Source organism: Helianthus annuus, chromosome 12 (genome assembly GCF_002127325.2).
Source record: "Helianthus annuus cultivar XRQ/B chromosome 12, HanXRQr2.0-SUNRISE, whole genome shotgun sequence".
NCBI lineage: Eukaryota > Viridiplantae > Streptophyta > Magnoliopsida > Asterales > Asteraceae > Helianthus > Helianthus annuus.
In genome coordinates, this window is record NC_035444.2 from 41,018,467 (window position 1) to 41,080,053 (window position 61,587).

Here is a 61,587-nt window from a genome sequence, read left to right on the forward strand (position 1 = left end):
AGTACCTAAGGTCCTGCAAGGCATGCAGCAGAGAGTCAACAACTAGTTGAGCGAGTTCACAGAAAGTAAAAGCGTAACAGTAAGTCCGTATGTAACATGTGGCTCTACTGGGCCGTTAGTACGTTCTATTGACTAGACTATTCATAACCATAAATGTTCTTCACAATCCGAGAACATTAGTAGGTATAAGTTCACGCAGGTCTTACGTGAGTATCCTTCACATCCGAGGATAGTAATGAGTATAAGTATCCTTCACAACCGAGGATAGTGATCAGTATAAGTATCCTTCACAACCGAGGATAGTGATCAGTATAAGTATCCTTCACAACCGAGGATAGTGATCAGTCTGAGTATCCTTCACAACCGAGGATAGTAATATGTATAAGTATCCTTCACATCCGAGGATAGTAGTATGGTAGTCTAGTCATAGTGTCAGTACGAATCTATTCAACCTTATCCTTTCAATCCCATTCCCAACACCCCGGGAATCCCATGCCTTGGTAAGAGTGTGAACTCACCTTGGGTTGCTCGGCAGATACACAAAAAGGGGTTCTTGAACTAAGGGTGGTCAACCACGTCCTAACAGGGGTTACCACACAAGTCATGTTTTGACTTCAAGTAATACACGTATGTTTACACATAGTCTAACAAGTCACGAGCACGTATAGTTCATGGCAACACGTTTGGTACGTTAACAGTCAAGAGCATATCATATTCATACTAGAACGATTTAAATAACCAAGCCCAAAAGATGGTAGGCCCAACATGTTGTGCGGTCGGCACAGCCTTGTGCGACCCACATCATGTTGTGCGACTCAGCTGAACAGCCCAACCAGTACCCGGCCCAACATGACAGTCCAGTTGTATACGGCCCCAAATATCATAACGGATCAGCAATGCATTCTCGGCCCAACAAATAACATATAAGTGACATTGTGCGATCCAAGCAGACTTGTGCGATCTGCTTGGGTTGTGCGATTCATCATATACCCGGCCCAAAGATTAGAAACCCAACTGATAAAGATATAGCCCAATACAATAAACATATAACAAATCTTGTGCGATTCAAAACATCTTGTGCGACTGGATCTGGGCTTTAAGGCCCAACAATACAATACTTCGGTCTTGTGCGGTTCATGTGTATTGCGGGTTGTGCGATTGGAGCGGGTCCAGTCCAACACGATATGCATAGCCCAACATTTAATTTAACATTACAGCTTGTGCGATTAGACTTCTCGTAACAACCAGATCCATTTGTGCGATCAAACAACTAATTCCTTGAATCATGCCAATTAGTTACATAACATTCAACAGTTTCCATATTTACATTCTATCAATTAACGCAATCACCGATTCCAACCATTCCTTTATTCGATCAAATAGGGTTCTTATCCTTAAATTGCATATGCACCCTAATCATAATCCAATCAACAAGAACAGTAATCATAACATTAAAACATATTAGCAGGCATCATGAATCATTAACTTACATCCGAACAAGTCAATTAATTCATCCAAGTCGGTTCTAGCTTATTATCATCATACAAACAATCCGAATATAGGATATGGTGGCCGATTTATATCTATTATTGCTTTAGATTATTTTCATACAATCCGATTCAACACATACATAATCATTCACATCTTACAACATGATAACACATCACTCGAATCACATATATAGCAAGAATTACTAACCATAACAGCCGATTAACCACATAATCATATCACAGCCGATTATATGTATATCTATACATCCGATTCTAAGTCTAGATCATAAGTTGCATTCACATATTTTGACCAGCCTAAATCGATCAACAATCATCATGCAATTTATCATTAAAGTACTAACCGATTAGAATCAAGCAAAGAGAGAGAGAGATCCAACTGAAAGACAAGATCTTCGACTGCCAAGGGAATGCTTGCCGTCGGTTTCGTGAGGGAGAAAGAGTGCTAGGGTTTTGTGTGTGTTGTGATATTTTGCAACAAATGAGAAACAACCTCCTAAGGTTGTGTGTATACACGTATAATGAAGTGGGCCGAACCCAATTTGGGTTGCCCTAGGTTCGGATGCAAGGAGTGTAACCCGATTGGGCTTGTGCGATCGGGTGAGTCTTGTACGTTTCGTTCATGTTGTGCGGTTTGAGTTCATGTAACATATATATACATACACATAACATATCATGTATACATTCATTAAAACACATATCACATAATCATTCACTTAGTCAATCAAGTTCATATGGTCGTGTCATGCTCATAAACGTTACACAAAGATAGGTTCAGAATTCCGAGTTGTCACAAGTTTGCTATAAAGGATTTAGGCTCCTTAAATTACTTTCTTGGTCTAGAAGTTCTTACCACATCCGATGGTCTTTTCCTAACTCAAACCAAATATGCCAATGACATTCTCAGTCGTGCCGGCCTAACCGAAGCTAAACCTACTCATACTCCGCTCTCCACAACCGACTCTTTTCTCTTAGATGGTGAACCTTTTTCTGACCCTACCACCTACCGCTCTCTTGTGGGAGCTCTTCAATACTTGACCATAACTCGACCCGACATATCTTATGCTGTTAACCAGGCTTGTCAACATCTCCATGCTTCCACCGTTAAGCATTTTCAATTAGTTAAACGTATTCTAAGATATGTCAAGGATACTATTTCGCATGGTCTAGTGTTCTCTCGTCCCTTGTCTAACTCCATCTTAGGGTACTCGGATACCGATTGGGCATGGTGTATCGAAACAAGAAGATCAACCTATGGCTATTCTATATTTTTAGGGGGAAATTTGGTTTCATGGAGTGCCAAAAAACAGCCAACTGTTTCTCGTTCTAGTTGTGAGTCGGAATATAGGGCAATGGCGAATGTTGCAGCTGAAATTGTTTGGATTACACACTTGCTTAAAGAACTTCATGCTCTTCCACCGACTCGCCCCACCTTCCTATGTGACAACAAAAGTGCTTTGTTTATGAGTCAAAATCCTGTCTCGCACAAACGAGCCAAACATATCGACTTGGATTATCACTTAGTTCGAGAGCTTGTTATGTCAGGGAAGTTACACACTAAGTTCGTTCCTACCAAGCTTCAACTTGCAGATATTTTCACTAAGAGTTTACCGCGTCCGCAATTTGAATATTTTCGTGACTTGCTTGGGGTTCAATCTCCGCCGTTTAGCTTGCAAGGGGTTAAAAGATAATATTCTATTATATTATCTCAACAAACTTCGTGATCTTCTCCTACAATATTTCCTTGATTGATTTATTCATTTATGAGTTTGACTTTGTATTGAATGTAATTTATTTATTTCCTTTTGTATGTAATTATAAAGAATATATAATATCAATATACAATCTCTCTAATCATTAGAGAGTTCGTTCCTTTCAGTTTCGCTAATAAGTATAAAAAAACATATGAATAATACAAAAAACAAGAGATGAAAACAAAGTTATAATGCTAAAGAATCTGGTAATTTCGGCGACAAATCATACCCATTTTTGACGTTACCTTGTTTGCCGTACGTTTAGGAATCCTTGAGAATAGGAGTGATCTTATAAATATTAACAACCCGTTAGAGCTCGTGGATTTTATTCACAATAGTTGTTTACAAAGAATGAATACGAAAGTAACAATATTCATCAATACTGAATTAGATTAGGGTAAGGTACTAATTATTTTAAGAGCCCTTTTGATTTCAATCAATTTATAAGCAACATACAATTGGTTCAAAGAACTCCACTAATTAAAGTAGATAAGAATGGGGTGGTTAAAAGGATTGAAAGTTCAGGACATAAAACATGTCGCAAATATGTGTTTGTTTTGCTAATCAGTATAAAAAATATATGAATAATACAAAAAAACAGGAGATGAAAACAAAGTTATGCTGCTAAAGAATCTGGTAATTTCGACGACAAATAATATCCATTTTCGATGTTACCTTGTTTGCTGTACGTTTAGGAATCCTAGAGAAGAGGAGTGGCTTCAATCGGCAGTTCTTTAACGATAATAAAGGTGGTCAAATTGTCAATGAGCTGTTGATGGAGTCGTAATGAATTAGTGAGTATGGATATTATTTCTCAAGAATTATCACATATGTATTCATATATTTCAATTAGTCAAGTATCGATAGACAACACAAAAATGGCCAGTAATGAACACATCGATAGACAACAAAAAAAGGGTCAGTAATGAACACACGTGTAACATAAAAAAAGTGTTGACATGTTTGTAAATTTAATAATTTAAGTAAGCTTTATGATTTTTTATTAGATTGTCTTTACACTCCAACTAGAACTAGTTATAGATGCGGACAAATCTCCAATCGTTATGCAGCTATACCTTTCAAATTGGTAGGAACTATTGCAATACACAAGAACCTAGAGGTGTAGTTTGGTTAACTATAAATATCCAAGACATACACACTACACAAAAGAAAAAAACCGACAGAACCAAAATCGTCATGATTCCTTCTGTTTTACAAAACTTCTTGTTTCCACCAGCACCATCTTTGTTCGTGACCACGAAGTTGATGATAGATATCTCATTGCTTACATGCGCCGGGTACATGGAATCCACAGGCAGACACATGCAGTATTCCAAATTCTTGAACCAAGGTCTTACAAAGAAAGAGAGCGAAATGAAGTTTTCGAGTCGAACTGGGATGCTTCTGTTCTATACACCGGCGTTTCTTGTGGGCATGTCTTCTTTCGTCGTGTTCCCCGAACAAGATTTTAGATTTGTGTTGCTTGCTACGGCTCTTACCGTTCATTTCTTGAAACGGGTACTTGAGGTACACTACTTTCTAATATATGATTCTTTTAATGAAGTTATTAACTATTTTTACTTGTTAAAAAAATTAAACTGAATGTTTTTTATAATTTTTAATTTGCTATTATGTGAAAATATTAAGCTCCTAAAAAACATATCAATGCAATACGTACATAAACTTATAACTTTTGATGATTGTTAATCTGTACGTTGTTTCTACCGGATTTTTTTTTTTTTGTAAATTAGCGTAAAAGTTATATTATCTTTCCTAAATATTTACGTACAGGCTGAGGTTAAATTCATATATTTTGTGGGAACTACGAAAAGTTGGTCAAATAATGGTTTTGATCGGTGTAAAAACAACTTTATTTTATGGGTTAAATAATAAAACTTTTGTGTGATAAAATCATTGTACATAAACTTATTTTTGTGCTTGTCGAAGCCGAGCCATACATATTTTAACATCACCGCCACAACATGTAGGTTTAACCTACTAAATACATAGCTGTGGTTAAAAAAAATTTCGATAATCGGATATAAGTTTTATTAAAAACGGAGTTATATTTGAAATAGCGGTATGGTGACGAACCAATCGAACAACCAGTGGCGAATCTTGAGATTTCCGACCGGGGTCAAAAACGTATGTACCTAAAAAATTATAGAGTAAACTTCCGTTTTGATCCCTGTGGTTTGGTCACTTTAACGGTTTTGCCCCAAACCTTTAAAAATAGCCATTTTACTCCCTGATGTTTTGGTTTTGTTGCCAGTTTGCTCCCTGCGGGGAGCAAAATGGAAACACAAACAATTTGGATGTAGTTAGAGGCGGGGAGCAAACTGGCAAAAAACCGAAACATCAGGGAGCAAAATGGCTATTTTTAAAGGTTTGGAGCAAAACCGTTAAAGTGACCAAACCACAGGGAGCAAAACGGAAGTTTACTCAAAATTATAAACCCGAGGGGTCGAAAACATATATACCTAAAAAACCCTATACGAAAACTACATACCGGACACTACTAAGTGAAAAGTTCGGGGGGTCGGGTGCCGTATATACCTAAAAAACTTATAAAACAGGGGGGTCGAAAACGTATATACCTAAAAAACCCTATACGAAAACTACATACCGAACACTACTAAGCAAAAAGTTCGGGGGGCTCGGGTGCCCCCCCCCCCCCCCCCCCCGGCTCCTTCTATCTTGCGCCCCTGCGAACAACATCAATAATAGTATTAGTGTTATCGCAACTAGTATCTCTATTCCTATTTATGGTTATCAATCATTGTAAAATATGACTTTATTCTTTTAGCTACACATAAAACTTTTATATAATAAAACCTTTGTAAATAATTTTTCTTAGTTATCAAAACGATGTCTTGGAAATTTTAACGGTTCCGTCGCAACACATATTTTCATCCATTAATTCATAAACATCTACAAACTTGCCAGCAAGAAAGCCCATGACATAATAAATAGATGGGGTGGAGCTTTGCATAAAACAAAATCGTTTTCGTTGTTTCTTTATTTCTTTTCCTTTTGTCCCTTTCTATAATTTATTGTTGTAAAATATGTATATTTTTAGAATTTCAAAAAATAGTTATTTTTTTATACATATATGGTATATTGTTATAGAGAGAGGATCATGAGAAAACGAGATATAAATGAGAAAACTAGAAAACTAACTAAAATCCACTAAAAAGGAGGGGGAGAGAGACTTTTAATGAAGGAGGGGAGACTTTTAATGAAGGAGGGGTAAAATTGGAAAAAAAAAATATATAACTTTTCAAACATTTCCCATTTCTCCATACATTATCATTTTAAAACAAAAATGGCACCATAAGATCACAAATTTTCTTATCTTTCATTCAAGTATATTCGAGCATATTTTTTATGACATAAAAAAAGATTTATGGTATCGTCTTGTTTTCAACACTATTATTATAGTAGTGCACATGTGCAATATAACATGTACTACAATTGCATTACATGCTTAAAATTAGCTTTTTGAGTCTAGTTTAGCTTTTAGGGTTAGTTTTTTTGGAGGTTTAGGATTAGAATTAGGTTTTTGGGTGTGGGGGGAGGGGGGTTTAGGTTTTTTTTTTTTTTTTTTTTGGGGGGGGGGGGGGGTGGGGGGTTTAGGTTTTTTCGGGTTTATGTTTAGGGTTTAGTTTTAGGTTTTTTTTTTTTTTTTTTTGGGGGGGGGGGGTTAGGCTTTCGGTGGGAGAGTGAATTTAGGTTTTTGGGGGTGGGGTGGGGGGGGGTTTAGGTTTTTGGGGGGTGTCGGTGGGGGGTGGGTTAAGTGGTTTAGGCTTTCCGTATTAGTGCACATGTGCAGTACAACAATTTTTTTTTTTGAAAATTTTTTTCCATACATAAAAAGTAGCGATTTTTCTTTAAAAAATTGTAAAAAAAAAAAAAAAAAAATTTGGGTATTTTTTTGGTATTTTTTTAGGTTTTTTTAGTTAGTTTTTTGGTTTTCTCATTTAAACTAGTTTTCTCATGATCTATCCCCTATTGTTATATTTGTTTATTATGTAACAATTAAACATGGTTTATTATATTTGTTTATATGGTGATAAAAACTAGACGGTTTATATAAAATTAGTTATGAAAAACAAAGTTAAAAGACGGTGATGATGTGGAAATAGTATTTGTGTTTTAGATTGATACAATATTATCTATGGAAAGGGCTATGTTAGGTGTTTGTGAGTTTTGCTAACATGTCAGGTGCTTTGGCATAATTATGATATCATGTTTTTAGGTTTCTAGAGTGCATAATATATTCTTATAAAACATATATCATTTTATATGCAGGTCTTGTTTCTTCACAAGTATAGCGGTTCTGTTGGGCTAGAATCTGCAATAGTTGTCACATTGAGTTATACCCTCTCCACCGTAACCATGCTATATGCTCAATATCTATCAGAAGATTTCCCGAATCCTTCAGTAGATCTGAAATATGTTGGAGTTGGGTTATTCTTGACGGGCATAATTGGAAACTTTTACCACCATTACCTTCTTGCTAATCTTAGGAAGGAGGGGGACAAAGAATACAAAATCCCTCAAGGAGGGTTATTTGATTTGGTTATATGCCCACACTATCTCTTCGAAATCTTGGGGTATGTGGGAATCTCTTGCATTTCTCAAACTGTTTACGCATCTGTTTTCACTTTAGGTACAATGTTTTATTTGATGGGGAGGAGTCATGCCACACGAGAATGGTACCTATCTAAGTTTGGGGACAAGTTCCCTAAGGAGGTTAAGGCTTTCATACCATATGTTTTTTAGACCACGGCTGGGAATATAAGATTAAAGTCATGTATTGAGAATACATTTCAATATTTTTATGTCTTTGACAATTTTTGTTGCGATGAATGAGAAGTGTATGTTTTAGGTAACATAAAAAAATAATAAATAAATGAATACATAAAAATTGGTTGTGTTGAGTAACTAGTAGCTTCGTGGCGGGTCGTAAGAGGATTCTCGTGGGGATGTATTTGTTGTTGGAAATTTAGTGAAAATGAGTTTTTCACTAAATATCTGGACATCAATAATATTTATATATGTGTTGTATAAATAATTATTTATGGGTTTGTGTTCACTATGTCCAAATAGAGTTAAGATAAATGAGATATCGAAGCTAGAAGTTGTATGTTTGGAACAAACAAAGATGAGAAAAATGGATTGAGATTTGTCACCTTGTCCCACATATGTGGGATGACAAAACTTAAAGTGATATATAAAGAGTAGCACTCCTTGTAAATTGTTTCCTTATAAGCAAACACCAGTGGGGACCTAAAATGTCACACCTCAACCGATGGCGGAAACATTGGAGTGAGACGAAGAAAGATTGCTCGCCACACATAACGTTAATTGTGACAATAGAATTAAAATAAATTGATTTCATTCATAATGAAATGTTACAATACATGAAAATTGAAATACAACATGTTCAATACAAGAAAACAATACAACAAACAAGCACGAAAGTTATACAACGTATTATAACCTAAAACGTCTATATGTGTATCTAAGCATCAACACTACTTCAGTTTCATAGCATCGTCATCATCAACCTGTAACATGTTAAAAAGTATAGTTCAATACAAATATGCATTGGCGAGTATATAGGTTTTCATACATAGCATAAAAAAATAAGTTTAAACAATTCGACATGGAAAGCTTTTGATACAAGATAAACAATAAAATCGACATGTGTTCGGCTAATCAACCCAATGATGAAGCGCAATAAGCTCATGACATAACCTCAAGACTACGGTGGTGCGTTAATCCTATAGCGCTATATATGTCAAGGATAGGCTCGTACGAAGTTAATGATAAGTCTAACACAAAACGTATAACCCCAAGTTTAAAGTATCAAGTACAAGTAGGCATGCATGTATAAGGAATCTTTGTGCATTTAAGAATAAAGTTGAAGTTTAAGTTTATAGTTAAACATGTTACACCCCAAAAGGTGGTAAACGAAAAGGGGGTTCAAGTATACTCACAAAATTACTAATTCTTCCGATTATCCAAGTGTTGAGTTTTTTCTTTATTTCTGGTGGAATTTTCTTGCTTCTTATTTGGTTCTAATGATGATCTTGACGTAAAACAGATAGTGGATTTGTATACGGTTTGGAGTTCAAGGTATCTGTAGAGTTGGAGTTCAGAATTTAAAAGTATATGGAAAGTAAATATATGAGAAAATAACCATCTAACACATAACACTCGTTTTTGACACTATGAAAACCATGGGGTTTGAATGTTTTCATGGGTTAAAGTACCCATTAGAATCGTAACGAGTACTATGTTCTTAGATGGTGTAACCTATCATTTTGACAAGTAACCATTAGGTTATCAACAAAAGTTTGGTTACCATAAGTATTATATATTCAATATAGTATATATTTATAAGTTCTAGTCCATTATCATACAAGAATGTCATAGATGTCATGCATGAGGTAGGAAGATAAATCTTCCACTTAGGAACCTCTTGTGTTTCACTAATACACAAGTTGTCATAAGACAACAAGGATGGTCATGAAGATACATTAAGGAATTGAAATACATACTATCTAACTAAGAAAACATCAAGTGATGTGTAGGTTTTTTTATTATTTCCGTTGCTCCTATAGGCTATCTAAAGCCATTTAGTTTAATGAATAATTGTACCCCATTTTCTCATTCAATACAGAAACTTTCAATATTCATATTCACGTGTTGTGTGGTGTGTATTGAGTTTTGTTTTGGGGTCTGGACCAACATTTGGTATCAGAGCCTAGGGCTCGTATCAGGGAAGCCTCCGCCGTCGGCGGTGTGTTGGTCGGTGGATGGCAGGGTGAAGAAGGGTCTAGCCCGTCGTTGCGGGGCAAACGCAGCAGAAAAACGGGTTTTTTCGGGACAATAGGTGGCTGTTCTGGACTGGTTGCAGCGTTAGACGGAAACAGAAAGAGGTTTCGGGCCAACCGTTGTTGTGGTAGACATACCGGTTTAGACAACGGGGTGATCGACATCAGTTTTCGGTGCTGTTTCGGGACTATTATACAGCAGAAGGCGGAGGGTGTTCGTGTCAGTCGTTGTCGTGGGTGAAGTACCGGTTTGGATGACGGGGGTGACGAGTAAACACTGGTGTGTTCCGTGGCTGTAAGTGGTGATCAAAGAAAGACGATTCAGGGCTGTTTTGGTTGATGGTTGCGGTTTTGCGCAGCGGGTGTACAACCGGTAACAACAACAGTTGTTATGATGGTGCCTTGATTAACTTGGTTCGTGATAAAAGGAGACCGGCATAGGTGCGTGAAAAACGGGCAGAAAAATCCGTCAAAGCAGGTGGGCTTTGGATTCGCTTCGTTTGGAAAGGTGAGAAAACGAAATAAGCAGGTGGCTTTGTTTTCTTTGTCGGTGGAGTGGCCTCTTGAACAAGGGTGATCGGAAAAAGGTAAAGAAAAAAACACGGTGTAATATTATGGCGTTGGAGTTCAATTGGGTGGCTTTGGATGTGACCGGGGAGAGGTCTTTGATCCGTGATAAGTCGTGATGTTAGTGAACGTTTCTGTTGATACATATTTGTGGACACGACTCGCGCAACGAGACTTGGCTGATGACACGATGTTGATACATATTTGTGGACACGACTCGCGCAACGAGACTTGGCTGATGACACGACTTTCCTCGGTCGTGTACATCAAGATCAAGAGCAGGCCAAACCTTCAAAAGGATCATGAACCTTGATCAATGGGCTGATATCTACACGGAGAAACACTTGGGCCTATAACGATTTGGCGAAACACATTTGGGCCAAAGCCCATTATGGACGAATCACAAAGGATCTCGACGAAACAGCCATGTTTCGTCGACATGATCCATTTTCGTCAAGCATTTCCTTGTTTCGCCAAGCTTCTGATTCGCCAAGTCTGATTTGTCGAGTTTAAGTCTGTTTCGTAGTGCTGTGGCTATAAATAGTCTGTCTGTGGATAAGAAATGTTAGACACACAGAACAAGTGAGAACACAAGAGAAAAGGTTGAACACAGAGAGCACAAACACACACACACACGAGAGAACTTAGAGAGTTTATAGAATACATCTGTAAACATTGAGCTTGTAACTGATCTTTTCATACGTATTAATACAGAGGTGTTAATCGGTGAATATTGTGTGTCGTGTATTTGCGTGTTCTATCTCAGTTTGCCTTTCCGGTTGGATTCCGCACAACCGGGTTGGTTTGTACACAAGGATTAGGCGACTAGATCCTCCTAGCTGGACCTACAAGTGGTATCAGAGCCTTGGCTCTTCTCCTTGTTAAAACCGAGTGTTTTCGGGTGTTTTTCCGGGTGTTTGAAGCTTTTATTTTTCTTGAAAAATCTGGTCAAATCTTCAAATATCTTGTTGTTTTGCTAAAAGCTCTTATAAAAACCTTGTTGTTTATCATTTTCACATGTTAAATAGTGGTTTTTAATGAAGTTTTAAGCAAAATATTGTGTTCGGAAGTTTAAATTTCACCGGAAAACTCATCGAGTTCTTGCTACATTCAAAGTTGTTCTTCAAGTATTCACCTTTTTTATCTTTAAAAATTATTTCTAGAAGGTGTTTGTGTCTTGAAAATTGTAAAAAGGATTAAAATATTAGACTCCATACTTGTTTGGTGAAACAAGTATGTCCTGAGCCGAAAGCATGTTTCTGTTGTGTCAGTAAGATAAGACTGAACCAAAAAGTTTACCAACCCCCCTGCTACTTTTCGACGAAACAGAGATTGACGAAACAAAACTTCATTTTCGTCATCAATATTCTTGACGAAACAAAAGTGGGTTTCATCACCTTCTTTGGGCCTTAATCAATTCTTTTGTTTCGTCAAAAGCCCAACAGTTACTTGTGTTTCGTTGAGCAAAAGGCCCAAAGCTTTTGGGTTGTTTCGTCAAAGATAAAAAGGGCCCAAACAACAAGCTTGTTTTTGTTTCGTCACACTGTTAAGAGATTGGGCCATTTCGTCGATATAAAGCCCAACAACAATAATTCAGTCTCGTCGTTTAAAAGGGCCAAATTATTGTTTCGTCAAGCTCTAAAGATATTTTCCTGTTTCGTCAAGTTTAAAATAACATAGTCTATTTCGTAGAAACTTGTTTCGTCGAAACACTTTGTGCTTTTAAACAGAAGGCTTGCACTCGTGATTTAACTGTTTGTTTGAGGTGTGTTTTTTTCAGATAATCATTCTTACACATAAAACATGAATCCAAGTTGGTGGGGAACTCCGTCTCTAGATGAGGGAAAATACAGGAACACAAGTTTATCTCCCTCATGGGCCGAATCTCCCGTATCGACATCTTCGCAAACAAATGCCATATCTACCGGTCAATGGGCATTCGTATCGAATCAAACACCGAGCATTCAAAGCATTTTATTAAGCAAAAGTGAAACCGGAAGTTTGAATCGACCGCCAAAGTTGATGCATTTAAATGAATATCCGGGATGGGTTGATAGGTTCTACACATACGTGCTGGGGCAAAATACAGAGTTGTGGTTACGTTTCACCACAGATTTCGATCAAACAATAGAGGTTGCCGCTTCAACTGCTGCTACGTTTGCCGATCTTCCTGAAGATCAGAAAAAGACGTATGATCTGGAAAAGAAAGCATACGCCATTCTTACTCAGGCGTTAAGCAAAGATATTTACCATCAGTTTGTCAGTTTCAAGACAACGAAGAAATTGTGGGATGCGTTGAAGACCAGAGGGGTAGGTAATGAAGCAACACGTCAATTGAGACACGATCTACTTAAGAAAGAATTCGATGGCTTCACGTGTATGGATAAGGAATCGTTGGGAGACATGACAAGTCGGTTTTATCACTTGCTTACAGAGTTGGGTAATTTTGGGGTTGTGACGACTCCAGTTGAGGTAGTGAAGAAGTTTGCTGATGCGTTGCCTCCCCAATGGAATAGTTTCTTGGAAATTCTGAAATACAACAGGGTTTTGGCTACAACAAACATCAACGACTTCGTGCAACTTTTGGAGAATAAAGATCAGGAGGAAACTCTAAAGGCAAAGAAGGTTCCAGTTCCACAGAATCCAGAGATGTATTATGGAACCTCAAGTACCTCTTCTGCAAGACCAGTCTCTCATGCTCCTCTTCAGACGGCATTTGTCATGAGCACAGATCTATATGGCAATCAAATACAGGTTCCTGTCAAGCCAGCTCCGACACCAGACTTGTATGGAAATCCTCTTCAGCCAGTTCCACAACAGCAAGTCTATCGGCCATCTACCGTAGCAACTGATCTATACGGGAATCCACTTCCTGCTGAACAACAAGCGTGTTATGGAAGTACGTCATCTGCTAGTCAGCAATCAAAGCCAAATACAGTACGGCTCGACACTTCAAGCTTTTCAAAGGTCAGTGTGGAAGTAGCAAAGGAACACATGGAGCTGCTTAACACTTTAGTGAGCGCATACTGTGGATTAGTGGAAGGTCAGATTGGCAACATTAATCTGACACAAGAAGACTATCAGCAGATTGACAAAGAAGAGATGGACTTAATGGACATCAAGTGGGCCTTTGCTAGTGCTGTGAGGAGGGCAAAGGATTTCATGGAAAGAACTGGCAGAACCAGCTTGGAAAGCAAGAAAGACACCAAGTATGGGTTTGATAAACAGGCAGTGAAGTGCTTCAACTGTGGTGAACGGGGTCACTTCAAAAGGGAATGTACAAGGCCAGCACAGCATGGGAACCAGAATCCCTTCAGAAACCAAGGCAACCAGCAGAACCAGAACAGGAACAGTGAACGTATGTTGATACCTGTCAACAACCAAAGCCAAGCGGGACCATCAAATGCCAACCAGGCACTTATGGTTCAAGTAGATGAAGGTTGTGACTGGTCAATCCAGTTGAGTGGTGATGCTCCGGATGGAACAGCGTGTTTTGCTGAAGTTGTTAGGGATTTAACTCACGTCAGTGGTGGAGAATCATCCGCCAATGGTGGTGAATCTTCTGAGGATGAAGACTCTTCTGGTTACAGCAGAAGTTCAGATGAAGAATCCTCAAGTTCAGGCGATGATCATGTGGGTGAGACATCAAGTGCGTCAGTTGATGCAGATATTGATGAGCTTTTGGAGGAAGCTGCAGCAGGAACAAATAGAAGATCTATTTTGGTGGATCAAGCTGCCTATTCTTCGTCTTCTCTCCATTCAGCCTTTATGGCTAATGTCGACAGTTCATCAAGTCAGGTATGTGTCGATGAACCCATTGTTGTTATTTGTGATAATTGTGATAGTTTAAGTGTTAAATGTGCTGATTTAGAGGCAAACATGTCTGAGTTGCAAGGCAAACATGATGCTTTACAAGCTAGTTTGTTTGACTTGCAAGACAAACATGTTTCATTGAATGCCAAGTGGTGTGAGTTGCAAAGCAAACACGAGGCTTTGCAAGAGAAATATGATGTGACGTTTATCCACAACCAGAAGTTGACCGTGGATCTTTCAAAGTGCACTGAAGCCAACATGTTTTACGAAAACCATGAAAAGGAGTTTAAATTGGTAATTGAGAAATTGAAGAAAGATAAAACCGAATTAACAAAAATGGTTTCCAGAAAACAAACTGACATTAATTTGTATATAACTCGCCTCGAGATAATGCAAAAAGAAATGGCTTGTGTGAAAACCGAAAGTGAGGCGATCCAACTTAAGCTAAACAGTTATTTGAGCTCTAGCTATGTGTTGGATCACATCATTGATGTTCAGAAAGAAAAACGGGATGTCACATGCATAGGCTACAAGAAATGTCCACCACCTGTGCGACACAATTATGATGCAATGCCTGACGAGGAAGACAGAACTTTCTTTGAACCATCTGTGCCTTTAGACGTTAAGGAATTTGCAACAGGACTCGGATACAAGAAAGAAGTATCATCAGATTCAGACATATCAGCAGATACATGTGTGTCTTCTGCTGAACTGAATCAGGATCCTCCAGTCATTATTGAGGATGCTGATTCTTCTGATGATGAGTCTGATGATACTGACTTAGCAAAGTCTGATGCGGAAATCAAAGAAGAGGACATACCTCTTGAGAATCATATTCTATGTGATCCTCCTGCAAAACCCGCTAAGACTGTTGCAATCGAGTCCTCGTCTGCAAACAAGTCGGAGAGTGTGAATTTGCTATACACTCTTGTTGGTGATGATAAAATCTACTCCGACAAAGATTTTCCTATTAAGAATGTTAATCAATCTTTAATAAGTAAAGTCTTTGAAAATTCGACAAGTAAGTTTTTGGGAAAGACAGGTTCACATGTTACAGTAACACAGTGTCCTCATATTCCAAAGGCCGAAGTTCGAAAACAATTTGGCAATAAGAAATTACCAACAGTGCAAAAACAGCAAAATCATACCAAGCAAAAAGGAAAATCACCGGCTCAAGCTCAAAAGAAGCCGAATCAAAAGAAGAACAAGAATGTGAACTTTGTGAAATCAAAGGGAACGGACAAAATTGAAACGTTTGAAAACAAATCTAACTTGGATTTTGTTAAGAAAGCAACTGTGTTAAAAAGAAATGAATCAAACAGTTCGAAACCTAGTACCTCAGGATCACAAAGTTCATCATCATCGGCAAGACGATCACATGATACTTCGGGGTTTGTTGAACGAAGATCATGTTTTGAATGTGGTACAATTGGACACGTAATTCGAAATTGTCCATATCTTCATAAACAAAAAGGCAAAGTTGATGTTCCCCGTGACTAAACTGACCGTAAGCGATTTGTTTCTGTAAAACAAGATCCCCGTCTTGTAAAAGAAAGGGAAAAGAAACAGAAACGCCAACAGGTCAAGAAAATAAAAAAGGCGATTAAAACCGATGTGGTTAACAAAACATCTGTTTCTGTAAAACCAGACAATTCAAAAACTTCAGACAACCATGAAGTTAAGATTTTAAAGAATAACACTGGTAAAACAAAACAGACCTGGAAACCAAAAACGGTTACTGAATCAGGGGGATCATCACAATTTACGAATCATCAAAGAAAAGAAGTTATTGTTGTTGATCAAAATGGAAGACCCAAGACCACAATGGCTTGGGTCCCCATCTCCAACTAATCAAGTGAGTTCATGTGCAGGGTGTTCCAGGAGGAACTATCAGTAGTCATTGGATTGTTGATAGTGGGGCATCCAGGCACATGACAGGCGACATGAAGCTTCTCTACGACGTCAAATCTATTAGAGGAGGTTATGTTGCTTTTGCTGGAGATAAGGGCGGATATATTACGGGTGAAGGAATGCTATCCAACGGGATTGTCAGCTTTGATAAGATCAACTTTGTGCATCAACTTGATCACAATCTTCTCAGCGTTTCTCAAATCTGTGATAAGCAGTTCTCAGTACACTTTGATGCTAATGGATGTTATGTGCTGAAGCCGCGCTTCAAAATTCCAAAAGAATGGATTCTCTTGTCTGCTCCAAGGATAAATGATTTGTATGTCCTTGATATGAGCCAAGCTATCACTACGTCTGCACAAGCAACATGTTTCGTTTCCAAAGCCACAGAGAAAGACTCAATCTCTTGGCATAGACGAATGGGTCACATTCACTTGCGCAAAATGAATCATTTGGTATCAAATGAATTGGTGAATGGTGTTCCTCTTAAAAACTTCCATCTTCAAGACGTCTGTGTCTCGTGCCAGAAAGGAAAACAAACAAAGAAACGACACCTACAAAGAAGATCAACACGGTAGCAGTTCCTCTTGAACGTTTGCACATGGATTTGTTCGGTCCTGTCAAGCACAAAAGCATTCGGAATGATCAATACTGCCTCGTGATAACTGATGATTATTCAAGATTTTCTTGGGTGGCGTTCATGGCACACAAGAGTGAAACCTTTGGTATTATCAAAAACTTGATCATTCAGATTGAGAATTTGTATAAGTTGAAGGTTAGACGAATACGTAGCGACAATGGTACTGAATTTAAAAATCATGCCATGGCGGAGTTTTGCACTTCAAAAGGTATTCTTCACGAATTTAGTGCAGCTTATACTCCTCAACAAAATGGCGTCGCTGAACGTAAGAACCGCACATTGATCGAGACTGCTAGGACAATGTTGGTAGAGTCGCAGTTGCCCATTCCATTCTGGACTGAAGCTGTGGCCTCTGCATGTTACACGTTGAATCGAGTTCTTATAGTCAAAAGGCACAACAAGACCTGCTTTGAGCTTCTTCACAAACGAAAACCAGATTTATCATATCTTGAACCGTTTGGAGCTCCATGCACAATAATTGATCCTAATGGAAAGTTTGGGGCAAAAGCAATTGAGGGATACTTTCTTGGGTATGCCACCCCTAACTTAAGAGTCTGGAATCTAGAGACAAAAAGGGCCGAGGAATGGTCTGAGGTCAGAGTACAAAGGCACACTTTGCCAGTCAAATGTCCTGGTCAGCCTTGGATGTTTGAGTACGATGACTTTTTCAATTCGATCAATGTTGAAGCAGTTGAAGAAAATGCTGCGGCAAGAATGTTTTTCGAGAGTGACAATGCAACAGTTTCACCGGTGGTTCGTCCAATTCTTGTCAATCAAGAACCATCTTCAGTGAACAATAATGCTCTCGACAATGAGGATTTTCACGATGCTACCGAATTGAATAAATCTTCAGATGATGATGAATTTCTAGATGCAGATCAAGAAGCTCCCACAACAGCAGTTCATGGTACTTCAGAGGGTACTCCTCCAGTAGATGCCTCTAGAACAGCTGAAGCTACTACATCATCCTCTTCGTCAATTCCGGGCATTGATTTGGTTGTTGATCTCAATCTCAACAATCTGGGTACAAATATTCCAGTTCGAGATAATCCTGAGACAAGGATTCATAATACCCATCCTCAACAAAACATCATCGGAAATGTACAAAGTGGCATTCAAACAAGAAACATGTTGCGGAACAACAACAATGCAGGCTTGTATGCAGAGATTCGAGAATCCGGGCAACAGAACGATTGGTCTTTCGCGTGTTATGTCTCACAGGAAGAGCCAAGAACTTGGAAAGAAGCTATGAAAGATAATTCTTGGGTGGAAGCAATGCAGGAAGAACTGCAACAATTCCAGAAGCTGGGTGTCTGGAAACTCGTAGAGAAACCTGCTGGTTACAAGAAGATTGGTACCCGTTGGGTGTTCAAATGCAAAAAGGATGACCGTGGAGTTGTTATCCGAAACAAAGCACGTTTAGTCGTTCAAGGTTTTCGTCAGATAGAAGGGATCGACTACGACGAAGTGTATGCACCTGTTGCACGTCTGGAAGCAATTCGGTTCTTTCTGGCTTATGCCTCATTCAAAGGATTCAAGGTTTACCAGATGGACGTCAAAAGTGCATTCTTACATGGTGTGGTGGAAGAAGAGGTGCACGTCGAACAACCTCCAGGTTTCGAAGATCCTATCCATCCCGATCGGGTTTGGTTGCTCAACAAAGCTCTCTATGGTCTTCATCAAGCACCGCGAGCTTGGTACGCAACCCTATCTAATTATCTGCTGGAGAACGGTTTTCGGAGAGGTCTTATCGACTGTACTCTTTTCATCAAAGAACAAGATGGAGATCTTCTACTGGTACAGGTATACGTTCATGATATTAATTTTGGTTCTACTAATGATGTCTTGTGTAGGAATTTCGAGCGCATTATGCAGGATAAATTCGAGATGAGTGCTATGAGGGAAATGACCTTCTTTTTGGGCCTGCAAGTGCAACAAACTGAGTCTGGGATATTCATCCATCAGACTAAATATGTTGGTGACATCTTGAGCCGGTTCCAGATGTCTGATGCAACGCCCATCGGTACCCCATTGCCACAAAATCACGGAATTACTCCAGACTTGAAGGGTGAAGCTGTTAGTCCCTCATACTACCGCGCAATGATCGGATCTCTTATGTATCTCACCGCATCAAGACCAGATATAATGTACCCAACATGCCTGCTTGCCAGATATCAAGTGAACCCGAAGGCCTCACATCTTGCAGCTGTCAAAAGGATTTTTCGTTATTTGAAGGGTTGCCCTGACACCGGTCTATGGTACCCTAGGGATAATAACTTTGACTTGATCGCTTTCAGTGATTCTGATTTTGGCGGATGCAAAATCGACGGCAAATCCACAACGGCTGGATGTCAGTTTTTGGGAAATCGCCTAGTCACATGGCAGTGCAAGAAGCAGACTTGGGTCGCTACTTCAACATGCGAAGCTGAATACATTGCTGCCTCAAGTTGTTGCTCCCAAGTCCTGTGGATCCAACAAAAATTACGCGACTACGGTTTTGAATTCCTAACTACTCCTATTTACGTTGATAATTCTGCTGCTTTACAGATCACTAGAAATCATGTGCAGCATTCAAAGACCAAACACATCGAAATCAAATATCACTTCATACGTGATTGCTTTGATAAAAGGCTAATCGATGTTGTTAAGGTCCACACCGATGATCAACGTGCCGACCTTTTTACCAAAGGATTTGACAAATCAAGATTTGACTTTTTATTATTGGTAAACGGCATTAAGGTCAAGCCAGAGTAAAACCAACATCGGAAAATCATTTTTGTAAATATCTTTGTGTTTTTTAATTTTATCTTAGTTTGTTGATTTTAGGGGGAGTAAATCCAAATTTGAAAATCCAAAAACATCGAAAAATTTCAAAAACACAAAAACAATAGAAAAACAAAAATGAGTTTCCTGGCGAGGAAAAGAGAACATGATAGTACATCAGTGGTTTATCCAAACCTCTTTAAACCTTAAATGAAAAACGATAAGCAGCTCTATATAAGATGTATCGGTAGGCTCACAATCATTTTAAAGTGTGCAGGGTGATATAAATCTTAAACCGACTGAAGACCAGGTGGGAACCATTCATTGGCATATGGTCTTAGTACCGAAATTTCGTTTGAGAGATTGCCGAGGTTCTGAGATATTCGGTCTTTATGCTGCTTATCATCTGGGTATCATGGTTGTATCTTTTACCGAAAAATAACGGGGACGCAAGTCTAGATCTTCCATGATACTATACATACGTGTACATATTGCATTCGACCTCAATAAGTGATCAACAATCACATGTCCATCAAATAAGTGATAAAATATCACATTTATCCGGGAGTCAAGTTCGTCTCTCTGCTGTACGAAAGTACTGACCTGTTCACGGACTTGCTCCTGTGCCCTCATGCATATGAAAATCAAGTTCCTCATCAATAAGTGATTCTATCACATAGGGCTTGTTTTCAAATCAAAATAAGTGAGAATCTCACATCATATACGGTCAAACAGATGATAATCGGTATACTCACCGGTAAGATGAACTCTCGTGCATACCTTGATACGGGAATGTGTCGTGATGTGGATGAACACCGGTCGGTAAGTATAAATCATACCTTAACGTATCCCCTCGCCATGATTACATCTGATAAGTTGAGCTTATGTGGACAACAATACCGATAATTGTTATAGGATGCTTATCTAAATATTAACTAATTGAACAACAAGAGCGTTTTGGCATGACCGTACACTGATATGATTCTCTTACCCTCGAAACTCACAAAAAGAATGTCTGTAAATATTTATTTACTGCTTTCTGTCTTTACATTCGAAATATTCAAAAATACCAAAAAGATTTTAGGTGTGTTTTAATATAAACTTTCTAAAAGCCAAAAAGATTTTATTTCTATTTTATTTTCGATCGTACGATGTTGGAGCTCAAGTCTTCGTTACCTGAAACCTGAACGAAAACCGAATTGACTAAATCTTCATAAACGGTCGAAATTTGCAAGTTTTGAAAGTTGAAAACTAAAATTGACAAATTTGTTAAACTTTCAAACTGTCGGACGGTAGTTTGATTGAAATATGGTCATACGTGTGTCGTTTGTTTATACTAACTATATTCCAAGCAGTTGTTCTCATTACGCGTTTAGATTTCTTGCATGTGCAGATTCTAAAGGCAAGGAGAACATTGTCGATGACATGCTTCGGAATGAAGACTCGACATGAAGGCTCTCAAAAAATGAAGATGATCGAGTTGCCGCTGACCATCATCAACACCACAAGGATCTCAAGCGCTAATGTTCAAGTCATTCACGAGCATAACTCAAGGGGGAGCTTATGTTAAGGGGGAGTTTGTCAACACACTTCCTACATGAAACGGGGAGTTTGTTGATACACTTTCTGCTTTCAAGACGTGAAGACTTTGAAGATCCTTCGACATAGAAGACATGAAAGGCGAATCTCGCGAGTAGCGTCCAAGGGGGAGTTTGTTGATACATATTTGTGGACACGACTCGCGCAACGAGACTTGGCTGATGACACGACTTTCCTAAGTCGTGTACATCAAGATCAAGAGCAGGCCAAACCTTCAAAAGGATCATGAACCTTGATCAATGGGCTGATATCTACACGGAGAAACACTTGGGCCTATAACGATTTGGCGAAAAACATTTGGGCCAAAGCCCATTAAGGACGAATCACAAAGGATCTCGACGAAACAGCCATGTTTCGTCGACATGATCCATTTTCGTCGAGCATTTCCTTGTTTCGCCAAGCTTCTGATTCGCCAAGTCTGATTCGTCGAGTTTAAGTCTGTTTCGTGGTGCTGTGGCTATAAATAGTCTGTCTGTGGATAAGAAATGTTAGACACACAGAACAAGTGAGAACACAAGAGAAAAGGTTGAACACAGAGAGCACAAACACACACACACACGAGAGAACTTAGAGAGTTTATTGAATACATCTGTAAACATTGAGCTTGTAACTGATCTTTTCATACGTATTAATACAGAGGTGTTAATCGGTGAATATTGTGTGTCGTGTATTTGCGTGTTCTATCTCGGTTTGCCTTTCCTGTTGGATTCCGCACAACCGGGTTGGTTTGTACACAAGGATTAGGCGACTAGATCCTCCTAGCCGGACCTACTGTTTCCAGCGTGATGCCATGTGAGATGTTACAAGTGTGGTGGTTTGTTATTTGGGTTGAACCCAGAAGACTTTGGACGTGATCGAGGTGAAAATCGGGTGTCCGGTAGAAGTTGAGATGGTTCGAGAGGAGACGGTGATTCGGCCGTTGTGAACGAGTGGTCTGAACAACCAATTAAGGGGGTGATTGTTGGGTTAATCGGGTTTTGTTCCCGGGTCGCTAGTTCACGGATACGGGTTCGTCAGTCGCGGGTTCGTTTACGGGTCAAACGAGTCAAGAGTTGTTTGACAGAATCTTATTAGAATAATGGAATCATACCCCTGATTTCGAATCTACACATTAATGTGAAATGGTCAGTTTGACCGAGTTTGTTGGATTTGAAAAATGCACGTTGCATAATAGAATTTTATTCTTTTTTATTAGCATGTGCATGTACTTGTAAGCCTATTTAAAGACATTTTCTTTATTGAATAATGTACACCTTCTTTGATTATCGAATACAACAGAAGCTTATTCTCTTTTCATCCCTGCATATTATACACATACATAAGTGTGACTTCTGTGTGTTGGGCGTGACCGGTGGTGGTCAGGGTGTCCGGTAAAAAGTCGTGATGGTTCGAAACCGAGGTGATTCGAAGCTGCGGTGGCGGGTGTGAAAAAACTGATTAAGGGGGTGATTGTTGGGTTATTCGGTTTGTTTGCGGGTCACACGAGGCGGTGCGTTATCGATCACGGGTACAGATCATGCAAGGTTCAAGTTCGCAAGAAATAATAAGGTTCAAGTTTGCATTACGTGGATGTTACATGGCTGGAAGTATTTATGTTTTTATATGTTATGTCTTATTTAATAGTTTATTAGTTAGAATAAGTATTATAGTTTGACCAAATAAAATGGAGAATACGCCAATATGGGTCAGCATGTTTGACCGAATATTATGATGTAGTGGCTAGTTTTTAGGTGTTTTTTTATTATTTCGGTTGCTCCTGTAGGCTATTTAAAGCCATTTAGTTTAATGAATAAATGTACCCCATTTTCTCATTCAATACAGAAACTTTCAATATTCATATTCACATGTTGTGTGGTGTGTATTGAGTTTTTTTTTTTTTTTTTGTTTTTTTTTTTTGTTTTGGAGTCTGGACCAACAGGGTCGGATCTGAACTGGGTCGGATATAAATGGTTTGAAAGATTTTTGGAGATTTAATCATGGATTGACCGAGTTTGATGTAAGTGAAGTTGGGTTGTTGCTTGAAAGCAAGATATCGTGGTTTTATTTCATGCGTGTGCTTTTTTTAATTATTATAAATGTAGGAGTAGTCATTAGGTTTATTTGTACCTCTCATTTGATAATAAAACAGTTGCAAGCTCTTCTAATTCTTTGAAGTTCAATACACAGAATATTGTCTCATAGTGTGTAGTTTGTGTGTGTTTAACCTTGGGGCCTGAACCAACATTTGGTATCAGAGCGGGTGAGAAACAAAGGCTGTTTTGAGAGTCGGTGGCGAGAAAGAGTGCAGCCCTTTTCGTTGCAGGGCAAAACGCAGCAGTAGGAGGAACCGAGATGAAGACCGTGAGACTATTTTTGATAGTCGAAAGAACGAAGTCGAGCAAGACAGGCGGCAGCCTTGGCTGCTGCCGCCGGAAGCAAGTGAAGCACACCACCAAGCCGGTGATTGTTGAAAGAAAGCAAAAACCGAAGAAGAACGTTGACTCCCCGGAAGAAAGAAAGTATCGGCGATTGCAAGACCGTTTCTGGAGAAGGAGAATTGAATCCGTTAAAGACCGAACGGGGTAACCGAGACCGACAGTTCTCCTTGCCAGAGAGAAAGACCGAAACAAGATTTTTACCGGAAGAAAGTTCAGACCGAAAGTGTGAACCAAAGACCGAAGGGGTTCACAGCAGACCGAAAGAATGAAAGAAGGCTGATCGAGATCAGCAAGAACGAAAGAAAAAGAAAGTAAGAAAGAAAGAATAAGAAAGTAATGGCGGTGCAAGAAAGAAGAAAGAAAGAGCCGTCACAAGAAAGAAACAAGGGGAGTCGATAAGAAAGAAGAAAGATAATCAATAACCAAAAGGAAGAAAGAAAGAAGCGGACTTGTGTGGTTCGTTCAGCAAGTGCAAGATTAGAGTCGGATTATTAACCGATAGCAAGCATGAATAGCAATATGTAAGAAAACAGCAAGTGAGCAAGATGATTCAATGTATGCGAGCAAGAAAGGTTCAAATCAAGAAAGACGATTGCAAGTTTAGCAAGAAAACCGAGTTCGGTTTTAGCATGGAAAGCAAGAACGAATGCGAGCAAGAATCGAGCAAGTAGAAAGAACCGAATCAAGATTAAGGGGGTGAATGTTGGGTTTAATCTTGATGGGTTCGGGTCGACGGGTACGGGTCGGATCTAAACTGGGTCGGATATAAATGGTTTGAAAGATTTTTGGAGATTTAGTCATGGATTGACCGAGTTTGATGCAAGCGAAGTTGGGATGTTGCTTGAAAGCAGGAGGGGAGATCGTGGTTTTATTTCATGCATGTGCTTTTTTTTAATTATTATAAATGTAGGAGTAGTCAGTAGGTTTATTTGTACCTCTCGTTCTATAATAAAACAATTGCAAGCTCTTTTAATTCTTTGAACATTAATACACAGAATTTTGTCTCATAGTGTGTAGTGTGTGTGTGTGTGTTTAACCTTGGGGCCTGAACCAACAATCAGAATGCTCCAATCCCAGGTACTGTTCCAAAGCACTATAAACATCTCTCCTCTAAAACCAAAAGAAACAAAATAACGCATATTAACACATATAGAGGATACAAGTACCGAAACTTCTTAAGTGTGTGTGTCAAAAAGAGAACGAGAGAAAATACGCAGACCTAGAAGCGGGTGGATACAATATCCATGTCGTGAAGGTATGTAAAACGACCCAAAGAAAAAAACGCGAACTTCCACTAAAAAAATAGAAAATTTTATGTGACAAACAGGTCCTTTTCTGGATAAATTTTGAAGGGTGTGTTTAGTTTTGGAGGAACTTATTAATGGTAGATAAAAATACCTTTGTATACTCCTCGTCTGGAACCTGTAATTTATTCTGTATGCGTACTTTAGCATCAGCTAAAGTCTCATACGTACGAATGACTAGAAAGAATGGTTTGTTGAGTATGAAGCCACTTGATCAAGTGGACAAGAAAAACTTCTCTGATGTCAGGATAAGAGGATAAGGGTCAGAGACCATTATTCACTGATCTTGTTTTATTTTAAACTTCTTTCTCTTTCTTCAATCTCTATATAAAAGATTCATATGTATTGTAATTCCTTGTACCTCTCCAAGTATTATAAACTCCTAGTTACCCGTGGACGTAGGTCAGTTTAGACCGAACCACGTAAATCCTTTGTGTTCTTGATTGTGGCAGATTGTGTGAGAGCAGAGTGTGTGTGTGGTCCGAGTTTGTGTGTGAGAGAGTCCGATCCTAACAATTGGTATCAGAGCTTAGCTCTTGTTGTTGAACCGAACAGAAACCTAACAAAATGAACAGAAATCGAACAGAAACGAAGGTGTAGAAGAAGAAGATACCTGAAGATGCAGAAATCTGAACTAGGGTTCCGATTTGCATCAGTTTCTACCGGATTGTTCACGTCAGCTATTTTCTGTTCGAAGCCGCTGCCGCCCACACCGCCGGATTCCGATCAGAACCGCGGCTACCGCCATCAGAAGCGTGGCCACCACCATCAGAAACGCCTCCACCGCCATCAGAAACCGCCAGAACCGCCGCCGCCTCCGTACTCTTCACCCTCGCGACTAGGGTTTGCTGACCCAGTAGCCGCCGTTACTTAGGGTTTTCAATCCGTACCTTTTCTGGGTGTTGATTGCGTCCAGAAGAGAAAAGAGAAGAAGGAGAGCATCAGAGCAGAGTTTTTTCTTTGTTTTGTTCTGTGGGGAAGAAGAAGAAGCACCGTGCTTTATTTCTTTTTTTTTTGGTGGAAAATTGAGGTTTCTCAATTTGACCAAGAAGGCCCCTCAACTTTAAACAAAGAAGAAAATTGGGTTTAGTTCTTTTTTATTTAATCCTTTGGCAGTAATAGCCAAACTTTTATTTTTCAAAGAACTAAAATTTTTTTGGGCATTAGGCAGAAGGTTTAAAATTTCAAGATCAGATTTTTTTAACCGGTTAAACCAGCAAATTTTTCAGTATATCGTTTCGTTGAAATTCGAAGAAACAGAACCGTAGACCAGTGCTTGTTTCGGTTGTTTCAGATTGATTTTCGGTTTATTTTTCGATTTCAGTTTCGTTTAGTCGTGTTTGAGTTATCATGGCAGAAGACGGGAAGGTGCAAATCGACAAGTTTAACGGTACAGATTTTAGCTGGTGGAAGATGCAGATTGAGGCATTATTGGTTCAAAACGATCTTGATATTGTGTTATCAGGAGTTAGACCAGAAAGGGTGGAACCAGCAGATTAGGAATCAAAAGACAGGAAAGCCAGGGCAATTATTACATTGGCGTTATCAAAGACTGTGGCATTCAACATCATGAAGGAAACCATAACTGGTGGCATGATGTTAGCCCTATCTAACATGTACGAGAATCCTTTGGCAGCTAATAAGGTCTTTCTGATTCGAGAGCTGGTGAATACTAGGATGAGGGAAGGCAGTTCAGTCACAGAGCACATCAACAAGTTGAATTCGATTTTGTCTAGACTTGCATCAGTGGGCATCAAATTCGAAGATGAAGTTCAAGCTTTGCTACTGTTATCTTCTTTGCCAGACAGCTGGTCCGGAACTGTTACAGCGATTTCCAGTTCATCAGGTACCAGCGGATTTACTTTTGAAGGGATTCGTGATCTTATTCTGAGTGAGGACGTCAGAAGGAGAAGTTCGAGTGGATCGTCGAGTGAATTACTGAATGTTGGTAGAGGAAGGAAGAATAACAGAGATAGTCGGAGCAGGAACAGAAATAGGAGTCAGACTAGGGCTCGAGGTGATGTAACCTGTTGGAACTACAAAGAGGTAGGACATTTTAGGAATCAATGTCCAAATGAGAAGAAAGGAGTTAACGTTGCAGTAGCCCACTCAGATGATGATGTTTTGATCTGTAGTGTGGAGAGCAGTGTGGATTCCTGAGTTATGGATTCGGGTGCTTCATTTCATGCTACCCACAGCAGTGAAGCCTTGTGAAATCTGAAAGACGGTGATTTTGGTAAGGTAAGACTAGCAAACGATGAGGTTCTTGAAGTGATGAGCATAGGTGACTTAGATCTGAAGACTCCAGTCGGTTCATGGACTTTAAAGGACGTCAGGGTGATTCCAAGCTTAAAGAAACAGTTAATTTCTATTGGGCAGTTGGATGAACAGGGGCACGAGGTTAAGTTCAGGAACGGACAGTGGAAGGTTCTAAAAGGAAATATAGTCGTAGCTCGAGGAAAGAAACGGGGTTCGCTGTATATGGTCAGTGTACCGTCTGAGGGAGTAACCTTCCTAGTTCAAAAGAAGACCAAGATCCTGTTCACAGAATTTCGTGGGCAGAAGAATGTTTGCTTTGCAGATGGCAAACCCAGAGCCACAGGTCAGATTCAGGATGAACGTGCTGGAAAAGGTTCAGTAAAACCAGTCAGGGGCATTCGTGGTAGTGGGAGCACGGGACGTGCTTCAGTCAGAATGACCAGACGCCAGTGGGTTAAGAGAACCAGTATTCCAGCTGTCAAAGTCTCTCCAGTTGATAATCTGCTTTATTCGGAGAGTATTTGTTCTCAGGTTGTTCCAGAATCGGGCAGTTCATGTCAGTGGGAGCCGATAGGAACAGAGAATGGGTCAGGGGCAGACTTAGCCATGATTGATGTCTTGGAGCTAACGGAAGCTTCAACGGGCCCTCAGGATAATTGAAGAGAAGGCCGGGTAACTAGGAAGGAGCTAAGAGCAAAAGGTTTTTACAGAAATGCAGATGCACAGTTGAAGCACAGGTGAAGATTATCCCGTGGCTTCAAGTGGGAGATTGTTGAGTATGAAGCCACTTGATCAAGTGGACAAGAAAAACTTCTCTGATGTCAGGATAAGAGGATAAGGGGCAGAGACCATTATTCACTGATCTTGTTTTATTTTAAACTTCTTTCTCTTTCTTCAATCTCTATATAAGAGATTCATATGTATTGTAATTCCTTGTACCTCTCCAAGTATTATAAACTCCTAGTTGCCCGTGGACGTAGGCCAGTTTAGACCGAACCACGTAAATCCTTTGTGTTCTTGATTGTGGCAGATTTTGTGAGAGCAGAGTGTGTGTGGTCTGAGTTCGTGTGTGAGAGAGTCCGATCCTAACATGGTTCTCCAAAGTTTTGGACCTGTTGTTAATGCAAAGTAATATATATAAATGCATAAATATAAGTTGCTATGAAAATAATAAAATGCTATGCATATTAACACAAGCCATATGTGCATAGTTTTTACCTGGTTATGAGCTGTGTCTTTCATGAAATGAAAAACATGAATGCTGTGGATTAAAGTTCTTTTCGTCTTCTAGATTTTGTAGAAGAAATTTGAGTGGAATGATAAAGAAAAATAGTAACAAAGTGTTTGTTACAATACACACACATACATATTGTATGAATGTGTTCATTACAGTCTACAGAACCAAATTTAAACATCAAATGACAATAACCACTTGTACATATTGTTGTTTAGATGTAGTGGGTAAGAGAAAGGTAGATAATTAGGAACCAAAGGGTTCCTTTTAACCTCCAAATAATGGGCATACCGATAAAGAAAGAAAAAAGAAAATATTATTAAGACCGCATATTGTACACATAGTTTTTAGCACAAACTTCCTCATCCTGTAATGTCCAATATTGATCATTGAGATTCTCAATTTTTTTCATCTAGAGAGAATATCTGCATATACAGAGATAAGTTTAGACGCAGGCCCAGTAGAACCATCATTAAAAAAACAAAGAAAAAAAGCATCAAAACTCAAATACCTTGTAAATCTTGTGGTTAATTAGATATTCCCAGAAGTCAAAGCTCAGCATTTTCATGAGATAACTTAACCTGTTACACAAAGCATCAACCAGTTAGCTATCGGACAAGAAAGAACAAGAACATTTCAATGTTCGTGTTTAACGAAATATGATAATTGAAATTAACCTTTGTCTTGAGATCACTAATAACATCTCCAACAGTGCTTTGCTTTGGCAATGTAATCATAAGTATAACTACCTAATAATTAGTTGAAACAAACATATCAGCAGAGGATATGAAGGTCAAATCTAAGTCAAATAGAAGGGTATAAGGTGGCACTTACTTCCTTATTGGCGTAGCACGTTGAAAAGCAACTTTCAGAGTTTTAAGGCCTCAAGGTCTGGCAGAGGGATATCCAATACTTCATAATACAATATATCTGAAGTTTGTGCATGACAAACAAAAAACTATATAAATTACTGAAAAATCATATTTTTTAAGAACATTTATAGAAGTATAACCTGATTTTCATGGGCCAGCATTTCGGATAGACATCCCACACCCCGATACTTGATTGGTTGGGCTTTAGGTTGCTGGGAATAGTAATTATCAGCGGTAAGCCTAATTTTAGATGGGTCATATAAATTTAAGTGGTGGGCAACTCTTTCAACAACCTCATTATAGTTGCTAAGTTTTGACCTGTAACATGAGAATTGAAATTTAATAAATTAAAAAACAAATTTATCATGAGATCTGTTGATAATTGGAAAGCTTACAGTTCCAGATAGAACCCATTCTCCCTTGATTTCTCTAAAGCATGAAAACCTACAGCCTATTAACCATCCAAAAATAAAAGGAATGTTAGGATCTGAGTTTGAATTGTTTGTGAATGTTTAAGATGAACAATGGAAGATGATAAAAAGATTGAAATAATTTGCGGTGAAATGAAAGTAAACTTTAAATCACAAATAATGAGAGATTTGTTTTCATCATGAATACTTTAAGTTGAATGATTGAACATACAATAATTCACGTATGCATGAATACAAACTCCCCCTCAGCCTTAGATCACTCAGTTTGCCCGTACAAAATAAACCACTGTGGAATCTATGCTGATGTCACCTAGACAATGACATCTAACAACTATAACAACCTCTAACATCTGCTATCACTAAACACTGTTACATTTGAAACACTGATTACAACATCTGATGATTCAATCCTCTGATGAGCTCTATCCTCTGTTGAAGCCTCAAAAGACCTTCTCCAGCAGACTTTGTCTTCTTCAATCAAAGGGTGATCAGACCTTTGCTTCCAGCAGACCTTAGTCTTCACCCGGTTCGCAGACCATGTGATCCAGTAGTCTTTAGCTTGTAGCAGACCTTAGGAAGCAGCAGTTATGCCTTTGCCATTGCGAGGAGAATGAATCCAAACATTATTATTCTGGCTCAGTTGATTGTAGACTTATTTTGGCTTTCAATCATCTGTTCTTCGGGCGGGATCCACATGAGCCAACAAGGAAAAGTGAACAAATAATAATAATAAAGGAAAAGGTACAAAAAATGCTATTAAATCAGAATAAACATGTTGCAAATTACCTGGCGATTATGAACATATTCCAGAAATGAAACAACATCAGGATAACGCATCGTATTGGTATTTTTAATATGAACCACTTTCTGAAAGCAAATAATGTCCCCATCTTCAAGCTATAAAGACATACAAACCAGAAAATTATTACAAAAAGATAATTAAATAAACAAAGAACTAAAACCACAAAGAAAGAATTGCATGAATACCTTGCTTCCTTCAAAACTAAGCCTCTTGTCAATGTGTACACACTTAACATTGGGTTCAAATTGCAGTTCCTGTATGTAAGGATGATCAAGGTACGTAACAGCTTACAAATATAACAGAAGCAGATAGCAAACAAAATATAAAATACCGACCTCAAATAGTTCAATTTCTTCACCCTGTCCATAACCAGCCAGTTTTTTAAGCTTTGAAAGTATGTCAACTGGTTTTCCAGTACGCTTAACAAAAAGCTTCCCGACATACCTGTATGTATGTAAAAACCATAAGAAATGCTGATTCCATGCTGTATATATTGGTTAATTCTTTAATGAACGGACTCGGTATGGAACAAAACAAGTGGGTCGAAGATCTTTAAGATAAATATAAGTTTTATTTGTCTAATTGAGTCATAGATAAACATAGTTTCTCTTTGAATTTTATTGGATTTTCCAATTATTGTTAAAAGTCGTAGTTGGAGTCTGAATAAGAACTTGGGAAGGAATCCAACGAAAGTTGCCTATATAAGCATCTAGTCATGATGTAAAGGATTTTTGAGGGAGTTTTTCTGATTAGACTGGAAGGTATGGAGGAGGCAAGTCCTCCAAGGATGGGCCGTCACGTCATCGCCACGTAGGAGTGGCTTGGAGGGGATGGACCTAGGGGGTGGAGGATGAACCCCTTTGTGTATATATATGTATGTATGTATAGGTATATGTGAGAGAAGAAAAGAGAAGGAGGCCCGGCAACTTCGGTTGTGGGCTGCTGGTGAGGACGGGACGGCAGGGAGGGGGGCGGTGTGGGGGGCCGGCGCCGGTCCTAGCCGGGCCCCAACCGGCCCCCATACCTTCTAGTCTTAATGAAAAAGAATCCGGGTGTGTTATTCCTCAGAAATTGGGACTACAATGGTCAGGCAGGCAAGCGATAGTACAAAGTACAAACTATTGGGATATATGTGATAATGATTTAATAATTAGTTGTTACTATCATCTCCTAGTTAATTGATTAGATAGTTATCAGGTTTGGATGTCTTTAGGATAACATGTGACAATCCTAGTTATAGTCTAACGCATTAGGTTAGCTATATATACCGCGTATTGGGTAGGGATTTGCAGAGACGTCTCTAAGAATTCACTTACCCTGTTCGAGATTGAAAAATGTGTCCTTCTATTATGTTTTGTTATTATTTAAAAAAGATCAAATCAGTATTGGGCTTAATAAACTTAATTCTAAGTGGGCTAAATTCTAAACCATAAAAAATAATTTGTAAATGGGCATATATATTGAAAGTGTTTTTTTTTTTTACTATTTAAAAAAAATAACATACACGTATCGGATTTTTTTTAAATCGCATGCCCCTCGAAATCGTGGGCCTTGTGCGGAGGTCCTCCCCGCACACTATCAAAGCCTCCCATCGGATTTGCAAGAATCAAGTTTTTGTGTGGTTTTCTTGATCTAATAATATTGTGGGAGTTAGCCATAATATTTTGTTTGTTTGATTATCCATTGAGACTTGAATTGGTATCAGAGCCAAGTTCAATCATCAATATCAAACGCGTACATGGGTTCTTAATCGGCAGCTAAGGAGTGTAACGGGTTGGTGATCAAGAAAGTCGAGATTGGTGGTACTGGTACATCGGAGCAGCGGCATGGTACTGTTATGGTGGTGTGCAACGAGTAGGCTGTTCGTGACACGAGTTTACGAACCGGCAATGGTTGTGGTTCCGCGAGAGATTCGTGACCGGAAGATAACGGTGACGTGGTACTGTTAAGATGGCGTGAAACGAGTAGGTTGTTCGTGCAATGAGTTTACGAACCGGCAACGGTTGTGATTCCACGAGAGATTCGTGACCGGAAGATAGCGGCAACATTCTTTATTTACATGTGCCAACGATCCAAAGAACAAGAGTATTCTTTAATTTGACTGGGTGGAGGACATTTTCCGATGCATGATTTGCAAGATTCTATGCTAAAGAGAGAAAAGGAATTTATTTTCTTCTAGCAGGCGATATAATATATGTGGAAAGGATTTTTTGTTTCTTCAATCAATACAATATTAGAAAAACAAAACGGAATTTGTTTTTCTAGCTAGCAAGAGAAAGAAACTAAAAAGTCAACAAAGGTTTTATGTTTTTGTTTTCTTTGTGTACTACTTTCAAAAAAAAAAAAAAAAAAAAAGGAAAAAAAAAAACAAAGAAACAAATTCTTTTGACTTTGACTTTTAAGTTTGATCAAGGTTTAAGTCAATGATGAGCCTAATTCTATGAGTATGTGTTTGATCGCGGTTTGAATCGAAGATGAGTCTAAATTATGTGGGGACGTGTAATGATCTAAGAAAGCGATTGTTTGCTCAAGATCGCATCCGAGTTAATGGTATTGTCGGTTCTTATGACCAAAGGATGAGTCGCGGACAAATGACTAGTCATGTACATGATCGTAAGAATGTTCGAGCTAGGAAGGATCCGAAAAACATAGCTAGAGATCAAGAGGAGTTCCATGGGAGTCAAGACAAAGATGATGTCAGACTCGAGTTCGAAATTCCAGGGGTGATTGTTGGGAATTTCGAGTTATGTAACCGACTTGGTGTGTAAGGCTTAAGAACGGTTTTTAGGAGTGGATAATTATAGATTATTAAACGTGATAATGATTTAATAATTGGTTGTAATTATGATGTCCTAGTTAATTGATTAGATAATTATCTAGTGTCCTAAACAAGTTAAGTTTGGATGTCTTTAGGATAATTATGTGACAATCCTAGTTATAGTCTAACGCATTTGGTTAGGGATTTGTAAGAATCAAGTTTTTGTTGTGGTTTTGTTGATCTAATAATAATGTGGGAATTAGCCATAATATTTTGTTCGTTTGAATATCCATTGGGACTTGACAAACAATCTAACACATGGGCGAAGTTGAACGGAAAGACAAGCGATTAGATAACTAATGATATTCTCGTCACAAAGAGCAGCTACTAAGAGGCTGCTTGTTGGCTTCTCTTCTTTATAAATCCCGCTAGGAAGAAAGACTTTGTTCATTTAGGTAGGATGGCTATCCGTGAAATGAAATGAAAGGGAAGTAGAATGAGTTTTTTCTGAGTAGTAGTTTTTCTTTACTTCTATTGGATTGGATTTTCCAGTGGAGAGGGTAAAAGAAACCAACAACAACCGGCTCGTATGCCAAAAGATATTCTTCTTCAGATTTCCTGATTCAAGAATGCTCGAGAAATATGAGCATCTTTGAAGGCACGTCATGTTGAGGCGGAGCAAATCTAGAAGGCTTGGCTCCTGACATTGAAGAGCGAATTTAAAAAAAAAAAAAACTCAAGATGAAGGAAGATGAGAGAAACCTTGATAAATAGTGATACTGTCTCAACGATTATAGTTATGTATTTGATGAAGAAACCTTGGTCATAAAGTTATTGGACTCGGTTTAGTACTTTAACTTGTGGGTACTATGAAACAGAGAAATGATCATGATAACATTGAGTTTGAAGACGCGTTTGGAAGACTCAAGGCATTTGAGGAATGTCTACATCGAAGAGAAGGCACGCCAGATACACAAGGTAAACTATTCCTTAATAGAATAGAAATCAGTTACAAAGGCAAGCGATATGATCAGAATGAACAGAGGGGCAATCAAGAGTGTACGAGGGTTCTAAAATTACCGTGATCGTTTTCATGGTCGTGGCAGGGGGTTTGGACATGGTTATGATCGAGGAAGAAGAACCAAAATAACTCACACAATAATACTTACAATCTAGGGTGGAGGAATCACCCTAACTCAGAGATGGCAAAAATAACCCGAGTTTGACGGGTATATCCGAAACCCGAATATGGGATGGGTACACCCAAAGCCTGATAGGTATGAGACCGAATATGAGATTTATTTTTAAAATCTTCACGGGTATGGGACAGGTATGGGATTAGGTGATACCCAACCCGATTACCCGAAAACACATACACGTTTACCCGAATGATTTATTTATATTTTTATTTCCCCTTAGCCCCTATCTATTAGTGATTTATTTAAGTAGGTTCATTATGTGAAAAAAAATTCTTTTGGAATATGTGTTTATATTTTTATGTTGTGAAGTATATATATAAAACTTTATAAAAATTATAATGTTATTATATATATATGATAAAATTGTATGTATGTAATGTATATTTCAATCTATATATGGTATTTTTATATAAATAAAAGTTGACAATAATTATAATAGTAGAAAAATGTATTTGGAAATACTAATGGGTATACCTGATACCTGACGGGTAATTATCCGACAAAATAGATGAAGGGTATTGGGCCGGGTATAGGACATGCCTACCCTAACTTCAACTAGAAATTAGAAGCTCACAAATCAACTGCCACCTGGATTCCAATCGTGGCTATAACACCGAAGCATGTTTCATAATTTTGTATCAAGTAACAACATTGCTCAACCAGAGAGTAAGCCAGAAGTATCATCAAGATACCCAATGTAATATGAAAGTCAGAGGGCATTAGTTCGGTCAGCTAGCTACATTGCTATAAAAAAAGGCCATAAAAGCTACAAGTAGTGAAGAAGGCAAGACCGCAAGACAAAATATCAAGTGAACGTTGGGATGCCGAAGAAGTCAACAGTTTTGATTTTTTGAAGAACCAAAGTCGACAATGGTATAGCCTATATGGATCCGTACAACCTGTACACAAATGTAACAAAAGCTGGAGAGAGAGAGAGATTAATCGTGAGAAGAAGAAAATTATTCTATCTAATGAGGTGAATAGATTCATTCATCATCCATAGACAACAAAGTCATACATCTTATTTTCTTACCATTCAATCGCTATCCCAAAAGAGTTGGTCCTGGTCGTTTAAGTTTTCCATGCGAGAATGGAGACTTGACGATCAAAGATGCATTAGTTCTACGGGCAGATGTTAGCCTAATACTTTACTTGGTATTTGCTGAACTAGGCCTTGGGTATCAAAAGCCAACTAGGATCAATGTGCACCTAACACGTAAGACAGCGAGACAACACCAAATGAATAATATAAAATATTGAAGAAACACCAAACTAATCTGGTGATTAGTTTGTGGTTTATGCCTCGACAAATAAGGTTAATCTTCTTTCTCTCGTCCAAGCTATGATGTGATGATCCTGCAAAACACTAAACACACTGTTAAGCTCATTACGAGGACGGAAATAGGGGGTTCTCCTGGTAACCACCCTCCGGCGTGAGAATAAGTATATGCTTTGAGGATAAAAGTGTGTGATTAAGAGTGAGAGAGCAAGCGGGCGATGCTTAAACCTGTAGGTGAGGTTCACTATTTATAACCGGGGATGTGTGGGAAGGAGATGGGCTGATGGATCTTGGGCCTGTAGACGACAACAAGGAATATCCGTTTTGTCCCCTCTGCCACGACCGTTGGTGCTTCTAGGCGAGAGGGTAGCTGTCGCACGCTGAATGGATCCACATGTCCTGACCGTTGTCCTTGTTGTCTGGTCTGTCATCAGTGGCTAAGTGGAGATCATGGAGCAGTGGTCAACGCACGCTGATTGGTGCACGTATGCGTCCTTGTGTACCTTTTTGTCTCCTGTACGATTGTTAATCGTGGAGCATGATCGAATACAGCATGTTGGATGCTCATTGGCCACTACTCTGCCACTTGTACCTTTGGTACTTGTCCTAGGATTACCTGCGCTTCTTTCCTCCGCGCGAGCGTCGGGGATATCCCGTGTAGCCGGCGCAAGGTCTAGGAAGTAAGGGTTTTCATCCAAGGAGCCAAGTGACAAATCTGGTCCTGTGTTGGCCCTGACCTCGCGCGCGACCTACGTTGCACCTGATTAGCCGGCGCGAGGTTGGGAAAGCTACCAACTTAGTCTGATAAAAATATGGTCCCGCGCGTGACTTGATTGGTCGGCGCATGATTTAGGACCCTACCCCTTCAAGTCCCCCAGTCTAGTGCTGCTTCAATGCGCGAGGCAAGTGGTTGGAGCTCTGGAATAGAAAAATTAAGAAGTTAGGCCTGAGCTTGTTCAAGCTTTTAGAAAGCAAAGCTAGAAGAGCTGGCGCGCGTGTAATAGGTGTCATCCAAGAAGGTGACCCTAATTGGATTACACTGACTTGGCGTAGCAAGACAGATGGGTTCTTGAGGACCTCGATTCGAACACCCTTAGCAAGATGTTGAAAAGCCGTTGAAGCCACCTTGCTGAGCACGTCGGCTGGCTTGTTTTCAATACGGTTGATGTGAACAACCTTGAAAGATTGGAACTGCTAAATTAATTCTTTTACTTGCTCAACATAGAGCTCCATGACTTCACCTTTCGCATCATATAACCCGTTAATTTGGCCAGCGACTAGTAGGGAGTCTACATGCGCTTGTAAGTGCTTTGCGCGCATCTTGATGGCCAATCGCAGACCTGCCAAGAACGCTTCATACTCGGCCTTATTGTTGGTATTCTTGAAATCCAACCTGATGGCATATGTGAACTCGTGCTTTTTAAGGCTGACCAACCGTAGCCCTGCTCCCGCGCCATCCTCATTTGACGCCCCATCAGTGAACAACAGCCATAGTTCATCTGATGTCCCTTGCGCGGGCTTTTCAACTGCTTCACATTCTTGTATCTTGTCGGCGAGGATTTTCGTGGCAAAATCTACCATGATTTGCCCCTTGATTGCTGGGCGCGGCCGATAAACTATGTTGTGACCCCCAACTCGATTGCCCATTTCGCTAATCTTCCTGAGATCTCGGGCTTCTGAAGAATGTTACCAATGAGGAAATTGGTAAGAACTGTGATTACATGGCCTGCGAAGTACCTGTACAACCTTCTCGATGCGTGCACCAGTGCTAGAACTAACTTCTCCATTATTAAATAGCGTGTTTTCGGATCAGTTAACATTCTGCTCACATAGTAAATCGGAGTTTGTACTCCTTCCCTTTCCACCAATAAAACCAAGCCGACTTCCTTGTCTAAAGCGGAAAAGTACAGGATCAGAGGCTCTTTATCGAGTGGGGCTGTTAAAGTGGGAAGTTGTATAAGACATTCCTTCATTTGCTGGAAAGCAGTCTCGGCTTCTGGTGTCCACTTGAATTCATTCTTTTTCATGGAGTTGCGCAAAGTACTTATGAAAGGAAAGGACTTCGCAGCGTGATTGGACAAAAATCGATTTAGCGCGTCCAGGCGGCCGGCTAGCCGCTGCATCTCCTTGATGTTGCGCATGGATGACATCCTTTCTATTTCTTGTACCTTCTCTAGATTCACCCAGAATCCACCTTTAGTTACCATAAACCCCAAGAACTTGCTTTCTTCCATCCCAATAGAACACTTGCTCGAGTTGAGCTTCATGTTGACACTCAGCAGGGAATTGAAGGTTTTCTCAATGTCTTTCAGTATCTGATCTTCTTCCGGCCTTTTGATTACCAAGCCATCGATATACACCTCGATGTGCTTCCCGATATCGTCTCCAAAGGTTTTGTCTATCAAGCGTTGGTAAGTTGCGCTAGCGTTGCTGAGCCCGAAAGGCATCTTGATGTAGCAAAAGATACCTATCTCCATGCGAAAGTCAGTTTTATCTTCGTCTTCAAGGGCCATTTGGACTTGGTGGTAGCCCTTATAACAATCCAAGAAGCATTTCAAGAGGAATGGTATAAGATAGTCTATTTTCTTGTCTATTTCTGGAAGAGAATAACAATCTTTTGGGCAAGCTTTGTTGAGGTCTTTATAACCAACACACATGCGCCATCCTTTTGTAGACTTCTCGACCATCACTGGGTTTGCGACTCAGGTTTGGCAACGTACCTTACGCAGGATACTGACTTTTAGCAACTCACAGACTTGTTCATTCATTACTTTGGTCTTCTCAAACCCAAGGCTGCGCTTTCTCTGCACCTTTGGCTCAACCGACAGGAAGGTACTCATACACATGTAAAAAGAACAAAATGTTCCGGTCATTCTTCGATGTCTATTCATAACTGCCGCATGTGTTTTGATTGATGTTTTCATAGAGAAGCCAGCGTTCAAAATTGGAAAAGAAAAGTTACTTTAAACATTCGAGAAAACCTAGAAGAGATAGAGGAAAGAGTGTACGTTATGGTTTAGCAGATATGTTGGTGACCGAAGAATATGATAAAAGAAAAAAAGCTACAAAATATAGAAAGGATGCTGGACGAAGTGATAGGTGAGTGGATTGGGGGAGTAGAAAACCCCACTAAGGTTGGGTGGTGTGGAATAAAGCCCCTAGGGGCTTTATCACGCTACATAAGCCCACGTGTGTGCCACATAAGTGAGGGGCTTTATCATTAAGTTGCATGGTGTGGGATAACACCCCCTTTAAAGACCCTTTAACTATATAAAAAAAGAAAAAAGAAATTAAAAAAATAAAGAGATTTGGTTGGATATGCATGTGGGCCCCCAAGTCTCCCTCCATAGCGCTCATGATCCACTTAACGATACCCCCTCCATAGTGCTCTTCCATGCCGCACCCCTCCCCCCACATAATGCGGATTGACTTGGTCTTTTCAACTGGATTAACTTGGTCTTCTCACAAAATTGATAAAGCTACAATCACCAGGTAGTTTACTACACTTACAAAATGATTTGAGGGGCATCCTATGGAATGTCAGGTTTGTTATTAATTCGTTGTATTGTTTGGCAGGTTTCTATTATCCGGATAAATGATCAGGGTTGATGGACAGAAGAGCGAGTGAGGCAGGGGTGCGATGGTCTTTTTTCTTGAAAAGGTACCAAGAAACCTAAAGGGGTATTCTTTTTATTGTTGTTGGTGCATTTATGGATGTCCATTACTTATTGAATAAGCTAGATAGAGCATGTGTTGAATATTGTATACATATATGAGTTTAGAAAGGTTTCGGAGCGCATGACATGAAACCTGAGCAGGAGTCCTACGCTAGTAGGTGCGCATGAGTCATGTCCTATATAAGTAGTGTAATGTGCTTGGCCTTCATAAGTTTTTGGATTTGAGAGGAGAGAACTTGTGTGTTCTCGCCAGATTGTCAACGATGGATGCTCTTTCGGTATATTTTGGAAGCTAATACAAACGGGCCGATTCAAACGTTATGCTGCCAAAATTTCTACCGAATTAGTATTCTAAATCCAAACTTTCATCTAAACACACCGGATCCTGCACTTTCAATTGGTACCAGAGCTACGGTACCCGATTCAATCAATCTAACAGTTAATAGAATAAACTACGCTCATGATTTATGTGTTTTAGACGTAAAAATCAAAATTGAAGATCAATTCTTGGATGAAATTTCAAATTGTATCATTATGTTTAGAATTGATTTTCGCACATGTCTGTGGTGGATTCATCATCAAATTCGAAGAAATGAAGATTCTAGATCGAAAAATGTGCAAACAGCCTCCTGGAGCGCAGGAGTCATGCCCGAGCAAGAGCATAAACGCAAGAGGTCCTACACGCGCAGGAGCCCAAGCAAATGAGTCATCCGCGCGTAGGAGTCCAAGCCTAAGAGTCATCCGTTCACATGACTCATACGCTCATGGGGAAACTCTCATACCTACGCAGGTTTAAAAAAATTGGTGATTGAAATTTTTTTCGAGTGTTCACAAAATTTTGGTGATTGAAAATTTTTTGCTCCTGTTGACTAGACGAGTGTCCAGAAAAAAATTGGTGATTGAAAAGATTTTCAAGATTTTAACGTCAAATATGGGTAATACGAGTATACGGTAAAGGATTCAGAGAATTGCTAAAAATGATGAAATCACAGAGTGTTAAAGTTAGTGGGGTAGTCATGGTGACCTATTCTTAACTATTATCAATTGGTGAAGTGACTATGAATGGGCCAAAACGTAAAATTCTACATTGATGAAAAATTGACTTTTGTGGAGCAAAATGTCAAATATTCCACAAAATTGAGTTTTCATAGATAAGAGAGATCAGAATTTGACAAAATGGAGGGGGGGGGGGGAATTCTTGGAAATTCAGAGGTGATATTAAAGTGGTCAGAATTTGCAAAGATGAGGGGTAATAAAATTTCAAATGTCATATATTAAAATTCCGACATTTTTGAAATTTTAGACAGAGATGCAACGGAATTCGGGTGGTTCTGACTCAAATTGACTAGTGATGCATAGTATCTCGTATTCTTCAATTTGGAAACAAATTGAGGTCTCAGTCTTCATCAAGCTGTTTGTACAACATATCTTGAATTTCGGATTCTTTAGTTCGTGATCATATTGAAGTCTCATCTTCGTATAAGCTGGTATATAGGAGATATCTGTGGTCATTGTGAGCCGTCAGATTTCACATAGCTTTCAAGATATTAGATACATGAGAGCTCTACTACATTTTTAATCTCCAAGCAAATGAGTTATTTTCTAGACGAACCGCTAGGGAGTAATGATGGTTAATTCTAGATATTTGCTATTGTGACTAAAGAAGAAGAATATATATTGGGTTTTCAGACAAACGAGTCATGTTCTACAGAGTAATGATGTCTAAAGATTGCGTTGCACCAGAACTAACGAAGAAGACTACAAAATTGATGTTTGAATAACGTTTATCTAATACTTTGAAGATCACAGTGTGTTACTATATGATTTGTGAACCGATGAAGCTTTGCTGATTGTGGAGATTACCATTTACACTAGTCAATCATTCAAGTTGGAGAAGTATAAAGTTGATTACGAAAAAAGGGATTTCAAGATTTTCATGGGTTTTCACTAATTTGAAGTTTACTAGTTTGGTATTCAAAGAGTTTATCAATTGTCGGTTAGGTTTTTGAAGACCAAGGTATTGAGCAAAGACGTATATCAAAAACTGAACGCAGATATGGTTAACGTTGAAATGGAGAAGCTACATTGATTAGATTCAAATTGGTTAATATTCGTGAAGATTGCAGTTTAGCAAATCAGAGGATTGGATCAGAAACCGTGCAACTAAAGACCTGAAGTGTCATTTCAGGGGAAATACATTGGATCAAATGCAAGTCCGAATCATCAATCAAGGGGGAATTTATTGAAGTTATTCACAACACTAGATTAAAGTTGTAGGGGAATTGTTGGTGCACTTATGTGTGTTCGTTATTTGTCGAATAAGTTAGATAGAGCGTGTGTTGAATATTGTATAGATATATGTGTTTAGAAAGGTTTTGGAGCGCATGACATGACATATGACTCCTACTCACGTAGGAGTCCTACGCTAGTAGGTGCGCAGCAGTCATGTCCTATATAAGTAGTTTATGCGCTTGGCCTTCATAAGTTTTAGGATTTGAGAGGAGAGAACTTTTGTGTTCTCTCCAGATTGTTAATGATGTATGCTTTTTCGGTATATTTTGGAAGCTAATACAAATGGGCCGATATAAACGTTATGCGGCCGAAATTTCTACCAAATTAGTATTCTATATCAAAATTTCCCATCTAAACACACCGGATCCTACACTTTCAGTTGTTGGGTTAAACCTTTGCCTAGCATGTTGGGTCGATTAAGCTAGTTGATTTGCGTTGAAAGATTAGCTGATTGGATCATGTAACAGGATGCTATTTCGGTTAATTTCACTTGTTTCAAGCTCAGGTGTTGTTGGACTGTTTTGTTCTAGTTTTGAGTTTGTGAAATTTCAAGTTCGGATTTTGATTGTTTATTAGGAACCAGTTTTGTGAAATTTCACCATTCTAGTGGAGATTTGTCTACAAGAGATCATCTTATAACGATTGTTTTATAAATATCAAGTTTGTAGGAGTAGAACGGTTTGATTTACAGTGTTTAATAGAACAACCATCAAGTTCAGACACGTGTCATTGTTATGGTTGAAGACGGGATAGTTACGATCGAAAGGTTAACCTTTTTGGATTTCTGTTGGTTGATTTTTCAAAAGAACATAGATGTGGTAATGACGAGGGATAAAACCTTGATGAATTGGAACCAGCGGGTAATATATGAGGATTCACCTATGCTCAACATAGATGAAAAATTGGATGCTTAGTCGCACGTAAAATTCTTGTGTTATTTATAGTTTATATTTTGTTAGCTGCGTGTTCTTCGTGTGTGCATTTTTTGTTTATGTTTTACCCGCGCCACTTGAAACCTAACAATTTCTTTATTAGACTCATAATAAATATAGTTTGTATTTGAATTTTAAATTTGATTTTCCAATGATTTTTAGAGTTGTAGTTAGAATCTAAATAGGAAGCAGCCTTTGTCTTAATTGTTGAGTGTTATGTGCCTTATGTCCAAGGCTTGATGCAAAACTACTATCGAGCCGGGGGTTTCACTGGAAGCAGCCTCTCTATTCCTATGGGGTAGAGGTAAGGCTGTCTACATCTTACCCTCCTCAGACCCTACCTTAGCTTTGCTATTGGTGGGATTTACTGAGTATGATGATGATGATGATGAGTTAGAATCTAAATAGGAATTTTGTTAGGATGCCAAGGTTGCATGTATAAACATCTAGTCATGATGTAAAGGTTATGTTAAAGAGTTTTCCTTGTTAGTGATAAAGAGTCTAGAGATAGTCATTCCTTAATAATTGTTTGTTCATGTGCTTAGGTGTATGATGATGTAAGAGTAAATGATAATATGATCCTCTATATGTGTGTATATATGATTCTTTATGTGTTCGTATATATAAAGAGAGTAGATACCGAAGCTCTTCTTTTAATGGATCATAATGTTTGAAGAAAAGCATAATCTCATCTTTAGTCCTCTCACACGGAGAAATTGGTTGCAAGTCCTACATTGATCACCCAGGTATCCAATTTTACAATAAAGATTTGTGTGTGTTACTATATAAAAAGAAAATTGAATGACTATAAAAAAAGTTAGAAACTAGAAGTTATCAGTGAGATCTTACCTCTTTATCTTCTACTTCCAAAAACAGATGAAGCTCAGCATTGTCATCCTTAGTAATATAGTTTCTTAGATATCCGACCTAATCAACAACAAATTAGACAACTAATACAAAATAGTAATGAAATAGCAAAACCCCAGATTATTCTATTCCTAAAGTAAAGTAACGCAAAACTTGCAGAAAAGTTTTAATGCAAATTAATTGCCCAATAGTAAATAGTAATGATTGCAAGATCGTAATGTCAATTTTTAATATGATAAGGGTAACCATCTATTTTAACCTTTCTTGTGTTTTGGTGGTTCTGGATAGTAGTGGTCACTACCATTGCAATGGCTCTAAATATTTATTCTTAGATTTATATAAAAATCAATCAATGATGTCCACTCTGAATTTTTTGCAGGATTAGGTGGTTTGAACAAGGAAAGAGTGCTTCTAGGTGGGCAAGGATTAACAAATCACTAATGGGTATGTCATTGTTTTAAACAGTGACTTATACGATAATTTCCTTCAAACCTGCAGCCCTCCTGCGCACATTTTCTTTGTCCCCTGAAGGTCGCTATTTGAAAGTGCCATGTTCTTGAAGTTCGTTGTTTCATTGTACCACATTAAAAAAGTCGTTGTTTGGAATCACAAATTCAAGAAAGTCACTGACTGAAAGTACAATTTTCATGAAGTCGCTGTTTGGAATTACAACATCATAGAAAGTCGCTGATTGGAAGTAACATGTTAATAAAGTCACTGTTTCAAAACTAGAACCGACTATTCAAAAAAAAATTAAAGTGACTGCTGCCTTTTCTTGTTTTTTAGCCCACCCATCTTTCAAGTTTTACTTTGTTCACGTGCTTCTTCTGCAGAGAATAGTGTATGCAATGTATATAATATTAAGTAGGCTAGTTGTGTGAAAATGAAACATTAAGTAGGCTACCTTTTTACTATAAGTAGCTGAATGTATAGATTTCAAACAGTGACCTTCTATGAACATCTTATATTGAAACAACAACTTTCTGGAACATCTTTAATTGAAATGGCTACTTTCCAGAATGTATAGATTTCAAACAGCGACTTTCAAGAAAGTCTTACGTTGAAACGACTTTCTTTACTTCTTTGTTCAATACAACGACTTTCTGTGGACAAAGAGAATGTTGGCAGGAGACCTGACATTTTGCAGGAAATGAGAGTGAAAGTCGCTGTTTTAAACAGCGACATACCTATTAACACTTCAATAATTAAAGACCACCTAGAAGCACTCTTTCCTTGTTCAAACCACCTAATCGTGCAAAAAATTTTGTCCATTGTAGGGTCATATAACAGGATTCATTGATTCGATGATTGTTTGATCAACTTGATATACATTTTTTTGGAAATATTTAACCTATTTTGTTAAATCATTTAACAACAAATTAACTCTTATTTGAACTAGATTAAAGTAGATCTGAAAAAAGTGCACACATGTTGAGCTTTTTCCTGAGGTGTCAATTGACGATGAGGGCGATAAGTGTGATTTTTGCGTTTTGCCCACATCCAAAGTCGTTGACAGTGCACTGCTACTTTAAATATTTTAGCAACTGTCTCCTGCAAAAATTTCAGATATTTCAGTCAACTTCCTTTTACTATTTTAAATACATATGATAATAACCAAAGATTATACCTGGATAAGAGCAAAAGAGTCTTGTTTTCGGATACGGAAACAACAAACTTTACCATGATCCACTAGATCAAAATATATATGTTTTCCAATTTGTTTATGAAGATCCTCCTCACAAGAAACCTACTTTCGTCAATAGTATAAGGAAACTAATATTTTTATGAATCTCAAATGGTAATTCGAAGGATAGTAACAATGGAAGCTTAAACCTTTATAATTGTATATAAATGTGCCTCTTTGGGTTCTTTCTTTAATGTTATCTGCAATGTAAAAGTGCATAATGTGATTTTCAAGTATGGTAACAAAAATTCCAAAAACACAATTAATTAATTAAACATCTTACTCTAAGGTGCTCTGCTATATCCTTCTCCTCCACATTGCAGATAATATTACCCTTCTCACTTTCTCGTATATATACAAGCATGTATGCATTAGATTGCTTTATATAATTAAATGAAGAATTGTTTAACCCAAGCTTTATTTGCCGTAACTGTTTCACAATAATATAGTATACATAAATCAGATATAAGTTTTAGGTATATCGTATGCTTAAACATCACTTCTATCATCCATAGAATCACCTCATCGCCTCCATATTGTTCATCCAATGCTACATTTTGGTGTTCTTGAATTACTCGTTCATCATCAAATTTAAACCTACAAGAAACTAACTTTAGCGAATGCATTAAAAAATGTGCTTGAACATAAAAAAATACATAATGTAAAAGTAATTGAGAAAATATATTTAAATGATGTAATTAGAACGGAGGGGAACCCTTGAATAAACCCTACTGAACATAGAACTCCAGAGAAAACTTATCTTTTTTCCAACAGATAAATACAAATAAACCTAAAAATAGAATATTAAATAACTTTATTCAACATACATACATATACATATACATATACATACACATACATAAACATATATATAGGGTTCGGATTTAGGGAAACCGGTGAAAAGTGTGAGAACAGTGAGAACGCTTATGGATCGTCAGATCAAAACAATCTATGGACAAAATTGGCGCGGTGGCGTTTTCGTAAATAACAACAATTTTATTACTTGGAACGTGCTTCATTAAGGATAAAAAGGGTAAACATCATTTCTCCCATAAAAATCCATTAAATATAAAACGCCATTAAAGATAAAACGCCATTAAAGATGGGACGTTTTACAGACTTAACATATAAAACTGAGCAAAAAAGGAAATATAAACAGTAATTGAAACGACAGATATTTTATTAATTGCGCTTATTAATAATATCCCGCCTAAACTACGAGCCAAAGATATCCTATAATCAGAAACGCCACAACACCTTCCATTGATTAAACCAAAAAACAAACACCATGGTTCCTAAATACCACTCACTGTAAAACGCCAAAAAGGTTAAAAAATTAAAGATGGCAAACATCGTTTCTGGGATGTTCAGTATTGTTCTGCGTGAAGTTTCACTGAATGGATTGTTAGCTGAGGGCGGTAACTTAATAAGATTTTACTGCATGAGATGGACAAAACTTCAAGAAAAAGAGACTGATGACAGTCATATGCCATTTTGTCTTCTTTGTTCTTGAAGAAGGCTTGGATGAGAAGAAGAAACCGATGGCACTAAAAAGGGGATGAAGATAAAGATCAAGACCAAGCAAAAAACCCACTCACACGCCATCGATCTATGTCTCCAACATCCACAAAAAGCCATTTCAACCACAAACAAACAATAAATCGCACTAAAGCCAAAACGACATATATTTGTGACAGTTCTTTTAGTTTCAAAGAAGAAAGAGACTGATGACAATAAAGATTTGGAGAGAAATTCGATTAGGATTTTTAATTTACTTTTTTCGCTTGTATTTTTTTTTCTGTGATTTGTTATCTAATTTTCCACTAAATAAATACTTTATTTCTAAAAAAAAAAGCTTGTAAAACGCCAAGATGCCACAAACGCCAAACTCTACAACTATAGTAAAATTTGTGGCATCTTGGGGTTTTACAAGCATTTTTTTAGAACAAATGTATAAAACAATGTGCAAGAGAACAAAACAATGTGCCATCTTTGTCTGAAAGATGGGACGTGTTACAGCCTTAACAGATTAACAGATGAAGCTGAACAAACAATAACTACAAACAGTAAACTGAAATGATGAAAACTTTATTACTAACATTATAATTAAAACCCACTACATGGGTACTTGAATTTATTTATCTTTTCAAAGACGCCATAATTACATGTCACGTTAGGACTGCATCCTACATGATGACAAAAAAAAAGGTCATTATTTAAGTAGAAAAGGTAAACAAACCTTAACACTTCAGGTATTCTCTAACACGTCACACCTTGTCTAAAACGCCATCAAACTTAAAAAAATGGCTCAAGTTATTACATGGAGGTTTGATAGGTCGGAGAGACGTTTCGTCCTATAGTTCTCTGACATGAGAAGGGTGAAGGTCAAGACAATCAAGTCCATACTTAGTATGGATGAATCCGTTCAGAGGGATATTCTTGCCCTTGGGGTTCCAATGGCCGACGATTGTGAAAGGACTCAAAAGGTAATAAGAAGAATGAAGAGAAAATTTCCAGCAGATGATTTTATTGACCATACTGGTCTATTAACAGTTATCAAGTGGGGTTTGGATGAACAAGCAAGAACGGTTAAAATGACTTATCGACACGGGGTGAAATATTCATTGCCGATGGACGATATGCTGAAGACAGAGAGACTACATCTTCTTGAACAACTCTGTGATTTAGCACCTTCGAACGATACAAGATCCAGGGTTGTCATGATATTTAAGTATAGGCTGCAGCAAAGATGAGATGAGATGATGGCGTTATACGCCAATGCAAAATATGATGATGATGATGATGAATCTGAAGAAAGTGATGAAAAAAGCGATGGGTACATATTTGATGTAATACCATACACAGAAGACTATTAGTTTGTTTTGATTTCGTCTTATTGAAATCTTTTGAAATATTAATGAATTATAATATAATGAATTATTAAGAACGCCATGAACGCCAAAAATTTTACCTTATAAGATATATGGGATTAATTCAACTGGTAAAATAAAATCTATAAGAATGCCAAAAAAATGTAAACTTTGAATTATTAAAGGTATATAATGATTTTGGCAACACCATAGACGCCAACATGTTAATGAATTTGGGAACGCCATAAACGCCAAACTGTTATCTATGTGACACAAAAACGATTAATTAAACGAGACAGATCTAAAAAAGACCAGTAAAATGCCAGGTATTATTGAATCTATTAAACGCCAAAAAAATCTTAGACGCCAAAAATGAAGTAGTGTGCGAATTGGAAAAAGGGAAGATAAAAGGACAAAAAAGCCCCCCTGTCATGATTATATCGCGCGCCACGTGTTCGACTAGGATCCGTTCTCAAACTTTAGGTCGTTTTCTCCTGATCCTGTTTCCCTCTCTCTCTCTCTCTCTCTCTCTCTCTATATATATATATATATATATATATAGGGAGGGGCTCATGCGAGAACCACCCTTATTGTGAGAACCTTGAGAACCAATGTGAACACAACCTAAAATAGCTAAAAAAACCTAAAATATTAAAAAAAAATTTATAAAAATTTTTTGGCTTCGAAAAGTAGCGATTTTTTTATAAAAAATATTAAAAAAATTCAAAAAAAAAATTTTGTGTGATTTTTAGCTATTTTTAGACATTTTTGGTGTGTTCACATTGGTTCTCGCGGTTCTCACAATAAGAGGTGGTTCTCGCATGATCTTCTCTCTCTCTCTCTCTATATATATATATAGTTCACGAAGGTAACTTTATTTTTAAAATAATATATAGCTTTTTATTTTTTTATTTAATATATTGTAATAGTTTATTAGGGGATGGTTCAAATGAAAACCACTTTTATTGTGAAAACTCGAAAACTAACTAAAAAAAGCCTAAAAAACACACAAATTTTTTTTTTCAATTTTTTTTTTATAAAAATCGCTAGTTTTTATATATAAAAAAAACTTTTTTCAAAAAAAAAAAAAAAAATTTTGTGTAGTGCACATGTGTAATAATACACATGTGTAGTACACATACACATGTGCAGTATTACACATGTGCACTACACAAAATTTTTTTTTTTTTTTTTGAAATTTTTTTTATATTAAAAAACCTGCGAAATTTTGTTTGCAAAAAAAAAAAAATTAAAAAAAAAAATTTTTGTATGTTTTTTTGGCTTTTTTTAATTAGTTTTCGAGTTTTCACAATAACTAGTGGTTTTCATTTGAATCTTCCCCTAGTTTATTGTTATATTTTCTTTTATTAACGTATTTTTTATTTTTTTCCTTTCCTAAAACAATATATTTCCTTTACCATCTTTTCCATTTTTTTTTCTTTTTTTTAACATATATTAATTTATTAAACAATTTGATACTTCTTTAATAAGTTAAGCTTATAATTTTTTTTAAAAAAAAAACTTTAGTACGTAGTTTTTCGTGATTTTTCTTCTTGACATTCTGTTATAAGTTTTGTTAAAATGGAGTTGTACTCAAAATAAAGTATTTATTTGGTATAATAAAATGGTAAAATGACAAACTCTCCGTTCTAATGGCTTGACTTTCTATAACATTCTTTATTTTCAAATCACGTCTGTTTTACATCATTATTTGCTCGGTTTTACTGCAACGCGCGACGTATTAAAAACTAGTTGAACATAAAAAAAATGAATTGGTGATGAAAACTGGGAAGCGAGTATATTAGCAAAGGGCATTAAACTGATGACTTATTTACTGTAAATTAAAAAATATATATATGCTTGAATTGATGATAAAAATTGGGAGCTAAATAATTTTTTTTTAAGAACGGTGCAATTAACTTATCAATTTCATTTGCTAAAAAATCACCTCCTAATTTTCATCACCAATTGCAATTTTTTTTGTTTAATTGACAGTAAATAGTTTTTGTTTCAGTAAGTTGCAAAGTACAACATGAAACAATGACTCAATGTTAATAAAATGGATTTATCAAAGTCCTGTTAACTGAAACAATGACTCTTTTTAGTCAAATTATTATAATAAAATGGATTTATCAAAGTCCAGTTGACGATTGTTCAAAAAAAAAGACCCAATCTTTGTTGGTTGATTTAAAACTACTAAAAAACACAAATTTTAAAAGAATTTATATAGAGGAAATTTATTGTTTTTTTTAAACATTTGAATATATAAATGGCCTGTTTAATTCGCAACCACTATACACAAAGCATGGAAATTTTTTTGGAGTTAAATACTATTTGTTCATTTACCAAAATGCAACCCACATGTATTTCATGTGATTAGGATTTAACTATAAATTGATTAAAGTTAGTGTGGTGGATTAAAACCGCAATAAAATAGAAATATTGGTACATAAATTGCAAAATATTTGGATTTTAGAAAATATAGCAGTAACCACTAAACCACAGGAACCAAAACCACAATTTACTCTAAAACTAATGATATTTGACCGTGGAAGGGTCTTATTGGCCCAAGATTTCTCCACCCGGCGTTTACTTTGGAACGCCGCAACCCAATTTCGCAACAAAAACGCCCCTGAGGGCAGTGGAAGGGCGTGGTCAGGCGTTTTTTTTTTTGGGAAAAAAAAAATGACAAAACCCCCCACTACGGATGATCTTATATAGCTTCATAAACTTTTTAAACTAAATAGTCTTGTTAACTAATCCCTATATATGAGAAAACTCAATATAAATAAGAAAACCAAAAACATATATGAGAAAACTCAATATAAATAAGAAAACCAAAAACATAATTGAAAGACAAGCTAAGGACTGCAAGAACAAGTCCTTGGGAGTCACATAGACTTTTTATATTACACATGTGTAATATATGGTAACACATGTCTAATGGTGCTTTTTTTCCAAAATTCTTATTCTTTAATATACTACATATATGTATCATACGAAAAATAGAAAACTTGAAAAATAAAATAAAATAAAAAAACGCACTATTACACATGTGTTATACATTTTTGCATGCGACATTTTTTTTTATTTTTTCGCTGGACCAAATGATTTTTTCTTAGATTTTTGAGATTTTTTTTTTTGAGAAGATCTTTTGGAAGACGTAGTTCTAATGGTTGTAACAACTTAAGATGGTTCTCATTTTACCCTTATATATAGGATTCGGTTCAATTAGGAACCACCAGGAGTTATGAGAAACATGAGAACTCCTATTTTCTGCGCGAGTTGGGCCACAATTTTTTGCACAAAAGTAGATGAAAATGTTATACACATCTGTAAAAACAAAAAAAAAAACAAAAATTGTCGATTTAATAGTTACGGTTGATGTAAAATTTATTTACGGTGATGTAAATTTTGTTTAAACTCGATGTAAATGTTTGTATACGACATTTTTTTTTGAAACAAGTGATTTTTTTAAGATTTAAAAAAAAAATTCTTTGAAAAACCTTTCAGAAGGCCTAGTTCTCATCATTTCACATCTTAAGGTGGTTCTCATTTTACAAACATTTCTTTGAAAAACCCTCCCTCCCTCTATATGTATATATATATATATATATATATATAAGATTATTAGAAATCTAAAAACTTAATTCGAGGTTGAGTTGTATAATATATGTAATACAATACAATATATCCAAGTTGGAAAAAACACGTTGCAGATTTCAATGGAAAAATGTTTGTACTCCGTAATAATTATATGTAGGGTTACACATGATATGCACTACATGATATATTACATATATGAAATTCAACTTTTTTTTTTTCCAAAATTTTAATTTTTAAAAAACTGTATTTCATATATGCAATGAAATTTTTTAGGTTTCTCATTATTTTCTTGTGATCCATCCACTAAATACTTATTTTTGTATGTAGATTGATTTATGTATAAAGAAAAGATTACATAATTCAAAAAAGAGTTAATTGCCCGATAGTACTTGTGGTTTGCCATTTTTTCACCTTTAGGCCCCAACTTTTTTAAATAGCATGTCTGCTCCTTGTGGTTTGATCTTTTGTTACTCGGATAGTCCCCACACTGGATGGGTGTTAAGTTATTCAGTTAAGTGTTCGTAAAATTACATAAATGCCCTTAATATGAAAATAAAAATTAAAACAATTAAAGGAAATTATAATTAAATGGGCCCCACATGTATATGAAAAAACAAATTAAATAAATTTCTTAAACCTAACCCTAGCCCCATCGTCTTCCCCATTTTCTAAAACCTGCAACACCATCACCATTCCCCCATCCTCCTTTTCAACTTTCCCCTCTTCCTGTTCCGACACCGTCATATACACCAAAATTCTTAAACCCAACCCTACCCCTCCCTACCCCTTCCCACGTCTTCCACCTTTTCAGAACCTACAAGACTGCCGGAAACCCCACAACCCTTTACTTTTCCACCGGAATCAAGACCGCCTGAATCAAGACCCGTCGGAATCAAGAGCGTCGCTTGGTTTCATCTCGTACCGTCGGAATCAAGGTCGAAGGTTGTGGTGGTGATGTTGTCGTCGGAGGTCATGGTGGTGATATTGTCGTCAGAGGTGGGGGTTAAAGGTGAGGAGTAGTCGGTGATGTTTTGATGATATGGTAGGCGGTGGTTAGTGGTTAGGGGGTTTAGCTGTTTAAGGTTGGTGGTTGCAGGTTTAGCGGTGGTGTTGATCAGGTAGTTGTGTGGCGGCAGTGAAGTTGGTTGGGTTCTTGAGATGTGCGATGGTGGAACCAACAAATAAAGTTTTGCTTTTGCTCTGTAACTATTTGGCATATATTTCAAATTGTAGATGAAGAAGTCAACAAGGCAAGAAATGAAGTGGTGTTTGGTGGCCGGAAAAACAATTTCGCCAGAGAAGATGACTGGCACCGGCGAAAGGTATCGGGGAAGGGAGGGTGTGGTGAGAGTGAGACTCACTATAAATGATTAATTATATTTTCCTTCCAAAAAAAATTATATTTCTTTTAGTTTTTTAATTATTATTTATATCAGTAAGGGTAGTTTAGTCATTTTACTTAGACTTAACTAAGAAAACCAATGGTAGACATGCTATTTAAAAAATTGGGGACTAAAGGTGAAAAAACAAAAAACCACATGGACCATCCAAGCAAATAGAGATCATTAATAGCTATCAAATCAAGCACATAATATTTCTTACCATTGATCAGAAAGCGCAGGCCTGACATAGGCATAATAATGCCCGCCATCTACTCCATCGCTGTGAACCAAAACACTGCGAAAATGTTGTTGAACTTAAAACATTCAGACTTTAATCAAATAAGAGCAAATTTATTCACAAGAATTGATCAACTTCTTATGTCTTACTCTTAACTGTTATTCGTGCATATTCCCATAATTTGAATAATTATCATTTTTTTTAACCGCTAATTTTTCCCCCTTAAATATTTACACCTTCCAATGATTGAACCTTGTTCTCCCCACAAGAATAATAATCGTTTTTAACTGTTTTTAGAGTTTAACATGGCCATTTAGTTACTTTGTTATGCAGTTTTATAAGAGTCATTTCACAATACCTGTAAAGAGTGTAAAGATTGCGAATATTTCTGTTTGCTACGGGTGATAAGTACTTTCCATCCTCTCTATCAAGATCAAGTTGCAGGGGGAATTCATAACGGTCATTTATCTGTTCAATCAATCAAATAACTTTACATAAAAATGTCCAAACAAGAGGTCTGCTTCTTGACAAATTATTTCTAACAATAAGCAAAGTATGTACACAGTACTATATGGTACATCCTTCCATTGACTACCGTACAAAGTTATTGTTGCAAGCGTGAACAAACGTATTCCAAGGTATATCAAACAACAAGTGCCATGTAGAAAATGATGGATAATTCCGGTTGCTACAAAGGTGAGATCGGTTTAAAAGAAAAATAATTGTTTAATTCTTTATATTTTCATGGTTATTAGAAGTTTAATTAGATTAGAATTCTTTAATTATGTTTCTTCTTTTCCAGGTTATTTGTTTAGTATAAATAAGGTGACAGGGCAAGGCTATGTAATTTAATCGATCCTTTTCTTTAATATAAATCCCAAAAGAGCCGTGGTAAGTTTGCATATACGAAAATCATGTGTTGATCCAATTGTTTCACTAACACAAAATAAACTATACTAATCAACCATGTCAAATGTCAAGATCAAATGAACCATGTCATAAGGGTCAAAGCAAGAATTGACTTTTCACTTGATACCATCAAAAACAAATCCAAATTCATCAAACTTGATCATTGTTTAAAATCAATAATAATTCATTCAGTATTTTACCATTTAACAATGAAAACCAAGCTTAGGACATAATTAAAATCAACAAGTTACTAAATAAGGAAGCTTTATATCACAAATACAAGAATAAGTAACCATAACCTAAGTTAAGACATACATATATAATTATAGGGTAGGGATAATGTACATTAATTCAGAAGTATGAGAAGTGTATTATAACACTATATAACACCATATAAACACCTTATAACACACTGTAACACCATATAACACTATGTAACGCTATATAACACTATATAACAATATATAATGTAACACCATATAACACCATATAACACTATGTAACGCTATATAACAAACACTATATAACAATATATAACACTATACATTTATCATTGACATGCTATCAGACAAAATATAGTGTTATATTTGTTATATAGTGTTATACAGTGTTACATAGTATTATATGGTGTTATATGTTGTTACATAGTGTTATACGGTGTTTATATGGTGTTATATAGTGTTATATATAGTGTTATAATACACTTCTCACACTTCTGGATTTAATGTAGAGGATCCTCTATCTATAATTATATACATATTACTAACTATGACACAATATATGAACTTAGGGATTCATGCCGTTGGGAGTCATTACCGAGAATATTACAAGCTTGGTTTATTACTAATAATTACCACCTGAGGAACTCTGTGAGTTTCATAACCCAAACACTATATATTTCTTTACTTAAACTTTTCGGGTTCAATACATGATATAAATCCTTTTAAGTTCAACTATTTTATGGTGTGTGCTTAAATTTACTTTGAATTAGATTAGGATTCCTTAATCAATAATCAAGTTTCTTTTTTCCAAGTTATTTGTTTGGTGTAAATAAGGTGATAGGGCTATCGGCTATGTATTCTGATCGATCGTTTTCTTTAATGTAAACCCCAAAAGAGTCATGGTAAGTCACAACAAATATCATCATGCGTTGATCCAATTGTTTCACTAAGAGAATAAATTATGCTAATGAAGCATGTCAAATGTCAAGAGCTGAACCATGTCATAAGGGTCAAAGTTACTAACCTTCACCGTTGTATCTCGCATGAAATCATAGTCAAAACGTTTTAACTGGAGTTGAAGAACAGGGGGGAAATCAAGAAACCGGATACGCTTTTTTGCATCCTGTGAAGGCCAACATATGATTGAATATGAAAGACTATGATAAAATAACAAAAGGTTTAAATGTATAACTTTGAGAAATTAATCCAACCTGTAAACCATGTGTTTCAGCATAATATCCATTAACACCTTCAAGTCGTTCTACTTCTACATATTTGTCAAATGAAGCATACACGTCTCGACAACCTTTAACGTCAAGCTGAAGGTCTAACAAAAGATAGAGGTGTTGATAAAAACCTATAACTAACATAAAAACAATTTTGTTCTTACAAACATACTTACTATAAAAAGATCTCATGCTTGATGATCTGTAGTCAACATCTATGCATTCAACAAAGTTCACATAGTGTCCTTCAAATAAATGTAGAATTGTACCCTCTACAATAGTACCCTGTGCCAGCATAACCAAAAGAGTACATAACTACATAAGCAGGCAATAATCTAAACCCAACAACATTCATGTTTAATAACAAGAATAACTATACCTTCATTTTGTCATCAAGTTTCTCACAGAAAACCATACTTAGTTCTTGAACTTCATGCTGTATAAAAGATTCATTTTTCTCCCACCCCAAAGACTTAATCAATTCTTTTGTAGCTACACTAGTCTCACTATGCTGTAGCTTATAAAATACACTCTGCAAAGCAAGGGGAACGCTACCCGATGGCCTATCATTCTCAGCGGTCGGAATCTGATATACAGCCTGATTCAAAAGTTAACATGAGTGACTATATTATATTTTTTGTAAGAACTGAATGAAGGGGTATAATGTGAAATCACCGACCTTTCTGAGGTAAGGTAAATGGTATAATGACTGTATCAGTGAATTCATACAGCAACTAGCTCCTTCATTCTTAAGTCCAACATAACCCGTTTTCCTTTTCGGGTTATGTGACGAAAACTCAGAAGTTCTCCTCACTGTCACATCAACTTCAATTACACACGTATCGTTCATAAGATACCCTCTTCCCTCCTCACACAGCTCTTTAAGTTGCATAAACGAAGTAAAACCCCAATCACTGCATCGAGTATTAAACTGATGTTGTGTATCTGCACAGTAAAATGTGGAAATTAGAAGGCTATGAATAAATTATTTCCTTCCTGTCAATGTGCGATAAATAGATAAAAGGCTTACGTTTCCTGACGGTAAAACTAGAATTCATTTGATTAACTACTGCCAAGCTGAACTGAGCATATATGCTCCATCCATATGGCAGTGTCATGGAATCCGCAGCATCAAGGTACAATGATAAGTGTTCACCATTCGGGAATACGACTACCCGCCTACACAAACAGGAGATCATGTAACAAGAAATTAGACCATGTCACACTTTCAAAAATAATAGTAACCGGAAATCAAAATACCATGTACATCCTCTAACAACAAAGGGGTCAGAGGACATCTTTTCGCCAAGAAATGTTGAGAAATTCTTTATAGTCCAAGTGAACCGTGCAGAGGGATGATCATCAACAGCTTGTGCATAAATCGTATCAGCCACAGCTGTAAATCATAAAAATTATTAAAGTTCAAACCAGAATTCGCAAAAGAAACAGATTAATTAATCAAACGAGACTGCAAGAACTACCTTCCATCGGTTGAGGTGATCCTTCTGAGACCAGCATCTCGTAGTCTACACGCTGTAAAATTGAAATCTAGATATATATACATTTGATCCGATAACAACAGATCATAACATTTACAGATTTACTGATCAACCAAAATTCAAAACCCTAGAAATTCCGAAATTCAAAACCCTAAAAATTAAACAATCCACCAAAACAGTAAAACAAAAACGGACGAAACTTAAATCAAATTTAACGTTACAGAGAGATCGATCGAAGGTAAATGTAATGAAAATGGTAATCTACAGCATATGTATATATAATAGACAGCGAGAAGGGTAGTGCGTGTGCATGTGTGTGCATGTATGAACATTACACTCACCGAAGAAGTCATCGTAGAAGAAGGTGGCGGAATCGGATCGGATGAATGTCTGCTGAAAAGGGCAAAGAGCGGCTGGTATGAGCGGCGACAAGTTCGAGATTCTAGAGGAATTAGGAGGCTACAGCGTATCCTACATATACGCGACTCGAAGACTTTTACACCTCACCTAACTCAACAAAATACAAGTAGGGTGCTTAAATCATGACAACTAGTGGGGATTCATCCGTGATACCAAGTGACGGTAATTCGTTGACGGTAATTCGATCAGTATCGTTTAAATCGTTATGACACCAACATTTGATAACATTTAGTGTAGCAACCAAGGGCGGATCTTAGAAGGCTTGTGCCCGGGCCACGACCCTGGCACGTTTTTTCGGCCAAAAGTGCTAATTTTCGCGGTTCGATCGAAATTTTTTATACCTACTATGTTCGGCATGGGCATGTTTTTAGTGCTCGTGGCTTTCGGCCCCGGGACGTTTAACGGGCAAGATCCGCCACCAGCAACCAAAAGTCAAAACCAAGAAAAAGAAAGTCTTAATTGATATGTCAAAAGTTATCTACCCATGTTTTACATTGATCGGATATAAAGGAATATAGGTATTGGTACCAATTTTGTTCGGTCGAGAATGGGCCGGTTCGTTTTGTTTTGTTTACAACAGTTTCTTTATATGAATGTTGACTGATGTAACCCAAAATAGAGAGTAGAGAGTCATGTAACAAAACAAAGTTGATTCGTCTAACAAAAATAAATAATGTTGTGTTTTACATTGACTGAAAACACTAAAAGAAATTTCGATACTAGCATTGATGATGTTGTTCGATCGGCTACTAGCAAGTAACATAGGGATATTGAGGCCTTAACACGTAGTGAACACGTTAAACGAATTAGTTTCCAGTTAAAGGAATGCCTTCAATTTAAACGCGCACTGTACCATCCAAATATGTATTGCATCATCCGTCAAGCCTAAAAAGACTTATAAAACATTTATTTAAGAGTTTTTAAGCAGAAACGTAAAAGCGTTCAGGTTTTCGTTAACGTATGACCAGTTTTTTTAAACACAAAAACACTACGAAAGCCGGTTATTTCGCAGCAGTTCACCGAACCGGGGGAGCATTTAAACTCGGGTTTTACCCACAATGTGAATTCAGGATCTGGATAAATTCCTTGACCGTTGAATGCGAACCGACACGTGATATGTGCGGAATCCAATCACGTGCGTGGACAGAACACGAGGATGTAAATATAATTGTTTTCCTTTACTGGTTTAACAACGTTTACACCATGAAAACAAGCGGGCAGAGCTTCGCCTCAAGAATACCCAAAAGTTACAAATGACAAGACCCTAGACATCTATTTATAGGCATCCTCCATCCGGATGGCACATGCTAGCGGATGGATTCCATCCGGACGGATGGACATTACACACAATACAAAGCTTCCAGATGAACCATCCGTCCGTATGGACCAAATGTCCATCCGTACGGATGGGTTTCAACATGCACTAGCTTTGTCTTTTTCCCATTTCAGTACTGGTCTTATGACATCTGTTTCAGGTACGATACATGATTGACGCAAGCGATAGACATATGCACTCACAGACTCCGCCTTGGATATTGCTACAGTCAATCTCGTAGCTTTCTATCTCTCTCTCTGTGTCTTTCATAAATCTTTGACATGGCTAACGACCACAGACTCTTCTTTACTCTAACAACTCTCTTTGCTCCCCCTTTCGCTTAACTCCTCCTTCAGGTTCCCCCTTGCTTTAAGCTTTCGTGCTTTTAGCTGCTAGGATCGTGGTCTGGCTCTACAAGCTCCCCCTTACATTGAGTTCATCTTCAGACTCCCCCTTAAGTTCAGCTATTGGGGTCGTAGTCTGGCTCTCTCACATTTGACATTTGCAATCCTCAAACAATCTGATTTTGACAATATAAGAATCAATCTAGCTCTAAGCATTTATCATGAATAAGTTGGAGCATTTCGAATATGTGATTGCACAGGACATCGTTTGTTCACAGAAATCTGAGATTTGTCTAAATTTTAGAATTTTCCAGAATGATTACCTGGCTCTTTAACCCACATATTCATAATTATTAACCTGGCTCTAATTGACATTGTTAGATTTTCCCAGGAATTATAAACTAGCTCACTCCCCCTATTAAATAACTTTATAAACTTGACAGTTTTAAATCAAGATCTTAACCTGGCTCTATGTATCATGTATAACAATCTTAGAATCCAAAATCCTCTCAGATTATATCCGAAGTCCAAATTAATGACATTGGAGATCTCAAAAACTGTTATTGATTTTCATTCAATAAAACTTTCAAGTTTCAAATTAATGAACTTGTTTATTTCTCATAAATACGTTCAGCATACTTAGGTTTCGAAACTCAGCTTCCAGACATCGGTTGTCGAAACTAAAGTAAAATCAAAATATTTTTGAAATTTTTCTGAAACATAAAGCAAAAAAGAAATATTTACAGTTAATATTTTTGTTTGAGTTTGCGTCAGAGGATCATATCAGCTTATGACAAATCACTAGCATCGTTGAGCTATAAACACTTTAAGTTTTAAACGTTTCACTTAGATTGTCAGTATACTGATCCACTTAAATTTTCACACAAAGTTCAACTGATTCGAGATACGAGATTTAATGTTTTAAGTACTTAACTTATCCGCGTGTCCCACCTCAGAATATACTCCCGTATCAAAATTCCCTAGATTCAATCTTACAGGTGAATATACTATATTGATATCGGTACTCTGGGTTAGTGCGAGACCTTGAGAGCTCAGGTATGAACTATTGTTCAGTCAGTCAAAGATATGAAGGCTCGACTTGAGGTGTGTCCCACTTAGGGATCTTCTTTACAACTGCACTTAATTCATATCTTTCGATATTTTATCAATTTTTATGCAGAGGGTAAGCTTTAAGCACATAAAGTATTATACGAGGTTTAGGCCACTACTTCCGCAATATCAGAAGACCAGATATAATACCCTAGATATCAAACAATATAAAAACCTAGTATCTCAGAATCAGGCAATCTTTCAAACAAGATTTTGGGGGTTACCCATATATCCGAGAGATGTTCCCCACGAGATAAGCAAGCTATTTATATTTAGGTTTACATTTCGAAATCAATCTACTAAATGTGTAAAAACCTACTGACACATCATCAATGAAACCGTTTATCACATTTGACATTCCATTTCTTTAGCGTACTGTAATTGTCTACTAAGGTACTATCATTTCCTCTTTTTACACAAAACTCATTTTTCATTTTCTATTGTTTTTGTCTTTTTCAAATTTTCAAATGTTTTTGAATTTTTTGAAATTTTTTTACTCCCCCCAAAATTCAAAACATTTAAAATTTTAGGGTTAGTCATCAAATTTTCTTTAAATGTAACAACCAATGTAGATAGCTTCATCTCGCCATCCATTTTCCGCTTTACATGCTCTGTTTTGCAGAAAACACCCCCATGATATACAACACACTTATTTTTAACAATGTTAAAAACCATTCTCAATTGTGAAATAATCATGTTTGTTCAGCCGTGAGAGTTTTGGCATATTCAATCAAAACATATTTTTGAATTTTTGATTTTTGACAAAATTTAAAAGCAAACATATTTTTCATTTTTTCAAATTTCTGACAAAACAAAAACATAGTTTTGGGTTTTAATTTTTTCTATTTTTAGGGTTTCTGAAATATAGTTTATTTATGTACAGAAATGAACAAACTCCCTGTTACTCAGATGCAGGGATCCTCAGCTTCCTCCGGTGCTAGGTGATGTGAGTAAAATGCAACATATAAATTACATCAAATGAGGCATAAAACTAACCCTTTTTAAGTACTAATGTTGGAAAAAGTGTACTTTTGTCTTCCTTT

At 37.3% G+C, this 61,587-nt stretch overlaps 2 protein-coding genes and 1 long non-coding RNA gene across 3 annotated transcripts; 1 reads left to right on the top strand and 2 right to left on the bottom strand.

Annotated features, from left to right (window-relative positions):
* The first annotated feature begins 4,376 nt into the window (after positions 1-4,376).
* Positions 4,377-8,239, top strand: LOC110869103 (very-long-chain enoyl-CoA reductase). The gene is made up of 2 exons (XM_022118397.2): positions 4,377-4,789; positions 7,574-8,239. The coding sequence occupies exons 1-2, from the start codon at positions 4,460-4,462 to the stop codon at positions 8,045-8,047; spliced, it is 804 nt and encodes a 267-aa protein (XP_021974089.1). The 5' UTR covers positions 4,377-4,459; the 3' UTR covers positions 8,048-8,239.
* A 20,603-nt stretch (positions 8,240-28,842) lies between these two features.
* On the bottom strand, positions 28,843-29,357 carry LOC118479345. The gene is made up of 3 exons (XR_004874832.1): positions 29,289-29,357; positions 29,123-29,192; positions 28,843-29,036 (listed from the first exon to the last, which is right to left on the bottom strand). It is a non-coding gene; the product is annotated as an uncharacterized LOC118479345 (long non-coding RNA).
* A 701-nt stretch (positions 29,358-30,058) lies between these two features.
* Positions 30,059-57,865, bottom strand: LOC110869104 (ubiquitin carboxyl-terminal hydrolase 12-like). The gene is made up of 22 exons (XM_035980950.1): positions 57,697-57,865; positions 57,338-57,389; positions 57,117-57,252; positions 56,887-57,035; positions 56,536-56,801; positions 56,236-56,454; positions 56,033-56,141; positions 55,842-55,957; positions 55,655-55,753; positions 53,859-53,968; positions 53,483-53,557; positions 45,926-46,001; positions 45,688-45,834; positions 45,554-45,604; positions 45,348-45,467; positions 45,149-45,271; positions 43,703-43,780; positions 43,494-43,582; positions 31,052-31,160; positions 30,902-30,970; positions 30,701-30,811; positions 30,059-30,586 (listed from the first exon to the last, which is right to left on the bottom strand). The coding sequence occupies exons 1-22, from the start codon at positions 57,706-57,708 to the stop codon at positions 30,551-30,553; spliced, it is 2,352 nt and encodes a 783-aa protein (XP_035836843.1). The 5' UTR covers positions 57,709-57,865; the 3' UTR covers positions 30,059-30,550.
* Between the last annotated feature and the right edge of the window lie 3,722 nt (positions 57,866-61,587).

Bases quoted from the DNA above. Each gene is read 5' to 3' on its own strand.
- LOC110869103 (XM_022118397.2), top strand. From the start codon at position 4,460: ATGATTCCTTCTGTTTTACAAAACTTCTTGTTTCCACCAGCACCATCT. The intron at 4,790-7,573 runs GTACACTACTTT...TTTTATATGCAG, and splicing joins TCTTGAAACGGGTACTTGAG to GTCTTGTTTCTTCACAAGTA.
- LOC110869104 (XM_035980950.1), bottom strand. The intron at 57,036-57,116 runs GTATTTTGATTT...CTGTTTGTGTAG, and splicing joins GTTGTTAGAGGATGTACATG to GCGGGTAGTCGTATTCCCGA. The intron at 43,583-43,702 runs GTAAGATCTCAC...TGATCAATGTAG, and splicing joins TGGAAGTAGAAGATAAAGAG to GACTTGCAACCAATTTCTCC.